The sequence below is a fragment of the Rattus norvegicus genome, chromosome 15 (assembly GCF_036323735.1).
Source record: "Rattus norvegicus strain BN/NHsdMcwi chromosome 15, GRCr8, whole genome shotgun sequence".
Taxonomy (NCBI): Eukaryota; Metazoa; Chordata; class Mammalia; order Rodentia; family Muridae; genus Rattus; species Rattus norvegicus.
In genome coordinates, this window is record NC_086033.1 from 56,020,988 (window position 1) to 56,093,076 (window position 72,089).

Genomic DNA, 72,089 nt, shown 5'->3' on the forward strand with positions numbered 1-72,089 from the left:
TCACAGAGTGAGAGAAGTACAATGCAGTCTGTGTGTTGAGAGTTGAAAGCCAGTGTTATTTGTACAATGGGCCAGCCGTGAAGGACTTTTAGGATGCTTTGACTTTCACTCAAAACCGATGACTTTTGAACTTTCTTCTTCTCAATGTTATACTTCTAGAAACCCTGCCTTCTGAGTGACACTACTCTTGGGATGCCACTGAGTCCAAAGAAATATCTTCTCAACATAATTCTTCTCTTATTATTTTTTTATTCAACAACAAAAGCCATATTGGGACATTCACCAAAAGATCTGTTCCCAAAATTTGAAGCCATTAGGCCAATAGTGAGTACAAGGTCCCACTGTAAAAAGGGTATGTTTTCTGTGATAGCAATGAGAGACATGTCCTTAGTTGAAACATGTTCCATAAGAGCAGCCATCTAGAGTCTAATGGTGGCTCACTCTCTGCCGCTATTTGAGTTGTGTTTAAATACAGTATTATATTACATCAAGGCTGGGCTACAACAGCAATTAATGCTTTCAGTTGAAAGCATCAGACCATACAACTCAATGCGTGTTAATCTTTTTTTTTTTAACTTGAGTATTTCTTATATACATTTCGAGTGTTATTCCCTTTCCTGGTTTCCGGGCAAACATCCCCCTCCCCTTCCTTATGGGTGTTCCCCTCCCCATCCTCCCCCCCTTGCCGCCCTCCCCCCAACAATCTGGTTTACTGGGGGATCAGTCTTAGCAGGACCCAGGGCTTCCCCTTCCACTGGTGCTCTTACTAGGATATTCATTGCTACCTATGAGGTCAGAGTCCAGGGTCAGTCCATGTATAGTCTTTAGGTAGTGGCTTAGTCCCTGGAAGCTCTGGTTGCTTGGCATTGTTGTACTTATGGGGTCTCGAGCCCCTTCAAGCTCTTCCAGTTCTTTCTCTGATTCCTTCAACGGGGGTCCTATTCTCAGTTCAGTGGTTTGCTGCTGGCATACGCCTCTGTGTTTGCTGTATTCTGGCTGTGTCTCTCGGGAGAGATCTACATCCGGCTCCTGTCGGTCTGCACTTCTTTGCTTCATCCATCTTGTCTAATTGGATGGCTGTATATGCATGGGCCACATGTGGGGCAGGCTCTGAATGGGTGTTCCTTCTGTGTCTGTTTTAATCTTTGCCTCTCTATTCCCTGCCAAGGGTATTCTTGTTCCCCTTTTAAAGAAGGAGTGAAGCATTCACATTTTGATCATCCATCTTGAGTTTCATTTGTTCTAGGCATCTAGAGTAATTCAAGCATTTGGGCTAATAGCCACTTATCAGTGAGTGCATACCATGTATGTCTTTCTGTGATTGGGTTAGCTCACTCAGGATATTTTCAAGTTCCAACCATTTGCCCACGAATTTCATAAAGTCATTGTTTTTGATAGCTGAGTAATATTCCATTGTGTAGATGTACCACATTTTCTGTATCCATTCCTCTGTTGAAGGGCATCTGGGTTCTTTCCATTTTCTGGCTATTATAAATAAGGCTGCGATGAACATAGTGGAGCACGTGTCTTTTTTATAGTTGGGGCATCTTTTGGTTATATGCCCAAGAGAGGTATAGCTGGATCCTCAGGCAGTTCAATGTCCAATTTTCTGAGGAACCTCCAGACTGATTTCCAGAATGGTTGTACCAGTCTGCAATCCCACCAACAATGGAGGAGTGTTCCTCTTTCTCCGCATCCTCGCCAGCATCTGCTGTCACCTGAGTTTTTTATCTTAGCCATTCTCACTGGTGTGAGGTGAAATCTCAGGGTTGTTTTGATTTGCATTTCCCTTATGACTAAAGATGTTGAACATTTCTTTAGGTGTTTCTCAGCCATTCGGCATTCCTCAGCTGTGAATTCTTTGTTTAGCTCTGAACCCCATTTTTTAATAGGGTTATTTGTCTCCCTGCGGTCTAACTTCTTGAGTTCTTTGTATATTTTGGATATAAGGCCTCTATCTGTTGTAGGATTGGTAAAGATCTTTTCCCAATCTGTTGGTTGCCGTTTTGTCCTAACCACAGTGTCCTTTGCCTTACAGAAGCTTTGCAGTTTTATGAGATCCCATTTGTCGATTCTTGATCTTAGAGCATAAGCCATTGGTGTTTTGTTCAGGAAATTTTTTCCAGTGCCCATGTGTTCCAGATGCTTCCCTAGTTTTTCTTCTATTAGTTTGAGTGTATCTGGTCTGATGTGGAGGTCCTTGATCCACTTGGACTTAAGCTTTATACAGGGTGATAAGCATGGATCGATCTGCATTCTTCTACATGTTGACCTCTAGCTGAATCAGCACCATTTGCTGAAAATGCTATCTTTTTTCCATTGGATGGTTTTGGCTCCTTTGTCAAAAATCAAGTGCCCATATGTGTGTGGGTTCATTTCTGGGTCTTCAATTCTGTTCCATTGGTCTATCTGTCTGTCTCTGTACCAATACCATGCAGTTTTTATCACTATTGCTCTGTAATACTGCTTGAGTTCAGGGATAGTGATTCCCCCTGAAGTCCTTTTATTGTTGAGGATAGTTTTAGCTATCCTGGGTTTTTTGTTATTCCAGATGAATTTGCAAATTGTTCTAACTCTTTGAAGAATTGGATTGGTATTTTGATGGGGATTGCATTGAATCTGTAGGTAATGCGTGTTAATCTTAAAAACTAAGGTATATCGGTTGAACACTGGTACATGTAACATTTGCCATTTCCAGTAAGTACAGTAAGTATACAGGCCCACCGTGAACAGTAGCAAGCTCTTAACAGTTACTGAATAGAACTTGGGAGAGCTGCTCAATCAACTGCCACCATAATTTCCAACAACAGCATTTCACGACACAGGAAAGCAACAGATTAGAAGTTAACTCAGTAGCTGGAAAATACTGTCAACCATGCAGGCTGTTCTGAGTGTTTTGGTCTTTATGCTAGCTACTCATCTCAAGTATGGCTCTTCATGATGGCAAGGAGGCTGCTTCTGCCCCAGCAGTAAGTCTTACACAGTTGCCTCAGAACACAGCAAAGATAGTCCCCACATCACTGCCTGAGTTATTTCACTAAGTCAAGAATCCTGCTCTCCCCTCTCTCTACTGGAAGTAGAGTGAATGAGGTTCTCTTTTTTAGTTAGAATCTGGAAGAAACACATTAAATACTCTCTCCCATATGTGGAACAGATGTATAAGACACAAAAGCAAAAAAGAGACTAGGGAAAAGCAAGGGACAAGTAGAAATGGGAGAGAGAAATGAGAAGGTGATGAAGGGAATGAATATTCACAAATATAATGATACACATTTACTGGTCTACATTTCTGTCCAGGAGACAAAAACAAAACAAAACAAAAACAAAAACAAAACAAGAACAAAAACAAAACAAAATTAAAAACAAAAGTGAGTTCTCTTTGCTCATGGAGCACTTGTCAGTCACTTGGGACTCTTCTAATCTTCAGGCTTTCTCAGTGGCAAACCCTAGAGATGTAGACAAGGCTTCACATCAGCTGTATTGCTTTCAAGTTTCCTGGGAGTACTTGTGGGTTGCTACATCTCTCTTGTGATTGTTCTGCCAGAGATGGGCACAAGGAAATCTCAGCTAACCAAGATTTTACTATGCATCAGAGTGCTTCAAACTGCAAAGAGACCCCTTTAATTTAAAGAGGAGAACTCCGCAAACCTCAGTTCCATTTTCAGGCCTGTCCTATGGTGGCTGAATAGAAATGTTTCTGGGGGATTCTTCCCTGCTGGTTTAACACCAAATCGATACAGTGCAATTCTAGGGCAGGCTTGCTTGTTCAACTTGCCTCTGTGCTTCTAGAAACTCACTTTCTTGATTTAGGATGGGTAAATACACTTCAAGATGACGCGTGTCCTGGCAGTCCAATTAAAGTCACAGGGAGGAAACAGAATCCACTGCAGAGAGGATATCTTGTTTTAGTGTCTGCCAACTGCAAATAGCTCAGAAATGTTACTTCCCCAGTGGAGACATTTAATTTACAATAGAACTTTCTATTTCTAATGACAGTGTTTGCAGTGCTTTTATAATCCAAGCACCTAAGGAGATAAACCAGTGAGTCAGAAGTTTGGATCAAAGCCACAGACAGTATGAGTACCATTTGTACTTTCCCTCCTTCAGTCTGCCGCAGTTCTAAGGAGCTCAGTTCACCTGAATTCCTCTAGTACTTCTGGTATCTAGTCATCTTGCAACAGCACTGTTCATCTCACCTTGCCCCCAGACTCTTCATCTCTGCTCTTAGAAGCCCAAAGGTGTTGCAGTAAAAATAAAAAGAGCAGACAGTTCCCGTGCTTACGCCAGGCACATGCATCCCAATTTCATGGAGGGTCGGTGTATTCCATCGCCACACACTCTCTGGAACTCAATTAGGTCGCCACATGAAAGAACACACCTCACAATACCCTCTGATCCAACTGATAAAATTTGTCTATCTAGACAACCCAAAATCCAGTACACCCATCCCTTAAAAATAGTCATAACAACTTGTAACTGTGTGCAGAGAAGAATCTTAACATCTGTCTCCATGTCCTCTCAGCTCCTTCCTCCTCCCTCAGGCCTCTCTTGTTCTCTCCCTCCCTTCTAAAACCTCTGCTTCTGCCTCCCTTCCTTCTTGTCCAATGGCAGGTCTTGTTTTAGGCTGTCTCCCTTGACTTGCATAATCAACCTATACAAAGGCCTCCCTGGGTTTATTTTTAGGCTCGTTACAGTATTGGAGCTACAGAGCCCTGACTTGTGAGCATGTGGGCTTGTGCCTTTAAATATGCACAACATCACTAAGCATAGGTAATATTTTATAGACAAAACGCTAGCATGAGGAAAAGTTATGTCATCTGCCCAAAGATATATATATACATATATATATACATATATATATATTCATATTTAACCCCAAAGGTTCATGTTTTTTAAGGTTATGTGTTTAATAGTTCTGTGTACTGGTTCAAAAAGCTCCAAAAGGTGTGTGAGCTCCAGGGTGGGTTAAGACAGGGCCAACACTGTGGGACTGCCTAGCTCTCTGGCTGATATTATATGTGAACTTCACCTCTCAAAGTCACCATGCATTGCTTTTAACTCTGCTTCTAATGAACTTTCACCAGGCCACTGACCCAGGCAAGTTCTACTCAATTATTTCCTCAGTGGAAAAATTCTAGTCATATAGCACAAAAAGATTGTAAGGAGAGTATCACATTGCATTTTAAAAGAACTCCTTTCCAGCACAGTGTGTCAATATTTACTAAATTCCTCATGGAGAATTATAATGGGAAAATGGAAGAGGGAGAGCATGCTGAGGAGGGGAGATGTGCAACCATTGGCTGCTGGCCTCATGCAACTCAGCATAGCAATGAACATAATCCAGAGAAGAAGCATGCATTCATTCAAAACATGAATTTTTGTGATTTTTTTTGTAACTATACTGTGTGGTCCTCATGGGCTTTGTAGATGATATCTTAATGGCAAAAAGTTGGACATGCCTAAGGATGAGGAAACTTCCAGGAAGTTGGGTTCAGTAAGTTGGAAGTAAATCCTGAAATGCCAGAAGAAGCAAACCAGCAGAGGAAACAATGCTACCATATACTGAGTCGTAATTCTAAATTTGAATGTCACACCAAAAACAACCCAAAGTGCACTTAAGATTCTCCCTTTTGGTTCTTTTAGATGAAGTGAAGACATGCTAAGGTGTCATTTGTGTATAAAGTGTCAACTTGCATACAAAAATGTAGTTATTTTGAGCTTCCTGGGGTCAATATGTTATATGTTCAAAAATGACTTGCCATACCCCTCCAGATACTCAAGAAACTACAGTTTAAAGGTGTTTGGAATATTTAGAAAGTACTTAGGGCTAAATGTGAATAGTCGTCAATGTGATTGTTTGGCCTATACAACCTAACTGCTCAGAGTTCTTACTTATCTACCAGCTAAGTCTTGGATATGTGAGGAAGAGACATTATTAGCTCAGTGCCACAGCCTCACAACTTACTCATGGTCGTTGTCATCATCATCACCATCGTCATCATCATGCTAACACAGTAATTAGCAGCATTCCTAGTCAGCTACACATTCAAAAATCTCATTGACTATTACTTATTGAGCAGTTAGTACAAGTCAGTTGTGTCACGGTAGAGAGAAAACAGATATGCAATCCATGCCCAGATTTTTATCATCCACGTAATAAACACATTGTCTTCACAGTAGCATGGCTAAGATTGGGTTAAGGAGCTATTTCAAGCTAAGAAACTGAGAAGTAACAGAAGCCGTCAGTGAACTTGTCACACTTCTTGCAAGGTACTAGAGGGGAGAATATGATCTGGTATTGGCTGGCCAGACTGCAAAGCAATTCTTAGTTTTCACAAGATCCAGTTCAGCTCTGGTGCAAAGACACCATGACACTGGCTAAACTACAGACAGGATTCTTGCCTTCTGTTGAAGTGTTTGGGCAGTAGAATCAAATGCTAAGACCATCCGAAGCAAAGGAACCATGTTCACCTGTCGTTGCTCAACAACACTCAGTGCTGTTTATCACACCAGATGAATGAGAATGGCCACCAGCAGAGGAACGGGGCAGGAAAGCTGAGCAGGCTGCCTGGCATGCCATCTTTATCCACATGAGTCTCTTGCTGTAGAAAGGGTGGCCCAAGCTGAGCATTCCTTCCTGAGACCACAAAAGGAAAAGCCTTGGGGAAGAAAGGCTGATGATTTTGAATTCATCTTAGAAAGCATCATCAAGCATTAGAATTCCCTTCCCTACAGTCCTGTCAAGGATGGATAAGATATTCCCAGACAGAGAAAGTGACATTTCTTAACCCCCACTGCTAACAATTAGAACCGTAAGATAATATGAGATTTGGGGTCAGAAATTATTAGTCATCATTTTATCTATTTCCAGAAAGAGAAAAAAACTCCCCCCAGGTTTTTCCTTAGACAAAATGAGCCAAACAGCATCCGAAACACCCTCGGTTACGGCTGTTTCCTCTTGACATCTTGTCCTCAAGAGAGCAGGTGATGCTCACATTTACAAGGTAGGCAGGAAGCATGCAGGGTCCAATTCAAGTCACAGGTTTTATATGTGCACTGCAGGAGCCAATCTCACTGTGAGAATTTGCTATGTAGCAGACTTCAGAGAGCACTCCAATGTGCATTAGTCATAGGATCAAGAATCTATGAGAGGGACATCCCCTTTTTAAATATGAAGACTCCCTGGATAATTGGGGTGGCTCCATATTTCTTCATTGGCACTCAATGGCATCCTTTGAACACGAGGAGTTTCTATGTGGCTGGTCAGATGTTGACTACACACTAAAGTTACCTAGGAGTCAGCCTTTGAAAACTCACACAGATTCTCTTTCAACCCTGAGGTCAAATTATTTAGGGGCAGAGTCCAGATTCACTAATTTTTCATTCTTCTTGGTGATTATCACTGAAGGTCAAACCACAGTGAAGTGAGGTGGTTTCAGCTGATTACAGCTAACCTATGGCCTGGTTAGGTTATCAAGCTTCTCTCTCCAGCCAGAGCAGGATTGTCTTACTTAGTATGGCTTTGTCTAAAGAGACGAGCAGAGGCACAGTAAGGCCAAGTGGATCTCCAAGGGCTGTTCTGCTACTAACTCTGCAATCTCCAGAAAATTCTTTGCTCTCCTTGGACATGACTTACCTCACGTGTAACATGAAGTTAATGAGACACCAAGGAAGAAGCAAGATAAGATGCTCGGTGGAATGGCTGCCTGAACTCAATCACAGCTTAGTTTAAATCTCCACAACACCACTGATTAGGCTTGTAACCTTGGATATGCTTTTTTAATTTATTGAGTGTGTATTCCCAATTATTATTGGAAATTATTGAGCAAAAGCATAATGCCAACTTCATAAGTTTTGCAAAAGTAAGCTAGATAATCCACCTGAAACACTTAGAATATTGTCAGAGACTTAAGAGTCCTCAGCAAGCATTATCATTTGCAAAAACTCATAGGTCTGACAAGCTCTGTGGACACAGAGTAATTAGTAACTGCCATTAGCAGCTTAACAAGCATGTAACTTTATGAGTGTGTAATTATTTTTGCCTTAGTTTTAACAGAAGATTCTCCATGGTGATCTTGAATAGGAATTCCACGAACACGCCAAGTATATGATTCAAACAGGAGTCTGGTCCATTGATACTTTGAAAGGCAGCCTTTGAGTTCAATGATGACGGCACTGTTACAAAACTAAACAGATGTGTTGAGAGACAGCTGAGGAGGCTTCATTTTGCTAAACGCCTGTGATTAAGGGTGTTTAGCAAACATGTATGTGGTTCACCTATATGTGAACCACAGCAAAAGTAAGCAGATTCTGCTGTCAAGGCACCTTTCTGCAACAGCTGATACCAGATGTGGCGAAGGCACTTGGAAGTATGTTCCCAGGAGACCATTAAGAATAACTTGGCCCAACGCCTCATTTGAAATGTGTGAGGCTCAGTAGTTTGGAGTCAGGTAGGCTAGAGTTTGTTGTGAAGTTTATATGCTTATGAAGAATATGCTTGTCACAAGTTACTACTAAGTCACTGACTTTGAACATCTCTCTTAGTTTAAGATTAATTTCACATCATGTGGAGAAAGTGGATGTTGAGATATAATACTAAAGTGAATGTGTTTGTTTTCCCATTATTGATATTATGTTTCCCTGTTAGATATATTGATACTATCCCTGTGTTTTGTCATTATAAATGAGCCTCTCTACATCAAGATTGACTTCTGTCTTCAAATACATTTCATCTGGCATGCACACTGACAAACGAATTTCATTGGGGTAATATTTGACTTGTGCGTGGGTTTTTTGCCCCTTCATTTTTAAGTCTGAATGTAACATATCCATGAACTTTAGATTTGTATTCTCTAAATAGCATGCATCTAGACTCATTTTTAAAATGTTCCACAAATCTACATTTTGTTCATGTATGTGTTTTTCAAGTAACCAACATTAAAAATAAAATTATACTAACATTGTATATCCACATAATACATAATTTCATTGTCCCCACATTAGTATTTGACCCAGTTGCTGTGGAAGGGAAAGTACCACAATTCCAAGTATGGTGCACCTGGATGTATTAGTATTTTTGGTGTTGTGTGACTATTGATCCTGGCCCATAGATTTGTCCCTCACCCTTGACAGCCACTTATATGCCTCCCATGTCTGTTTACTTGCATGTTATGGACAGCTGGTGTGAGTGGAGTCATAAGATGTGCAATTGTTTTTCTGTCCAGCCTCGTTCACTTGCCTTAGTGCCTTGGAGTTTCATTTATGTTGTATTCTGTATTTCATATTACTCTCTGGCTTGAGGGGCAGCATGTCATGAAATATGCATATTGTGATGTGTTAATCTATTTGCTTGCTTCCCATAATGTGCCTATGAGACTTTGTGTACAAGGGTTTTGAGTATACCTTAGGAATGGAATTGCTGGATCATAGTATAATGCTATGCTTAAGTTTCTAAAAAGTGCAAAACTGATCCCTCCAACATCTGTGCAGATGTGTGCTCAACAGTGTGAGACTTTTGATTTTACCACTTGCTTTTTTCTTCATCTTTAAAAGAAATTATCTATTTTATGTGTATGGGAATTTTGCCTGCGTGTATGTCATATCACATGCCTGCAGTGCCTGCAGAGGTCCCCAGATGCTATTGAGTCCTTGGGGCTGTAGTTACAGATGTCTGTGAGGGGTTCTGTGGCACTGGGGAAGAGCAGTCAACCTCCTCATGCTTTGTAACCTCTATAAAGGGTCTGAATTGGTATCTGGTTAATGTTGGTTCTACGTTAGTTCTCCAGTGACCAATGATACAGGAAATAAATTTCTTCAGGAGGCAGTTATTGATTTGGTGGTTTGTTGCTGGTGATTGTTTTAGTTTCTTGCAATTTTAGAATTGGCTTTTTTAGTCTTTGGGTAGGACTGTGAAGTTAGGTTTATATAGCCATTACAATGAATCAGTGGGTGACTTGGAAAACACTAAAATCTTAAGCATAAGTGGTCTAATTCAAAATTGGGAATGTTTATATTCCTTGTTTAACTTCTCTTAGCAATGTCCTTTAATTTTCAATGTGCACAATTTTCATGGTTTTACCGTTTTCTTTAGAATTATTTTGACTTTTGTTTAGTTTTCTTGTCCAGTTGCTCTGGCTAGAGTTCCTGTACAATGCTAAGTAGAAGTACCCTTGACAAGGTCCAGAGAAGGGGAAGATATTAGTGCTTTGCTGTCTATGGTAACATTGGTTTCTGGCTTTTGTCACTGCCCTTCATCTCCCTTTGCCTTTGCCAACTTTTTCATCATACATTGTTGAGTTTGGTGTGTACCTTCCTGGGCCCATTAAAATGACCCTGTGGGTTTTCTCTCTCTTACTCATTGCTAGATTACACTGATGAATTTTGATTTGTAAGACTCCAAACAACATCTCTGAGCAATAGCTATCTCCAGTTTTCTGGTGAACTGTTGAAAATGATGCTCCCACATTCACAAAGAATATTTGCCTCTAGTTCCTGCCTTTACTTCATTTGGGTATGACCTTAATGCTGTCTCCATGCCCCAGGGTTGAACTTGTCTCCTGCTTTATCCTTGCTTCTCTTCACACTGAGGTTGAGAGTGGCATAGCCCACAGCCTCACTGCCAGTAGTCAGCCTACCTTAAGTCCCTCATTTTATGCTTGCCAGACTTCTCTTCTTTAAACACGCAGGACCCTGACCACACATCTCATTTATGATTTGGGGAACAAACACTTCAGTGAGTCCCACTCTCCTGCCTTTCTATTTCAATACTGTTTAATCAAAATATACATGTAATATTTTTATACAACCCATATGTTTCCATTTTCCATTTTTATATGTATCTGTCATTGCCATGTGTTTGTAGCTGAGCTGTGATGGAGATGCAGACTCAAATATGATAGTTCTTAAAATACAAGAACAAACCAAAATAAAGTTTCAAAAGCATGTGCCACGCATATGCTGAATGTAACCGTTCCTTTAATATTAGTCTGAGACCTAAGTTCTATGACGTTCCATCATTCTGTCACCTCTGGCTTAGTTGAAACTTCTACTCTTGGGTGATTGTCATAGGCATGCTTATTCGTCATTTCACTGCCCCACGATTGAACGGAGCACACAGTTGCTCGCTGTTATCCTTCAGTGATCAGTTCCTAAAGCATGCCCACACATGGTACATGCGTGTCACCACTTCTCTCCTCTTTCCTCTCTACACACCAGTGGAGCTTTCGGACCCCTCAGACTTACAGACTGTTCTGAACCTAGAATAAATTTCTTCTGTGTTGCTCATTCTGTTCCACTTTATTACCCTTCACCTGACACACACAGCTGAAAATGACTGAAACGCAGCCCAGGAATGACCTAGAGTCTATCAACCAATGCTCATAGCCACTCCCAAGACAAAGAAAAAGGCTCAACAAAAATCCCCACACTTTCCCTATGTATAATATATACCTTAGATCCTCATCCTGCTTATATGGAAATACAACTTATGACAAAAATGGCATCTCAAAATCCAGCATACCTTACTTACAATATTACTCTACAAGTACTTGCTGTTCATTTGGAAGAAATTAAACCATTCTTGTGTTCCTTCCATTAGACAACGCCCCTTTCAATCTATAATCAGATGGAAGGGAAACTCAGTGTTATATAACTAGAGCTTGCTATAGTTTCCAATATTCAATTCTAGCTTTTTGATAGATGCTTTGGAAATATTAATTAATGAAAGTGGGTTTACCTTTTAATCTGTAAAACTAGTTATGCCTATGGTACTCCTCATCACGCATCTACTACTCACACTGTAAGTGGAACTCTTCCCTATGCTCACTGGTAAGAAACAGAATAAATGAGTAGAGAATGCGGACCAGGGAATATCTGGCAGTGGGATTCAAGGAGGAGACCTATCTTTCTGTGGTTGCAGTAAACATCATCTAGACCTATTCTAAGTTAAAATCACAAAATACAAATAAGATAAAAACAGACAAACTGATAATATTCAGATATAAAGAATGTATAGTTGGGCAAACAGTTCAAATAGAAAAAAATTGGACTGCACTTTTAATAGGTTTTTAAATAGGTTATAACACAGGATTTTTGCTTTATCATCTCATATCTGCTATAACACTCTTATTTATTAATTCAGAGGCAACTATTTGAAAAGCCTTTACATTCTTGTTCAGTTAATAAGCTTTATATAAAACCATGTAACAAACGGGCCTTGTAACTATCCCTTTATCAGTTATGAATACCACAAGCAGTTCCCCCTGCAGCTTTCTCTTTAGACTTATCCCCTTGACAATGCAGTTCATGTGTTGACTTCAAAAGTAATTGTAGACTGATCAGATCGCATTGTAATTTTGGATTTACATTTACATAAATCATCACACCCACTGTGCAACTTATTGCTTCAATTAAAACCCTATCAAACCACATTATATTTGAAGTGTGTGCTGTAGCAAGGTCTCTAATTTGCATCACAAATATAATCAAAGAACTCCACCTCTTTGCCTGATTTATAACAACAATGTGTGAGACTAAAGAACAGCCTATAAAATCCTTCACAAGTTTAACGATACAAACAACTTCTCTCAGACTCACTTCAGTGGTTTGACCTACTCATGGGGATTTTTCAGCTTTTCTACATGTTTTTCTCTTAAAATTTTTCCTCCACTAACATTTTTAGCCAGTTATTCAATCATTTTAGGCTTTCGATTTCAAGCCTATGTACCTTAGTATTTTTAATATTTTTTACTATTTAGATTTATTTATTTATGAATATTTTGCCTACACACACACACACACACACACACACACACACACACGTGGTGTGTATGAACCGCATGCATGCTTGGTACCCATAGAATTAAATTGGAATTACAGATGCTTGTGAACCACCCTGTGGGTACTGGGAACCAAACCTGGTCTTCTTCAAGAAAAAGCACTCTTAACCATTGACCCATGCCTCTAGCCACATATGCGAATTAATTTTTAATCTTCTCTGTCTTTTTACTCTTTTTACCATACATTACAAGTTTTCTTTTCTTTTTTGTTGTAAATTAATTATTTTATTTACATCCCAAATATTACCCCCCTTCTAGTCCCCCCTTGCAGAGTTCTTCCCCCATTTCCTTTGCCTCTGAGAAGGTTCCACCCCACCCCACCCCCGACACACACAAATTCATCCCCTTTCACTGGAAACATCAAGTCTCTACAGGGCCAGGTGCATCCTCTCCCACTGAGGCCAGACAAGGCAGTCTTTTCATACATATGTGCGGGAGGGCTCAGAAAGTCCCATGGATGCTCTAAGGTCAGTGACTTAGTCTCTGGAAGCTCCCAGGGGTCCAGGTTAGTTTACATTGTTGGTCTTCCTATAGGGTTGCCATCCCCTTTGGTTCCTTCAATCCTTCCCCTAACTCCTCCATAGGAGTCCCCAAACCCAGTCCAATGCTTGGTTGTGAATATCATATATGGCCTAAGAGATTATATAGGAAACACAAACCAAAAATAAGGGAAGATAAATGTAAACAAGAGGCAAAAAACGTTAAGTAGATAATTGCCCAAAGAATACATGTAGTCTATAGGTATATGAATAAATGTTCAACCTCATTAATTATCATGTAAAACAAATTAAAATAACAATGACATGTGACCTCACATGTGTTATCAAGAAGACAAAGGATAATAGGTGAGGGAATGCGTGGAGAAATGCAACTCTGGTCATACACGGATGGAAGGACTTAAATTATTATTAAATTATTAAAGAGCAACAATGTAAACTAACCTGGACCCCTGGAAAACAGGATGGAAGTTCCCAGAAAACTAAAGATAGACTTACCACCTGACTCGGAAATCCCCCCTCTAGGTATATACCCAAAGTAGTCTAAATCAGTACGGTTTAGAGACCACCGTTACATTCTTATGCTGAGTGCTCCATTTTCAACAACTCCCAAAATATGGAAGCGACCTAGGTATTAATCATAAAAGAAGTGAATGACAAAAAGTATGTGGCCCATACATATACAGCCACCAAAACTAGATAAGATGGATGAAGCTAAGAAATGCAGGCTGACAGGAACCGGATATAGATTTCTCCCGAGAGACACAGCCAGAACATGTCAAATACAGAGGCGAATGCCAGCAACAAAACATTGAATTGAGAACAGGACCCCTGTTGAAGGAATCAGAGAAAGGACTGAAAGAGCTGAAGGGACTTGAGACCCCATAAGAACAACAATGCCAAGCAACCAGAGCTTCCAGGAACTAAGCCACTACCCAAAGACTATACATGGACTGACCCAGGGCTCCAACCTCATAGGTAGCAATGAATAGCCTAGTAAGGGCACCAGTGGAAGGGGAAGTCATTGGTCCTGCCAAGGTTAGACCCCAGTGTACGGGATGGTTGGGGGGAGGGTGGTAATGGGAGGTGGACGGGGAGGGGAACACTCATAGAGAAGAGGAGGAGGGGTTAGGGGGCTGATGGACTGGAAACCAGGAAAGGGAATAACATTTGAAATGTAAATAAGAAATACCCAATTTAATAAAAATGGAAGAAGAAAAAAGTATGTGTAGTGGACTGAATGAGAATAGGCCCCATAGGCTCCTATTAGAATATGTGGTGCCCGGTTGGTGGAACTCTTGGAGAGCGAATAGATCATGTGGCCCTATTGGAGGAAGTATGCCACTGGGGACAGGCTTTGAGGTTTCAAAAGAATTATGCCATTCACAATGTGCTCTGTCTACCTCCTGTCATGCTTGCAGTCAGATGTGAGGTTTCAGAAGTTCCTAGAGACATGCCTTTACTCACAGGCTGTAACCCTCGTGAACTGTAAACCCAATCAAATGCTTCCTTGTGTTTAAACACAATAGAAAAGTAACTAATTCTCTCTGTCTCTGTCTCTGTCTCTCTCTGTCTCTCTCTGTCTCTCTCTGTCTCTCTCTCTCTCTCTGTCTCTCTCTCTCTGTCTCTCTCTCTCTCTCTCTCTCTCTCTCTCTCTCTCTCTCTCTCTCTCTCTCTCTCTCGTATGTGTGTTGGGATATCATCCAACATATAGAGAAGGAAAATTCTGTCATTTGCTGAAACATGAATAAACCCGAAGGACATTATGCTAAGTGCAATAAGCCATGTATAGAAAGATAAACCACATGGTCACTTAAAAGTCAAATCAAAATGTTGGCCCCATAGAAGTTGAAAGATAAAAACTGAGGTCCAGTGAGATGAATTAATGAGTAAAGGAAACTCCTCCTAAGCCTAAAATCCTCAGTTACATTCTCAGAGCCTACGGGGTAGAAGGTACAAGTCAGCTGTGGCGAGCTGTCCTCTGACTCTGTATAGATGATAGTTCTAGACTGCTCACACGCACACACACACTCACTCACTCACACGCACACACACACACACACACACACAAGAAACAGAGAAATACTGTTTTTACATATTTAAATTTGACATTTAAAATAAAGAAGTACAAAATAGATGTGGGGAAAGAAGGGAAATGAAAAAAAGTTATGCAGATCAAAGAGAGTGTAGTTTCAGTGAGATGTGGGGAATATGGTCCAATAATTCCTGCAGTGGTCACTATAATAAATAATGGGGCATTATAATTGAAAGCTGTTTTTATTCTGTCTGTTTATGTGGCAGGGTCTCACTTGAAACTCTCTGTGTAGACAGGCCATGTCTCAGACTTACAGAGCTCTACCTGGCTTATAAACCCAGCAACACGAGATTAAAAGTGTGCCCCACCAGGCCTGACCTCTCAAAACCACTGAAGCATAGATTCTATCACAAAAGAGATAAATAACTGAGCTGATATATTTGCCAGTTATTCTGATGTAATACTATAACATTAGAAGCAAATATTAAAACATTAATTTCTACTCCATAAACATGGGTAATCATAATTCATCGATTTTAAGAAAGAATCAAGCCTTTAAAGGTCTCTGTGTGATACGGAAGACTCTAAGAGATCCTTTGGAAGTGGATCAAGAAAACTTAAGTAAAATAAAGCCATTGGCTGGGTGGCTGAAACAACAGATGTTGACTACAGGTCCAGAGGCAGCCATTAACGCCAGAGGAAAATTGATAGCACTGGAGGTACATATAAAATCTAAAATCAGCCCCCACCCTAACACCAAACAGTGGGCGGGCCGATTGCATCCACAAAGGTGAGGTACAAAATGCAAATTAGAAATCCATGGAATTGCAATGAGAAGAGAATGGAGAAAATCAATGAGGATAACAGATGGCTCTTAGAAAAGATCAATAGAATCAATGGAGTCTCACCAAACTAGCAGCCAAGAAGAGAGGGACGACACAAAGTGCAGTGGAGTGAGTGAGGAGGAGGTATAACCACGGAGCCTGTGGACATCAAAGGTCAGCAGAGCTCCTGTTTGATAACTTAGATTAAAAAAAACATTCCAATCCATTGAAAACCACAGTGCACTATGATCACAAAACACAACCTGTACAGGCTCATATCTGCACAAGCTGTACATGCAAGGGCTGAGAAGAAGAAAGGGCAGGGAGCAAATACTTTCACTGATAGACTATGATACCATTTAAAATAAGAAGGAACCAGCTCTCTATGATTGATATTTTATAGACGAGTAGAGAAATTGCTCCCTTCCTTATCCTGGGAGACCACCACTACCCAGACTTTAAAACCAATCAAACATATTACAAAAACAAAAAGATACAGTCAGGACTCCTCAGATACATGGACACAAATCTGTTCAAGTCAAATCCAGCTGCATGTGGGAATTACACACCATGACCAAGCTGGATTTATTCTAAATGTACAAGGCTGATTCCTCATTCATATCAAGTGGCTCTTTACTCTGAGGTGAAACATTTATAAAGGGAGAATGGAGGCTTACAAATACCCAAACATTACTAAAACATATGAAAATGTCACTGTTCAGGAAAAAAGGGGGAAATTTAAAATAAAAGCAATAGCATTTAAGGGGTGACAGCAGTAAGTTTAGAGTTGATGGGCATTGACTGAGGAAAACTGTCTAGTATTCATTTCATGAAACAAACAAAATTTTATTATAAGAAGCAATAGCACCCCCTCTGTGTCAGGGAGCATGGGACCTGTCTCTTCCAAAACACAAAGAACTGGTCAAATCACATGGTAAGGTACCCCTCTGATCTGGGTGCATCACTATAAAGCAGTAGTAATGTTCTTACCTCACTCACTGCACGATTTCATACTGCCACTTTTGTGAAACGCCATCTACCAATATACCCTATACATTCATAAATAAGTTACTATTTGAAGCAAAGTAATGAAATGAAAAGAAATATCACTACACAGCTTAGACACAAAGTCTCCATTTTGAAGATTCATGCTCTGTTCTAAAAAAGAAAAAGGGATTTCTTTTGCATAGGGAGTAGGGGTGGAGAAGCTCAGGGGGTCTGAATGGTTGGTTGAAGGACATGTTATGGAATGTCTCTTGTGAGACATGTTTTGCTGTTTTGATACAGGAAGAAAGAGAGACAGAGACAGAGACAGAGTCATAGTCAGAGCAAAGAATGAGAATAACTTGAATAACTGGATGGATCGAGGTGGGTATTAGAGATTCTAGGAACAGCTGACCTTTGCACATTAACATATCAAAACCAATTTTAAAAATTACATTAAGTCAAAGTGTAGACTGATAACAATCCCAGTTAAATATGTGCATGATTTATTTTAATGCTTATCATTCTCACTGATGCTGTCCAAGGCAGCCTTAGCAAATGTCTACTCAACATGGATTTGATATGTTTAATATCACTCTTCCTGCTTCATGACTGACCAATTCCAGCCATTAGAAGACCATGCCTTTTAGCAAGTCTGTGTCTGCTCTGTGATGACCACTCACTGAGTTTACTCAGTTCTCCAGAAACAAGAACAAAAGTTTCAAAAAGCATTTTCAATTCAGTCATGCAGGTATCTAATTCTTCCTCCACTACCCATACTAAAACTATGGGAAATTAAGGAGCAGCAAGGAGAGTGAAGTCATAGCTGACATTTAGGACATTATGAAACAAAGAACCTTATTTAAAAGTGGCTCCTCAGGGAGACACAAACTGCAACAGTCAGAGATTCCTGTGATGGTACCACCATATGCTAATCACATGACAGAAGAGTCAACATTAACTGAAAGCATCTGCAAGCACTTCCATAGAAGGGCCTAAGGAAAGAATTAGCCACACCATTAAGAACTCACAGAAGTCACAAGCATTTGTGTGCCCTTTCTTCCTCTCCTTTCTTGTCCATTTATATAGAAAACCCATAGAAATCACAAGTTTCCAGCCGTGGAGGAAAAATGTCAGTTGCCATTGAAAAGACCCTAAGCTTTCAGCTCTCAGTGAATACAGTTGCCCCAAGTAAATCAACTTTTCAACATTCCAAAGTCCTTTTAGGAATGTGATTCTTTCCTCTATCTCTCCCAAATCATCTGCTAACAACTATCAGAAACGATTTATAAATCTCATGTTTCCCCTTTTCCCTAAAAACGCCTCTCTGGTGGAGTGCTGGTGAACTGGGTGACGCACAGAGGAAGACAGACTTGTGAAGGGCAATCAGGAGAAGAAAAGGCTGGTGGACATAACCAAGCTTGTGTTTGTAGGATATGTATTTCTGACATCCTCTTGAGTGTCAGCACTTTCTACCACTTGCCAAGATCTAGGAGAGGTTCCAGTATCTTCCATTCTCACTGTTTCTATCTTCTCATTCACTGCAAAATATTGTATATCCAATAAAGAAAAGCCAGAGCCCTCTACTTTATACAAACCTAGACATCAGAGCAGACCACAGGCTTTGTTCTGAACATATAGACCTCATGGCCTAAGATGGGTTCCTAATGCTATTTTGTGAAATGCATTACTCTATATACCAACTCAAAAACAGAGAGCTTCTCTCTCTCTCTCTCTCTCTCTCTCTCTCTCTCTCTCTCTCTCTTTCTCTCCCTCTCTCTCTCTCTCTCTCTCTCTCACACACACACACACACACACACTCTCTCTCTCACACACACACACATTCACACACACATATATACACTCTCTCACACACACACAAACACACACTCACTCACACACACACACTCTCACACACACACAAACACATACTTTCTCTCTCACACACACACACTCCTCTCTCTCTCTCTCTCTCTCACATATACTCTCTCTCACTCACACACCCACACACTCTCACACACACACATTCTCTCTCTCTCACACACACACTCTCTCTCTCACATACACACACACACTCCATTCTCTCTCTCTCTCTCTCTCTCTCTCTCTCTCTCTCTCACACACACACACTTTCTCTCTCACATACACACACACACTCCATTCTATCTCTCTCTCTCTCTCTCTCACACACACACACGCACACACACTCACATGCACACAGACATGCACACACACACATGCACAGACACACACTCTCTTACACACACACACACACACACACAGAGAGAGAGAGAGAGAGAGAGAGAGAGAGAGAGAGAGAGAGAGAGAGAGAATGGTCCCATTGTAGCAAACATAAATTGAGGCAGACGAAGCTAAAAGGTAAAGCTATCAAAAACTAAGTTGTGTGCATATGTAGATACTCAACTAATAGCAGAGGTCTTTGTATTAATATTGGTTCCATGAAACTACTCAAATCTGCTGAGCAGTGACTTCACTATAACAGCATTTGCTAGTGTCATCTTGATGCCTTTTCTGCTCTTGAAGTGAAATTTTCCCTGCCTACTGCTTGTGGGAATCTTTATAATTATATCTAAACCCTACCTTGATATAAACAGAGTATCTCCCAATTCAAGAACCTTAATCATATATATTTTCTGGAAATTAGGACATGGGAATCTTTGCAATCCATTGTTCAGATCATCAGAGCTTTCTCACTGTGTTAACATTAAAGTGCTAAGTTCTCCTTCAGGGTCAGCTCCATGCAAAGATCTTGAACTCAAGTGCAAGAGTACCAATCCTGACACTGGGCAAGTGTTTCTCAATCTATGTTTATCTAATCCAAATCTATAGTAGTTATCTTATTTTGTTGATAAAAATATCAGTCTATGTTCATTTGAGAGCTAGAAGAGTTGTGGTTATGCAACTCTATATACTGAGTGATAAATCAACCATGGAATTCAAAGTCTTCCTTTTCTGTAATGAAGACAGCAACCTGACATTGCTCAGTCTCTTCAGTTTATTTCCTCACAGACTGGAGAAACAGCTAGTGATTATTCTTCTAAATTGATACATTGTCCCATGGGGTAAGCCCACTAAAATCAGGGTGTAAGTGAGTATAGAAATCCCAGGAAGTACATGAAACTGAGATGGCTCAGGAAGCTTCTGAAATGTACAAGGTTCATAAGACCCCTCTCCAAATAACAGTGGCTGCTGGGAGCTACCTACGGGTTGTGCATGGAGTTCCAGCAATAGTCACCATCATCCTAAAGTAGGCTTCTGGTGATACAGCTGCCTTTGAGTTAGCAATGTCCTCTAAGAAACACCTCATCCATACTCCTATAGGTAACCTCAGTAAGCTCACTGGCTCACAAGGCAGACTTGGGTGGAATAATTTCTTTGGTCTGTTGGTGCCTCCTCTTGATACCTGTTCATGTCACTCTCAAAGTCACTCGCAACACTTCTCTATACCAGATCCAGTGTGCCACAATGCATTGCAGTTTACCAGAGGCAACTGTAGTCAAAGATTCAGCTGCCAGCTGGCTTTTCCTCCTGTTTAAACTTCTATCCAGCCATACCCTTAGGAATATCTATTCCTAGCCTAGTTTTTCCACCCAGAGTCCTCTTTATTGGCCTACACTGAAGCTCCTTTTTCTGTTCTGACTCAGAACAATTCTATTCCAACCCCACCCCACCCTCATTCTTTCTTCCCAACATGGTAGAAGCCTTCTGAGACAGCGCATCATTTCCTGGCATTTGCATTACATCTGTGTGACCCTTCTCAGTACTGCTCTGTGGGGGAGAGGGAACACCACAGAGCTGGTACCTCGTATGTTCTGTAGTTTCCACCATCCCAGTGAGTATACATGGCTACATTATTATTTTTAGAAAGACTGTTGTAAATTGTCACCGTTACTCCTGGATGTTTCACATCATCTGAATAACCTATCCCTTGTCACATCATGCGTTCTTTTTACTTATTTTTTTAAGATCCCAATCTGAATCCCACGAGATATTTCCCATCTCCATTCACCTCATATCTTAGAGGATTATTACCCCCCTGAGTTTTATTGCTGAATTGTACCAAGGTTTGTTTCTGTTTGTTTGGTGGGATTTGCTTCCCTAAAAGGAGATTCTTCTAATAAGACTGTACATTACCAAGTATCTTTAGTGGCAATTCCAAAAAATGTACTTGATTATACAATTTATAGTTATTAATTAGAGAGTAATTGACTTCTGTTTATATAGTCACTAGCTAGGAATCTAGAATATGGATTCATTACAACCACAAAGCAGTGGTATTCATAGAGTTACTGAGGGCCAGATAAAAACCATCAATCAAAATATCTCCTCCCTACATTCCTACTGAGACTTTATCATTTCCTTTATGAAAAAGTTAACTTTGTTTTATTTTTCCCCCTAATGCCTTTGCTGCATGTATGACAAAGTACAATTTTAAAGAAAGAATCTCACAGGGAAAGAAGAAAAATACCAGATAAATAATATCCCACAGCTATGTGAACTCAAAAAGTAACTTAGTATATTGTTCAAAAATTTATATATTCTCCAAAAGGCCCCTTTTTGTATCTCTGTGTTGTAAATAAATACTTGAAATTCTTCTGTTCTTGCTTATATGCTCAAATACTTGATCAATAACCATGCATATCCATTTTGGGATTCGGAAATTTGTCATGATGGTTCTTCTCATATGGGCATTTTTTTTCAGTATCTCCAAATGATCTCAGGTACAAGCATCATTAATGTGCTGTCTTCCATACTTGGTACATTCACAAACGATATTCAGTGACCTGCAACTTTCTGCAGTGGCTGAATGTGAGGACAGGAAGAGAGCTAAAGTGATTTACACTGCGCCTTGAGGACAGTGTCTGCAGGAAAGATTCCTGGATTCCAGAATTCCTGGATTCCAAAACATACTATGCTGTTTCAACTCAAAAGATTCATTCATATAACAAAAACAAGTCGCCAACATGTTATATTAAATTACCGCTAATTCCTCAGCAAAATGCAATTTATCTTGCAGAAACTAGTTCAAGTGGCTCAAGTATGTTTAACCTCCAAACAAACTGTGTGGGGAAGATACCTGCCTTCCATTTACACTGAGAACACCCACACGGTGCAAAGGTTCACTTTCCAGTGATCTCTCCAGACAGGTTTTCAAAATGAAAATGTCAGTTTCATATTTTTTTTCTATGATGAAGCAAAATCATAATTTTCTTTTCTATCATGTCCCGTTCTTCTTTTTTGGCTTATCAATAGATCCTTTTAAAAGGCAGGACATTCTATTTCTTGTCTTTAAAAAGATAATTTGAGATTTATCTTGCTAATGATCTTGCTCTGTCTAGCTGAGCTTTCCATAGAAGAACTGACAGCACATATCCAATGAAGAAAGCCTTGCTGAGAGCCCCTTACTATATAGGCATCTCTTTGCTACCATCAAAGCATTTGTATGCATGGGGGCAGGCAGGCATGCGCACGCGCGCGCGCGCACACACACACACACACACACACACACACACACACACACACACACACTTTGAGATGCTTATATCCTGACTGTCAAAAGATAAGACAGTAAAATTCTAAGTCATGTCTAGGGATGGCATGACCCTCAAGACTGAGACTCTCAGGTTGCCATTCTGGAAAACAACTCAGAACCACACACTCATTCCATCTCAATCACTCTGGCATGCTCTCTTAGAATGTCCTTTAATGATCTCATCTAATTATGCACAATGACAGCATTTCCTGTGGACTGAGTCCTCCTTCACATTTTCCCAAGTTTTGCTGGTGATCTTCATGTTCTAGGACCACAGACCAAGGACCTTGCTACAAACTGTGTGAAAACCAAGCCCGACTTTCTTGCATTGTAAGAGGGACCACTGTACCCCAAAACTCCTTTTTAACTTCAATACGTATGATTCTCCCCTCTGTTCCCCCTGAACTCAGGGAAGTGTTTGGCTTGCCTGCTCCTGTGAACTACAGACTTTTTCAATTTAGCAAAAAAAGGTTTATTACTGATAACAAAACAACATACCACCTCTACCACAGATAAAACACAAAGCATTATTTTAAAGGACCTTTAATTCCACAGAACACTGTGGCTAAGTTCCACTAGTGATGTTAGTGTGACCCTGAAACCATATCATGGGTTTACTCTTAGAATAGCAACCCTTAAAGTCCTGCTGACTCCTACGGATGGAGGGAGCCCTGGCTGGAAAGGCAATCAAATCTTTTGTAAGCTGTGCCTTCATTTCATTTGCCGTGGTCTATTTATTAGGCCCAATGGTCTAAAAAGGAACTCTCTCTGCTCCCTCAGAGTCTATGGCTTTTAAGATTCTACACATATGGCCTTTGCCCATAATTTGGCTTCATGGTAAAGAATCTCAGAAAGATTTCAATTAGACCAGCACTAGAATACCAACAGCAGTAAGGATGTTATTATATTTGTGCTTGGGAGATGTACATTCCAAGCCAGCTCAGACTGCATAGTAATACATGTCACCAAGGAAATGTCATATTGAAGTGTAACTCTAAATTAGAAGGTAGAAGGCTCACTACATCTTATTTTATTACCAATCAGTGAGCTTAGGAAATAAAGGTGATAAATAAGCATTGTATATCTTTCACTGTGCAGTGACTAATGCTGATGATCTCCTCAGAAAACAGTGAGAAGTTACCACACGCTGCAATGAATATCATTCTCTTTAATTCCTGAAGAGATGTTACTGGTGCCATTTCCTAGCTAAGCTAAAACCACAAGTGGTTAACTGCTATATACTGGATTAGTTCCAGAGCCCCAGTTCTTAGATATGCATTGCTCTAGGTCCCTGAGAAGACTAGACTTTGTCTGTATCACTTTTTGCTTGGTCACTGACAATCCAATCATCAACCATGGGTCCTAACTCATTATCACTGTTTCTGTCCATCCTTCATATATTCCACTGTTGGGGCCAAGCACGGTCTCAATATTTCTGCTCCAAACAACTCACAGCCTTCCTAAGTGATCATCCCCTTGCCTACAGTTCATCAAAAGTAGACCCGACAGACTGGTTCTTACAACAGCACCCTGCTCAAAACCATGTTTGAAAAACATGGACTCCCAACACTGAAAACTTGAGGCTAGAAGCATTATACTGTCTACAAACAAGCAATCCGTTTCTCTATGATTGTTAGCAAAACCTTTCTTTTTCTTTCTTGTCCTTATATTTTTCTTTTCAAACTAGCTTTGACAATAAATGTCCATTGTTGGCCCTGAATGGTCCCTACTAACCACCAAGGAGAACACAGTGATTGTCACTCACCTTGGAAAGTGGTACACACATATTGTAAATGTTCTGATGTGCTTCAGCACAGAGTTCAAATATTTACCAGCGTTTAGTATGAACACATCTATTTTGTCATCCAAAAGAGAGAGCCAGTTGATTAAAAGTATTGAATAATTGTGTCTCAAATATCAACTATGATTCTCAACTGATCTTTTACTATCCAAATACTAGTCCTAGAGAATAGGTTAAAAACATATCTCTGAATACTTATAATACTCTGTTACAAGTACTGCCCTAGAATTCTTTTTTTTTAATTAAAACATTTAGGGAAAAGATGTTTTAAGATGGAAGCTGTTATATTATGTAAAACCTCAAGCTTCTATTCAGCCAGATCACTGGTGTCTATTGCTGGGCGTTGATTACTGTGAACCCTTCCTTCAAAGAGAAAATTTCTATATCACCATGTTTTCATAAAACTTTAGTAATTTACAATGAGTTTTGCTAATACAAATACCTCTCCAAATGCACTGAAGTTGTATCTTGACAGAGCCATTGAAAATCATCTGGAGGTGACAATGTGCATACTGTGCCCAATCAACTAAATATCTGAGCACAGCATCTCAGCCTCCTATGGAGACTGTGCTGTCACACTGTGATCATGGCTGATCAAATGCTGTGACTCACTATGGCTGCCCAGCATCGTGAAACGACACCAAAGCACATGCCACTAAGCTCAGGAAAGATGGATCTCAAAGCCCAGTTTCTTCTGCATGCGCATCACTTTACTGCCGTCAGAGTGCTGGGATCGTCAGCTTACAGCTATGAGAGTCAGAAACCAGCTCTGGACTTTTGGCAAGAAGTAAGTTTAATACTAAGTCACTGTCTCTGAATTTCAATAACTTGTCAAGACTGAATCACATTCTTGTGATTCTCTAAATCAAACTGGCTGGCTTAAAACCTTGTAGGTTCAAAATCACAGGCCTCATAAAATACAAAACTACCACAGTCTACAGGTGAATAATAGAACTGAGATAAACTGCTGTTTGTGATATTAAGGTGAAGGAGACTGGAGAGGTTCTTAAACACTAAGTTTACTAAAAATTGAAGAGGAAAAACAGAGATCACCCTATACTAACTATACTTTAATGTCCCCTTGGTCACAAAGATTCTGTGACTCTGTTAAGGGAAATACTATGGAATAAGAATACATTGAACTTTTTTCTCTGAGATAGCAAGCCAGAACACTTGAAATGGCTATGAGTGGGGCATTGACCAAGAAGGAGCTAGAGTAAAAAGTTCATGGCTGAATCTGCGACCTAAAAGTATCCTTCTCTTTACACCCAGTTTACTCACAGTTCTGGTGAAATATTTGCCCGGTGATGACACTAGGTTCCTGGGACACTTTCACAGGGAGCTGTCTGCCTGGATTTTTCTTAGTTGGCATACTTTCAACTGCCAACAAGATAGATGTAAGTCCTAGCCCTTCCTCCTTACCCCTGACTCCTCATCTTCAGTGTAGCAGAACAGAACTCAGCTGCCTTCTCTGTTAGCAGCACTGACTGTGAAGGAGTCAGGCATTTGTGTTGCTGTGAAATAATTGAAATAAGCAGGAGAAAAGTTCTGGTCCATGGTTTCAGTCCATGGTCAGCTTGCTCCATTGCCATGGGCCTGTGGTGAGGCAGAATGTCACAATGGTAAGAGTGTGTAATGGAGCAAAATTATTCACATCATAGTGGCTAAAAAGGAGAGAGGCAGAGAGGAAAGAAGACAAACTTTCAAAGGTATCCCTCTGCTGACAAACTCCCTCAAAGCAGGACCACCTCCTCCAAGCCTCCCATCACCTCCCAGGAACATCATAAAATTATAACTCTCTTGCTGGACTAACCCACATATGAATCAAAGTCACCAGGATCCAATCACTTTCCCAAATCCTATTGGCTGGCCACCAAGCTAGCTCCCATGTGTATACACATCCATAGAAGCATTTCACATGCAAACCACAGCAGAGGGTCAGCTGCTTCTCTTTATCTGTAAAATGGAGAGAATCATTACATGCAGTGATGTGGTGAAGTTTAAGGATATAAATCAGATGTGAAAGAACCTTATAAAATGCTACTGAGCTTAGTAAGAAGATCCCTTCAAGGGTAAGGGCCTCCTTCACGATATAGAGTCACAGACTCATCGTCCTGATGAATGCTTGCAGCCTGGCATGAGCCTCTGCAGATTTACAAAACTTCAAGGCACCAATGAATACATTTACAAAAGTGGAATTTTGGCACTTGTTCAATCCATATTTATTAAATGTGTCTTCTTTGCCAGCACTAAAAACACGGCATAAATAATGTAGTACCCATCCTCAATGAAACCGGAAGGCCTTTCCCATTTCCTAAAGGATAGTCACAGGACAGTCACAGCTAGAGGATAAATTCTTGACAGCAGGAATGGAAGGCTCTTCCTTTTGAGAGAAGTTAAGTAAGGGAAAGAGCGGGGAAAGGTTTCCCTCCAGAGACCTCTAATTTGAAGTTGAATCCTGTCTTTACCTTATGGACAACATGGGATTTGGGAGTACTAAAGACCTGTGGCACGACAGACTGTTGATTACCCTTAAAGGTAATTGGCTCAGAACCCCAAGATCAAGTTTTTAACACAGAAGAGATTTATTGAGCCCAGAGATACTAAAGATGGAAAACAAGAGACAAAGAGAGGAGATAGAGGACAAGGGAGATGGGACAGGGAACGAGAGAGAGGGGCAGGGATATTTGTCCTGGAGTGGTGGAAAAAGATTGCCTGTGGATAGGGAAGAGAGAGAAGTGGCCCATAAGTAAATGGCAGTTTATAAAAGTAAAGAGGGGAGGAAACCTGTGTTCAGATGAGGTGTTTAATTTTGATTGGGCAGATTAGTAAAGGCTTTGGATAGCTGGATCTTGACAGTCAGCCTCAGGAGGAGGAAGTGGCTAAATAAGGGGAAAGACCTTGGTGACTAGTTTTAGGAATGTAATCTAACATTTGTTATCAAGACAGAGGGAATGGGGGAAGGGCAAGGCCCGCCAGAGCCACATTTGCTGTGCTTAGACTGGCTAGAGTCCCTTCATAGCCTTTCTGGCTTATGCAAAGGCAGTCAACATTGATGGTGTAGTTGTTGAGGCTAGAAAGTCGAAGATCATGTGTGGCTAATTGAACCTCTAATTGCAAGGTGAAACCTTATTTTTGTATTCTCTGGAGAGGAGGAGTGTTTTATCTTTTAAAGACAGGAGGAAGAGGAGAAATCTACTCCTAAAAGGCCTTTTCCTAATGCCATTAACCAATTCCTGACAACTCTGTCCAAATCATAGGGCCTCTCCCAGTGCTGTACCCTGGGGATTACATTTCCAATGCATTGATCTGGGACCTATATTCAGAATAGAGCAGGTGGCACCACTGACTTCTGAGAAAATGAATGCTTATCTAGTCAAGAAAGATGGTTGCTATCTCTATAGAACTAGGTATAGCAGAAGCAAAGTAAGGCCAAGAGATAACTCAGTAAATAAAGCATTCCCATGCTTTATTCCATGTAAGCATGAGCAACCCATGTAAACAACCAAATGCTGTTAACATCTGTCTATAATTCTAATGTTCCTATTGCAAGATACAAGGTGGAGGCAGGAGACTCTCTAGATCACAGACTAGTTATCTTTGAATATGTAGCAGTGAATGAGAGAATCCCTACTTCTTACAAGGTGGAAAGGTAAGGTTGCTGTGGCAGGATCACACCCCGACCCCTGACACGACGCTCCTCTCCCAATACACCTCCTGTAGGGAGTGCTTTGTAACAGTTTCCTTCAAGATTGAAACATTCCATCATGAAGGGAGACTCCTTAGACAGGAAAATAAACAGTTCAAAATAGCTTCATGAAGTCTCTGAAACTGATCAGATTCACTGGGTACCTTCCTCCCAGAGGAGACAAACCAAGCTGTAAACTCAGAGCCCAGACCAGCTACCTGGAACAGGTTAGACCTACTGAGGCACTGTAAAGGACACAGCTTTTGAGCTGCCTGTAGGCTGTGCAGTGTGTGCAAGATTCCTAGCTTTGTCACCCATTCCAGGTGGGCTTTAGTGATTGATGCAGCTGTCTGTGAGTCGTTTCTGTTCCTACATCTCACCCATATTCCTGTAAGTGACCCCAATAATCATCGGCTTACCAAGTCGAATTTTGGTGGTATCCGTTTCACTATATGTCGTGGAATCTGTATCTGAGGTGAGTACGCATGTGAAAGGAAAAGAATCTGCTCAGGACCCCTAAGACCAGGGTCTTAGCACAAAGGAGATGGATTTGCCCCAGAGAGACAGATGGCAGGGAATGAGAGACAAGGAAAAGAGATTGAGGATGAGGAAGGAGAAGGGAATAAGGGAAAGGGGGAAAGGGTATTTGTCCCAGAGGAAAACAAAGGACTGCTTCTGGGTAGAGGGGAGACAAATGTGGCACATAATAAATGGTGGTTTATAAATGTAAAAAAAGAAACCTGTGTTATGATAAGGTGCTTAATTTTAATTGGACATGTTAATTAGGTGAGCCATAATGGACTTCTGATTGCTGGACTTCAACACTTTGATAGCTGGACCTCAGCCTCGGGGGTGGAAGTGACCAAATAAGGGAATGGACCTTGGTGGCTAGCCTTAGGAATGTAATCTGTTTTTATAACAAGGCAAAGGGAAAGCAGGGAAAATGGTGAGCCTACCAGAGTCATGCTTGCTATACTTGAGCTGGCCAGAGTCCCTTCACTATGCATATTGTGACTCCCTAGAAAAAAGTGTCACCCAACAAGGTGGAAATTAAAAGTAAACAGTAAAGAAACTATTTCCATTTTTCATGACCTGCCTAGTTCACTGAGGTGGGGGAAAAGAGTGGATTCCTGGTACAAGGTGACATCTAACAGAAAACAGGTACCTGAAGCATGCCTGGTTTGGGATCTGTCATGACTGGAAAAGAACATGGACAGCTGCAGCAATTTAAACACTGGCTGCTGGGAGCATTTCCTATTGGTGCTTTAAGTTAGCACAAACGTTCACTCAACACAACACAAAAATTCTTAGCTTCCATTCCTGAAGATTGAAGACCCCAAATCAGTCTCATGGGGTCCAAATCTAAAGATGTGTTCTTCATAGTTCTAAAGGAGAATCTTCCCTGTCGCCTTTCCCAAAGTCTAGAAGCCACCTCCATTCAAGTACCCTTAATTCATCTTTGAAACCAGCAACTCTTCACTCGCAAGTCTGTGGGGTAGTGTGACATTTGAAGTTAAATCCCTTGTTCCTGTCACCTCATCTCTACTTTTTATTCTCATGTGTGTGTGTGTGTGTGTGTGTGTGTGTGTGTGTGTGTGTGTGTGTGTACATGTAGATATGAAGTCATCGTTTTCCCCTTAATTTTTGAAACAGGGTCTCCAGCTGAATCTGTAGACGACTGATTCAGCTAGACTGCTTTCCAGCAAGTCCCAGGGATCTTACAGTCTTTGTCTCCCAAGGTTGGAACTACAGAAAATGCCACCATGCTCAGCTTCTTTACATGGATGATAGGGATCAAATCTGTGTCGTTATGCTTACACAAGTACTGCACTTATTGAGCTATTCTCAAAGTCCATGTTTTTCTGTAAGTATTCTCACAAATAATAATATCCAGATGCTAATGGAAAAGAATCACCCCTTTCCTGATGACCATGATCATAAACCTTATGTGGCTATAGTTTCTCAGAGATTTGGGTACCAATTCTTCTGCTCTCAGATAATCAATTATATAGTATATTTGAGTATTGGACTATTGTTTTTTATTCTCCCTCATGTATTTATTCCATTTCTCTCTTAATCAACCACTCTAACACTTTATCTCAGGCTCAGACAAAGCAAGCTGATAACCTACAGATGGGATTCCCCCAACTGCTGGACAGTAAATCATGATTTCACTGCTAGTGGTGAGTTAATGACAGCCTCTGATAGGCAGTGGCATCACACTAAGTAAGGTTCTGATCTTACTTAGTCTAAAGGGACGACAGCATTTGGTTTTGTGCCATCTGTGACCCTTGAGTAATATGAGTGCAGCGGTGTCTTTAAAGCATGCTATACTTGATGACTTTGTGAAAATGTCTTTGAAGCTTTGGAAAGAAATAATAAGAAGCTTCAGTCAGCCGACCAGAAAGTGAAATCACTCTGCGAAAGCCAAAACTTTTCCATGGCAGCTTCTAAAATGATTCTCAATCTCTTACAGCATCAAAGTCAACAAAGGTCCAATTTTATTTGTAACTGTGGTCATAAACCAAAGGACAATATCCATAATCTCAACACATCTCCTGTGTGAAATCAGGGAAGGGGACACCAAGAGATGGGGATGAGATACCCACCAAAGACAGCAAAAGCAGTTTCCTTCCCTTCTGTGAAGAACATGTTAACCCACACTAATGTCAGCAATTTGCATAATAGCTGCCCATTTTGGTACTGAATTTCTTTTCTCTTCATTACCTTCACACCAGTCATTAGATCAAGTCTCAGCATAAGCCAGAAAAGAACTGCCCATCTCTCCTATAGGGCAAAGAGGATTTATACAGCAAGATTTCCCCCCCACAAACACACACACCTATAGGGAGCATTCAATCTTGCAAAGACAGGGAGGAAGTGTCTTAAGGTTTTTGAACATAGTGGGCAGAATATAAACTGAATAAAAATGTGGTCACTGAGAAGGTCTTTCCTATGACTAAAATTTTAATACTTTTGTCAAAGATTCCAAGGATCTTTCAAATGGGTGAAGTGACATAGATTTCAGAAAGCTATAATAGCAGACTGTTGAAATGGGTTTATAACAAGCTTTTGGGTGGGAATGCTAAAGATTTATTATATGAAACCAACAAACTAATCCTGAGATGTCCCATGACATATTCACTTCACTATGGCAAAAAAAAAGAATTGACTGTTATGAAAGGCATTGACATAACTAAGAAGATAAGAATGATGCAGATGCAGGCTGACAGGAACTTGGCTCCCTGTTTTAAATGAAAATGACAAGAATCTGGGGTGTTACATGTGGTAGTTTGAATAGGTATGGTCCCCAAGGCTTAGGTTTTTGAATGCTTGGGCTCTGAGGAGTTGCATTATTAGGAAATTTAGGCTTGTTGGAGGAAGTGTGTCACGGTGGGGGTGGGCTTTGAGGTCTCCTATGCTCAAGTTATGCCCAGTGTGGCACACAGTCTCCTTCTGCTGCCTGTGGATCAAAATATAAAACTCTTGGGTCCTCTAGCATTGTCTGCCTGCGTGCTATCATACTTCCCACCCAAGATGATAAGGGACTAAACCTCTGAAACTGTAGGCCAGCCCCAATTAAATGTTTTCTTTTGGAAGAATTGGTGTGGTCATGGTGTCTCTACAGAGCAGTTGAAAGCCTAAGACAGTATAGACATGTGGTACATTTAGTCATTACAGTAAGGGTACTGACCTTCACAACTAATAATCTAGACTAGCAGTCAGGTAACCTAGACTGACAGATTCCTGATAGTTTCTGATATGCCATGGAATACAGAGAAGCAGCTCTGACCTTCTTCTCCAGAACCATGTCTCCTTGCCCGCTTGGTGCCATATTCCTCGAAATGGTAATAATGAAGTCGTAAGCAAGGCACCAGTTAAATATTTTCTTCCATAAGTTGCCTTGGTTATGGGGTCTCTTCATAGCAATAAAATAGTTACTATGGCAGAATTTGGTACTAGGGACTGGGAACACTTCTATGAAAGGCCTCACCATGTTTTTTGTTGAATAAATGTGGAAGTCTTTGAACTTTGGGTTAGAAAAGTAGTTGAATACTTCCAATTAGACTATGCAGGATGAGCTTAAGAGGTTTCAGAGGATAAGACTATTAGTGTCTGGAGACCATTCATGTGATATTTTGGCAAAGAATTTAGATGTTTTCTGCCCTTGACCAAAAAGTCTGCCAGAGACTAAATTGAAGAGTTAAGGAATAAAGTCAGTTGGCAAAGGAAATTTCAAGATAGCCTAGTATTATGCTGTGTGGTAATTAGTGATCACCCTATACAGATCCACAATGAAAAATGTGAGTATATTTTATAAAAATATAAAATGTACAATTTGAGGAGAGAAAGAAGACCAGGAAATACAATGTTAGAGCCAAGTCTGAGGTTCAAGAACTCACCCAGCGGAGCTTCCAACTTGTGGAGAGTAATTAAAGGAAAGCATAAGCAGCCAGGAAACCATAAACAAATGAAAACTTACACAAGTATTATTCAAAGAGCGATCCAGTTACTAGCCTTAGACAATAGAAAAACTTGTAACTTCAACACTTGGTTCTAGATTTAGAGTCAATAAGGACAGATAAAAGAGGTTATGGAGTCTTCCTCCACAGTTAAGGAAAGCCACCAAGCCACCAAGGCCACATATATGGCAGGGAAATTCCTGCTTGAAAGCACAGAGCACTGAGCGAAACTGTGAAGGTGAAGCCTGGGTTGTCCTGGAAACCCCCAAATGTATGGTATGACAGAATCATGGGATGCATGCCAAGAAAAGCTACTAACAGGGCATGGAAACAGCCCAAGGTAGAGAAGTATGATGTAGTCAACAAAGCTGGAAAAGAGCCATTTAATAAACCCTTTGATATCAAACATGTAGTCACAGAATTTCAAGTTTTCCCTGATGAGTTTTGTTCTGGTCCAATATCTTCATTATTCCTCTTTCTCCATTTTGGAATGGTAATATATATTCTGTGCCATTGTATGTTGGAAGTGTGCAATTTGCTGTTTGATTTTACAGGGGGTTACAGTTAATAAACTGCCTTGAGTCTCAAAAAGGACACTTGAGTAGTCTTGAGACTGAAAGACAATAGAGACTTTTGAAGTTGAACTGAATTCATTTTGCATTATGATATCGCCACAGCTCATGGGGGCCAGGGAGTGTGATGTGATGGTTGAAGGGGAATGGCTCCCATAAACTTAAGATTGAATGCTTAGGCAGCAGTTAGTGGAAATCATTGGGAAGGATTAGGAAGTGTGGCTGTGTTGGTGGATGTGTGTCACTGGGATTGAAGTTTCAAACCCTTACACTAGAACCAATCTCTCTCTGTCTGTGCCTGCAGATCAGGACGTTTAGCTCTTAACTGCTGCTCCAACACCATGCCTACCTGTCAGCCTCTCTGCCTTCCAGATACCACACTCCCCATCCGGATGATACAAGACTAATCCTTGGCCCCTGTAGTCAAGCACTTGATTAAATGTGTTTCTCTATGTGTTATCATGGTCATGATGTCTCTTTATAGCAATAGAACAGTAACTAAAACAATGAGTTCAATATCACCTTGCATGTAGTTTACATAACTTTCAAAGAATGTATGCACTTACCAACTGACATGCATGTACCACATTGGTTTCCTGATTTATGAAATGAGAACCAACATTTCAAGGCAATCAGTTGCAAGTCTCTAAAACTATCTTCTCAATCCTAAACAAAACATTAACTCAGAAGTAATGCCATGTACAAGAAGTAATCAAAGAAACCGATGTCACCATTAAAGTCATAAGTGAGTCCAGTCATATCCCAGTATAATTTAAATTTTTGCATCCAAATGATTGGTTAATGGCAAAGATGATGGGGTATCATAAAATTAACCAAACAGAAGCCTGAGATGCAGGCGTTTTAGGAATGGATCGATGTACTGTCACATCTGTTCTCTTAGTCATTTGCAGATATACAATGTACCATCAACCACGTTACACAACAGAATTCTTTGACATCTCCTCCTATCTGACTGAAAGTGTATGGGTCCATGTTTGTGTCCCCAGTTCCCTACCCAGGGTAATCACTGTTCTTCCCTGTGTCTGTGAGTTTAGCATTTTCAGATTCTGCAATCAGGTGAAATCATATTGTGCCTGTTTTTCTATGCCTAGCAGATATCATACAATACAATATTCTCCAGGCTCATCCATGCTGTCAAATGCAGATTTCCTTCCACTGTTATTTACTATTTTGTCTTTGTCCATTGATTCATTGATGGTTACACTCATGTTCTTTATTCATTGATGGATGGAGCATGTGTTCTCCAAGTAGTGGCAGATGTAGGTCAGTACGTTCATTATTTTACAATGAACTATTAATGCAGTAGCATGATGACAAGAATGAAGCCATGAAGGCTAACCTCATTTTTTCCTCTACTACCTCATGTGCAGTATGTATTCTGGTTCTACTAGTATAACACTGTCCCCTGGGGTCGTTAGACAGATACACAGTTTTAAGTTGATTACATGATAGCACTCCTCTGTTCAGTTATCCAGACTGACCAAATTTGATGCTTATTAGTCTGACTTCTCCACCTGCAACATCTGTTATAATCATTTCACAGATCATTTGCATATAAATTTATACATTGCATCTGCTGAACGAATCTATTTTATAGCAGTGGAGGTGTATCAAGGACTGCATGATAGCTGACCTTCATTGTCAATATGATGCCATTTTAAAATAAAGAAACATACTTCTGGCCATGTCTGTAAGAATGTTTCTAAAGCTATTTAACAGAGACTGGCAGACTATAGATATATGTGATTTATGCTCAGACTGAATTAATGAGGACAAGGGAAGCCTGGTGAGCACTGGCATCCGTCTCCCAACTGCAGATATGCCAGGCTGTTCTTTCCTCTATAATTAGGGTGACTCTTGGAGCATACCTCCTCATCATGATGGACTGTACCTCAAACCATGAGGCAAAGTTTATTTCTTTGTATCACCTTTTTTGAGTACTATTATAGCAATTTTAAAAAAAGAAATGAAAAAAGAAACTATTGACAGACTACCTGTCCATAATATCCACCCCAAAAGTACCAGCCAGATAGAATAAAGAGAAGAGAAAAAAGAGAAGGAGGGAGGAAGCAAGAGATGGAGGGAGGGAGTGACAGAGGCGGGGAGAGGGGGTGGAGGAAGATACTGAATAGCCTGCCTAAAAGCAAGGACCATACCTTATAGGTTTGTGATGCTGTCTTCTAAGATGATGCTACATTCGCCACACAACCTGGAACTGTGCTCTCAAGGTTTACAACATATAGATCCAAGAATAAAAGGTGTTAAGTAGTATTGAACTTCACTTGGCAACAAACAAGAAACCTGATGGAATAATGTATACTTTTCGTATCATCAAACATTTCCTGCTAGATTACAGGGCCAGCGTCTAAGGGGAGACCACTTCCTCCATGGGAAAGAATAATGATTCCACTACCATGAAAACTATGGCCATGCCCGGGTGTCGGCAGGCAGAGGAGGGCTTTAGAAAGTAAATAAGCTTTAATTATGAAAAGATGGTATTACTGCCACACAATTAGGGCAAACAGACAATGTTTGTAAGCCAGCGTATTCCATGCTATAGTCCTGCTTTGATGGTCAGAAATAATAGTAAGCAGCAGCTGTATTGCTCAAGTGTAAATAGAGACAGGGGCGTTGAAGTCTGGGTGCCTCATGGTGAATAGTCAGATAATCTCGAGTAATTAATGAGGAAAGGGAATTCAGAAGAGAGGGCTTAATAATGAGGTGACTAACACCAATTTTAGCCTTAGAAGCAGCTGTGACTATGAAGAGACTGGAGTTGGTTTTGTTATGGTTTTATTTGTAGATATTGACTACTCCCCTCCCCACATTGGCTCTGTGATGTTTGCACTTAGGGGAAAGTGATATTGGAATGGTGTGGGTGAGTGGGTGGGGTGGGGAAGTCTGCTATGCATCTAGTACACTCCCACATGTTCATGGTACCAGCTACTTTCAGTAATGGCTATGAAGACATCCTTCCTTTTTGTCTTCCTACCTCGAAATCCAGATCAGATGTGTGTCTTCCTCAAAGATCTGAACTAGAAGTGTATTGACCCATTTCAAACCAAGGAGATTATTTCTCATGAGTGTTCCTTCCATATCTGGATCATAGTTCTTTCCAGATACAGTTACGTTGAAACTAAAAGTATCTATCATATCTGGGGTGGCTCAGAAACAGGGTTTTAACTGAAGGTTTGGATGGGTAGGCAATATTTGAGAAGTAAGCATCCAAACCTTTAATATGGGCCATACCTTTTGCTAGAAGCCTAAGGGCATGGAAGAAGAAGGTTTATTGTTCTTTGCCTGCTTGATCTCACCTTGCTAGCACATCTATCCCTTCACTGGCATTAGCACCTACTTCTCTGTGATTCCAGTATACAGTGAAGTCCAGCTGAGATCCAGTCTTGTGGGACTGAGCAAGTACTAGATTCTTTGACTTTCCTCTCATGGCCAGCCATTGTTTGATTAGTTGGACTGCAGCCTGTAAGTCATTCCAATAAATTCCATTTATATAGATGGATGAATGCATGACTAGATAGATAGATAGATAGATAGATAGATAGATAGATAGATAGATAAAATAGAGATAGTGAGATTCATTCTATAAGTTCTGTGACTATAAAGAACCTTGACAACAGGTTAGAGCTTTGTCTTTCATCCATGTCTTGCTATGCAATACTCAAGTACAAACATCTCCAAAGCTATTCTTCTCAAGCCAAGACCTAGAGCAGCCTTAAAACCACATTGTCTAGTCCTAGTACTGCATTTCCTTCTCTTTTACTGGTCATTGGGGTTTTTCTTTTATTCACCATCATCTCACATACAGCTTCCTATTTTTAGTCATCTAAAGGATATTTTAGTTGATGAGTAAAGGTAGATATATATTTGTGCTATATAAAGTTTTAAAATAGCTATATATTTACTGTAAACAGGTACCTATAAATTGCTATTGAATGAACTAATGTAATATTCTCCCATTCATTTATCAATGGTGGGGATACTTTCAAATCTGTTCTCTTAGTCATTTGCAGGTATACAATGTACTATCAAGTGTGTTGCACAAAAAAACTCTTTGCCATCTTCTATCTGTCTGAAATTTTATGGGTCCATGTGTGTGTCCCTAACTCCCCTAATTTCATGCAATAAAATATTCTCCAGGCTCATCCGTGCTACCAAAAAGCAGATTTCCTTCCACTGTGCTTATTTGCCACTTTGTCTTTGCCCATTCATCTCTTGATGGCTGGAGTTGTGTTCTTCAGCTCTTGATGGGCAGAGTATGTTTTCTCCAGGTAGTGGTTCTGGGGACTTTAGGAGGTAATTCCTAGAAGGCAGAAGTAGGTCAGTAGGCCTCTGAAGGGTCATACTATTCTTTACAACTCCTGGCTCTTTCTGCATTCACTACTCTGTCATGATAGGAACACTTGCCACAGTCACCACTATGACATGCTGTGACATTTGCTTCTCTGCCATGTCTCCCTTGCTTTAATAATGTAAAACCCTCTGAAACTGTGAGACAAAAAAAGCTCGCCACTTGTGAGATGCCTATGTCAGATAGATAATTTGGTGACAGCATTACCAAAGTGACTAATATAGGCACTTAGTTTAATTCTCCACCTTAATTTTATATATATATTGGTCCCATGTGTGTATGTACATCCATCCTGATTTTAATATTTAAGGAACATTAGAGACACAGACCTATTTCCCAACATAGTCACTATTCTCAAATTTTCTCTTTCTGAAGGAGAAACCTCAATGCTGGCAGGAAAGACAATTTGCAGAACTATAAAATTGGTCACCTGTCACACACAGCCTTCTTGGCATGTATAGAGGGGTATTCATATGGCTCAGTTGTAGCCAGTAAGAGAAATTTGATTGATAGCTTCCCAGAAGGGAAAAATCACCTTCACAGGAACCAATTTTGTTGCCATATAACTTTTTGAGCCTCATCCTTCTTCCAGCTTGAAAGGTTGAAAGGAAAATGGACATGGATCATTCATCTTGCACATGAGACATGTGTATTGAAGATTTAGGGTAAAGTGAGTAGAAAGAAAAAGTAGAAGTAATTGTCTCCTGGTGGCATCATGGAATTTCCATGCCAGGTTCCTTTACATGGTGACAATTAGGTCTATTTATTAAGGCATTGTAAATCTGTTTTCTGTCATGCACTGCTGGACAAAATTCTAATTAATAACAAGTTATTTTTAATTTTCTAACCTCCTAGCCTCTTTTGATCCTTAAATACCTCAAGCATGCTTCTGCCTCAGATTTTGCACTTAGTATTCTGTAGTCTGGGGCTTTCCTCCTAGTTCCCATGGTGACCAACTGTAGCTTTTTGTATTCTCATGCTAACTAGGTTTCCCAAAAATCCTGTTTGCAGTGTTCCACATATAAGACTAAGGGACCCTACCCCCAGTTGGTTTTGATCATAAATAAAGTTGCCAATGGCTGGGCAGGGAGACAGAGGCAGGACTTTTAGGATTCCCAGGCAAGAGACAGAGAAGATAGCCACCATGCTGGGGAAACAAGAGAGACCCTAGGCTTGAGAAGTGCAAAAGTCAAAAAATAGTCTCATGTAGTTAGTTGCAGCTGAGGGGACTCAGGTCTGAGTCCAGGGCTGAAAAAATGGAATATAGATTTTAATACATAATAACTCAGGAATAATGGAGGGTATCTCAGTCATGTGGAGATTAGGAAGTGGCCCAGCCATTGAGCTGTTTAAATCACATAAAAATATAAAGGCTGTGTGTATTTTAGGAACCCAGAACATTGGGGCGAGTAAGGAGGAATGCCGCTGCCACCACCGCCACCACCGGGATCGACTGGAGTGGTGTTAATTGGACACTGCTTCAACCTACAACTTCATTTCATACAGGTCTCTACTCACGTACCATCATAAGCTTACTTGATAGTCATAAAATCTACCTCTCCCGTTTACAGATTTTTCTCCTTAGCATGTTCTTTGTTTCTAATCAATTATTAGTTTTGATATGACATACTTATTTGAATAATTTATTTTAGATTTGTTTGTTAAGATCCTTGAACATAAAATCCTTGAGTTATTCATTGAATTATTCCCCCAAACCATGGATCTTTCTTACCTGAACCTGTAGGGGGCATGGAGGTCCTTGTGCTCACATTTTAGCACTAAGAGGGATGTTAAACACACAGGGTTCTCTCTTCAAATGGGAGAGACGTATAACTTGTTTTCTACCTAGAAGGCCGGAACAGGCATTGTTAATAGGCTGATGACCTTTACGTTCATGTGCAGGTGAGATCATACCAGGTTCTCCTCTAGACCTACGTCTTGAGATTGTTTTTCCTAGTTAAAGTATAGAGCCTATCTTTATAGAAGATGCCACTTGTACTTTACAAAGGGTTTTGATGTAGTCATAAGCTTTGTTGTGCACAGGAAATTGAGTTCATTATCACGATACTTTTCATCAAATTGTTCTGACAAATTGTGCTGACCAAAAACTCCTTTTGGTCAGACTTTCAAATTTTGAACTAACACTGGCTACTGAGCTGTGTGGAGCTGAATTGCCTTCTTGCTTCCCAGGGATTGTGAATCTATTGGTGATGGTGACCCGCCCTCTCCTCCTTCACAGAGACCCCCACATGGAACCAAGTGTTAATGATAACAGAGGTCCAGATAGTGGCTACACAATGAGCTGAATGTGTAATAAGCTGGGCACAAGAGTTAAAATTTAACAAATTAGCAGGTTCCCAGGAACTCTAACTGCCCCCTTGACTCTGACAACTGCTTGGGAAAACCTTATAGAAGTCAGGGGGAAGAAAACAGTATCCCTCATGAATAAACTTTTAAAATACTCAACAATGTAGTAGCAAAATTATACAGAGCCATATTGGATTTGGGCCTAGCCACTTTTTGAACTGCATGGTTCAAAGTGACTAGGTGACTCTGGGCTGTTTGGCCACAGAGACTCACCCCTAAGATGACTGCCTTAAGTCTTAAGATTGTTGAATGAAAGCCTCTCCCATGAATTTACGGCACAGGAAGATAACATTCAAGGGATGCCTCAGCTCCCTTAGCAGATACCTGTTACCTCCTGAATCAACACCCGGTGTCTCCACCGCCTGACCTCATCATCTACCCCCTGACCTCTTTGCCTCCAGCTATCACTACCTATAGCCACACCTCCCCCTCCTCTGTGTTTCACAAAGGACACTCCCCCTACCTGAAAGCCTTAAAAGCTGTAACGTTCACCCCAATAAACGAGACCTTGACAACAGAATCTTGCTTGGTCTCCTTCTTCTCTCACCCCCCATTTAGGCCCAAGGGTAGCGCCCCTTCGGGACCCTGAATAACTGGGTCCCCGCTGGCAGGGACACAAAATGAACACAAAAACATTTTTTAAAGGATTATACATTATGATCAAGTAGGACTTAACCAAATAATGTCAAGTGCATTTTAATATCTGAACATAATTAATGTAAAATGTCATACAATTAGAATAAAGGAGAAAATCAAACAGTGAGCTCAAAAATCATGAAAGGTACACAAAACTTGTTTATCAGAATTCTATACCTATTCATAATAAGTAAACCCACAGTGAACTGAAATAGGGAAGGTTTCCTTGACCTAGGAAGGTTATCTTTACAAAGCCAAACTTATTATCACTAGTGAACCATTTAGTTTTCTTTCCCCTTACTATCAAGAAGAAATAATGTCTACATTTGACACTATTGTTCACATTATACTAGAGTTTGGTTATAAATTTATGCCAGGATGTGAAAATAGAAAGCATCTATCACAGAAGGGAAAAAATGACACTATTCTACTCCCATTAAGTATGATCCATGGAAAGTCATCAGGGAGTGCGGCTTTAAGATTAATAACAATTCTAAGTGGGTTATAAGATGTTGCCAGTTACAAACCCAACATGTAAAGCTCAAGGGCATTTCTATGTGGTAAAACTAACGGCTAATTCAAGTCAGAGCCCACCATGACCCAATAGCCTCTAGGCTTGGTACAATATGGGAGATTCCCTTTATTGGCAGAGTTTCTCACACCTTGCGTGACCTTGCCAGGGGATTCTAAACCATCATACTTGCCTCTACCTGAGGAATGTCATGTAGCCTCAATTGCATGACCAATTTCCTTTCTCCCTACAAAACCCATTAAGCCAATATATGAGACTCTTGAAATCCTTCCCCATGCTATTGACATTCCAGGTACCCTAAGCCCCCAGCCAATGACCTTTTCCCATCCTGGATGATCCTACCCTTAGTCCCCCAAAACTTTATAAATCTTGAATCACCCTAAGTAGAGTTATCTGCCTAATAACAAGCAGTTCAGTGTGGCCATTTACCATAGATACTCACAGGGCTTCCAAAACCACTGTTCAATGTCTCTGCCCCCCATTGCCCTTGTGGACTAAATTGGTCAATGATTCACAAGAGTTAGGAGGCCCACAATTCTATATGATTATGATTTATGGTCTAAAAATTGAAATTTAAGTCAAGTACTTTTTCACTGTGCTCAACATAATAAAATAGAAATGGGTTTAACCAAAAATCTCCAAACCATCACTCTGCAAATGACAAAATATTGTTGAGAGAAGAGAAGGAAACCTCAATAAATGAAAAGATGCCATATGTCTGGGTTGGAAATATGTCATCAATACAGCAAATGTTTCCAAATTAATTTACAGATTTAAGACAATTTTTAAAAGTATTCCTGGATGCCTTTTTGTAAGCTGATCCTAAAATGCATGCACACTTAAAATAAACAAACCTGTAGAAATAAAAGAAACAGAGGAGAAGTGATCTCTCAATTTTAAAGTCCACTGTAAACATATACTAACACGACAATTTAAAGGACCCTCCATTTGATATGGGACAGGCCCTTTTAATATGTCAAAGTGTGTGAGTGAAGAGAAAGAAACTGACTAAACTGTTCTGCCTAATAAAATTAAGGTAGTTACTACTCACAGTGAAAACCTTGACTCACTACTCCCAACCAAAGAATAGGTCATTAAGGATTCAAAGAATCTTTGAGACATTGTTTGAGTATTGTCATTGCTGACATTAGACAAAGAAGGCCAGATATATATCTGGAGATACTCAGTTCATAGAATACTATCACTCCTCAAATTATCTTCTTTCATGTTTTGAAATATAATAAAATTAAATTATTTTCCCCCTTCCCGTTCCTTCCTCCAGTCCCTCCTATATACCTCCTGCACTATCTACTTCTTGAAATTATGGCTCTCCGTGTGTGTGTGTGTGTGTGTGTGTGTGTGTGTGTGTGTGTGTGTGTGTGTGTATGTGCACACGGGCCTGCCTGCATATATAAATAAACCTCATCTGGTCGTTTAGTGTTACATGAAAGCATATGGTTTCTGGGCTACCCACTTGGTATTTAATAACCAATCCAGGGTTCACGCCTAAGAAAGACTATTTCTCTGGCTCTCTCTCAGCCTCTGTAAGTTTCCTATAATTCTTTGACTATGGGGAGGACCCATAGTCAAACATGAAAGTTAGCTAACATGAAAGTAGGCATCAGATTTTGTTTAGGCAGCCATACTGTTGAGCACGATACCTAACTGCATTGTAAATATGTATTTTACCCACAGATAAGTATAGCTCTCCATCAATCATCAATCAAACTTCTTGCAACAAATGAAGACCATTAAAGGAAACCGGGAAAGGGAATAACATTCAAAATAGTAAATAAGAAATACTCAAGTTAATAAAAAAAAAAGGTTAAAAAAAACTGCAACCTTGCAAAACGCAGAGAATGAGTGAGGAGCAGCCCAATGCCAATCACCAGACCCCCCAAAACAACTCCTGTAGCTAAGGTTCAGGAAACATCAAAAAAGAGGGGAGGAAGAAACATCAAGCAAGAGGGGAACAAGAAAGAGTGTTGGGAACAAAGGACCAGAGAATCTGCTGTGAGATTGTGTCTTCTAAACTGCGCCTTAAAGACTTACTGTTATGTGGACGGGTATGAGTGTATGTGGAGCATTTAGATGTGATGCTTACAGAGGCCAAAAGAGGGTATCAGGTCCCCACTACTGGAGACACCGTTACTAGACACCATGTAGGCGCGAGGAACCACACCCAGGCTCTGTAAGGCACTACTGAGCCCTCCCTCCTCCCCCCAATCATCTTCATTTTTATTTCTAAATTGCTGAATTGTGCTTTGGGGCTTTCATCTCAGAATATTTTCTCATAGATTTTATTGATTACAACCCATTGTCCAAAGTGTTTCTGAAGTCTAGAATCAGAACATGCCCGCTCTTCTGTTTAGCAGAATTTCTCAAAGCCTACATAATGCAGAGACTTATTTTTATTTTATTTATTTGTTTTGCCTTTTCTCCTATATGATAGAAAAAAAGAATGTTTTTAATTGCCAATAAAATCTTCACTGTCGATGACAGGGGATGGTAAAATTGCTTTACTGTTTGTCACAAATCATATTCATTCTAATTTACAAGATTTGAGAAAATGAAGAAGCTTCCCCTCTCATGATTCTCCACATAGAACCCACACAAGTCTTCCATGTTTCTGCACCCCAGAGCTGGGACATATGAACTCTGCAGCAACCTCACACCCTTGACCACAGGCCATATTGATTCTGTCTCCTACACTGAATCCCTTAAAACTCGGTGAAGCACTCCCGCTAGCTTTGCCAAAACATATCATCTAAACACACTCTGTAGAAAAACTTCAAATGAGAGCGTGTGGGGAAGGCCTATGCAGGAACTGTATTATTTATTTTGTTTTGCTATTAAAAAACTACCCTAAAAATAAATAGTCATTATTTAATTTAAAATTATCATTAAAAAATCTCTGTCCTGACGCCACTGCACTGCACTGCCCACAAATGAGCTCCGAGGTGTAACGGAGAAGCTTACTTCCTCTCCAACATCTTTCCAAGCCTCCGTCCTTCTGCTCCTCGGAAGTACAGATGCTCAGACCACTCTAAGCCATAGGTATCTTGCTGAAGTCTGCACCCAAGTCACTCAGAGAGCCAGCCTTATTCATTCCGTTGGAACCAGCTTATCCTCCCCCTATTCCAGTGATGTCCAGCCGACCTCCAGCAAATCCTGAGTCGGGAGTGGTAAATATTAAACCAGAAAGCACCAACCCACACTACTGCCGGCCCTGGCTGGCCACATGGCATCTGCAGGGTATTTTCATCTCAATCAGCAAAAAACGTCTCGACCAGACTTGCTGTTTCCAATTTCCATCCCACCCTGTCACTGGCTACTCTCTGGGCCCTGCAGTGACCTCGCTCCATTGCTAGCCCCACATTGGCGCTGGCTGCTGCTACCCTCTGGCCCCAGCAGCGGCTGCCTGCTTGCGACTCTGTGCTGCGAACTCTGCTCACATTCCCAGCATCTGCCTCCTGTGGTCATAGTCACAATTCCCAGTAACCCGTTAAAATCAAAACTCTAGAAGCTTATAATTTTTCAATCAGATTTATATCAGTAAATTCTCACTCCATAAAACGTCCACACAATAAACTCAGAACCAATTAACATTGATATAAACTACCCACCTAGGTAAGACAAATTATCCTATAATAATCTATCCCTTATAGGCTATTCATAGCTATCTGTGGCCAATTAAAGCCATACGGAGGTGGGTCATCCTTCTCTTCCCCTCTTCTCATCTTCCTTCCCTTCCCCCCCCCCTCTCTCTCTTTTTCCTCTCTCTGTGCCCGCCTTTCTTTTTCACTGCCCAATCACAAGCCTTGCCCTACCTATCTTGTGCCTGCCCTCCCCTGCATACAGACATCAATCCACAAGTGTCTTATGGTATAATTATATGTTTTGCACATTTAATTTTTTCCCAGAATTTTTTTACACCCAACCTGCATTTATAAGTATATTTTCCAACTCCAATATTATTGGAAGTTATACCAGTTATTACAAGACAAAAAATAAAAAATCACCACAGCCCTCTTGGCCAGTGTTCTTTTTTTTATGCTTCAGGGAACAAACCCAATGCTTCATGCATGTGATGTGCTCTGTCACTGGGCTACACCCCAGCCTAGAACATGTTCATTCCTACTGAGTCTATTAATATCTATTACAGTGTACTAAATAAAGGCTAGTCTAGTTTTAATTTTTGAATTTTTCTATACACTTTTAATAGATACTAGTGGGTATTCAAATGCTTTGACCAAAAAAGGCTTTATATCATAGAATATTTCAATTTTCTGTTCATTTTATGATCCTCTCCTCACTTCTAAACCATTTAAAGTAGGATATCTATATTTGATATGTGTCTGCAACATTAACTGAAATGGAAGCAAGAGAAGGCAGAGCTAGCACGAACCACGGACACTGATTTATTCTGTGGCTTTTACTTGCTCGCTCATCCACAGTGATGGCTGATCTTGGAGAAACTAACTATGAACTGAGTGTTGCCGAGGAGATCACTAAAGAGTGCTTCCAGGCATGTCTGAGAACCTTTGTCCAGAGACATTTGTCATGTAGAAAAGCAACTAGGGTCCCTCAGTGTGGGCTGCTCCATCCAACAGACCCAGAGGGAACAGAGGAAGAAGGGGGCCTGTCAACACGGGCTTGGCTCCCTCTGCCACAAGGGGACTTGGTCTGCCACATGCTGCCACCCTATGATGTTACTGCCCTTCCTCAAGCTCACAGCTGAATCAGTCTGAGGACCACAAATGCTTAGCTGAACGTTTTCCATTTGTAAATGTTTGCAAAGAAGAAAGATTCAGAAAGGGGACCAGAGAGTTATAAAGAGTGATGCAAAATTGGTCGTTACCAAGGAAGACTTTGAAGAAATTAAATTTTCTTCAATCGTCATCATTCTAAAACAAGGAGGTGGATAGCAAAATATATAACATACTCACCTAAGAAATGAACCTTAAGCAACAAGTTTTTCAAACGGTATTTTAGGAACCAGTAGGTAGCATTTAAAAATAGTGGTTGTGACTAGAAATTTTTCAGCTTGAAGCTAACCTTTATGCCCCTTACAATTAGTATAAATCAATTAATTGCATTATTAAGTTATGTCCATGTGTAAATTTGGTTCACGATGCCTTTGGATTCTAAACCCTTTAGAGGTTGTACCTGTTTCCAAATAACAGTCAGTGACTGAGTCCTTCAGGATTGACTCACAAAACGGAAGCTTCAGTGAACTTCTAATTATATCCAAATAGCAAGAGCAAATGATAAGGGGAGAAAATGAGTAAAATGATTCACTTCAAAAATTATGTTTAAATTTGGTTTGAGACTACTAAATTTCCTGAGAACCTAATATTTCAAAACTGTCATTGAGTGATACAGTTGAATTCACACCAAAATATCCATGTGTGGATTTTTGAAACCATGAATAAGCTACACCCACAACAAAATTTGAAACTTAACCTACAGCCATACTGAGTTAATTTTTAGATTGTTGCATTGCTTTGAAAACTACCAAGACCCTATGACGGGACAGTCAGTGGTGAAGAAAAGTGGGTTTGGCCTAATCCTGCGTGTATTATGTTAAGTTGGGTCCTCAAAATTTTTTTGTGTGAAAATACGCATGTTTGTATGTAAGAAACTGAGGAACCCTGTCCCCAGTTGGTTCTGATTGGTAAATAAAGTAGCTGGGCAGGGTGGACAGTGCCAGGGTTTTTAGGATTCCTGGGCAAGGGAGAGGGAAGAAAAAAAGAAAGAAGAGATTCACCATGCCAGGTGAAGGAGAAAGAGAGGAAATAACATGCCTGAGAAGTTGTAGGACAGAGAGCATAGCCACCGTATAAGAGCCCAGAGAGACCAACCTCAAGAGGGCTGCCCTACTACATCCAGGGGAGCAAAGATGGAGTATAGATTTTAGTAATAACTTGAGAATACCAGAGGGAGGTGGATCAGCCATGTGGAGGTTAGGAAGTGGCCCAGCCATTGAAGTAATTTAGGCATATCAAAGTATAAAGTGTGTGTGTGTGTGTGTGTGTGTGTGTGTGTGTGTGTGTGTGTGTGTCTTTCTGGAACCCAGAACATTGGGGTCAATAATGGGAAAATACCACCACTAGGATAATTTTTAGTAATTAATTGGGTACTTCTACAGTGGAGGGACTAAGCCTAACTGGCACCCACCCTTAACCTGCAAGTCCCTGGACAAGTAAGTCTGTCCAAGTGCCACCAACCCTTCATTTCCTAGGTACATAGATCATTCTCAGGTCCAACAATATTCATACCACCAAGCATGCAAAAGGTCTCAGAAGGAAAGAGACAAGGGTGGACAAGATCCCAGATACACCAAATCTTCAAGGAACTCACTATTTCTACAGTTGGTAAAAGCTATTGCCTTAGTTAGGGTTTCTATTGCTGGATGATAACACTATACCTTTGATGGTTTGTATATGCCCTGCTTAGGGAGTGGCACTATTAGGAGGTGTGGCCTTGTTGGAGTAGGTATGTCATTGTGGGCATGGCTTAAGACTCTCATCCTAATGCCTAGAAGTCATCTTCCGCTAGCAGTTTTCAGATGAAGGTGTAGAACTCCCAGCTCTGCCTGCATGATACCTACCTAGATGCTGGTCTGTTCCCACCTTGATGATGATGGACTGAACCCCTGAACCTGTAAGCCAGCCTCGATTAAATGTTGTCCTTTATAAGACTTGCATTGGTCATGGTGTCTGTTCACAGCAATAAAACCCTAAGGCAATACCATATATTAATATTACAACCAAAACCAGCCTACAGTGGATAGCACATATCTTATATTTCCACAACATAGTCCATCTTTAAAAGAACCCAAGGCATGAATTCAAGTAGAATCTGGAACTAAAGCAGAGGCAATGAAGGAATGCTGCTAACTGGCTTGCTCCCCATGGCTTGTTCAGCCTGCTTTCTTATACACTCCAAGACTATCAGCCTAGGCATGGCACTACCTACAATGGACTGGGCCCTCCCACATCAATGCCTAATATAGAACATGTCCCATAGGTGTGTATACAGGCCAGTCTTATGGAGGCATTTTCTTCATTGTGGTTCCCTCTTGTCGGACTTTAGCTTGTATCAACTTAACAAAAAAGCCACAACTAGGACAAATACATTTCTGGCAAATGAATATTAATTTCTTGTCTGAGATTTGGAGTCCATTTGAATATTAACCTGTGTTCCATACATACCAGGTGGAAGTATTATTGGCACCTTTATTTTTTCATCATAGAATTCATATTCTTTCTTCAAACTATTTAAAAGCAGAATAAATAGTTAAACCATAAAATATCTTAGAATTCTTAGTAAGGATGTTCCTCAGTTTTAAAATGTCATAATGAAACATTTCAACTACACAGAAGTAGACTGACTAGCAGCCCAGTTTCTAGAATTATCAGCACTTTGCTAACCTTGGTCAGTTATCTTAGGGGTCAGCAAGCATTTTCTATAATGGATTACATAGCAGATATTTCCACTTAGGCAACCATCTGGTCCCTCTCACAAACTAGTCTGCAGTCGTTATGTGAGCTCAACCACAGTCAATATATAAACACAAACAGTATGGCTGTGTTCTACTAAAGTTTTGTTTACAAAGAAAAACAAGAACAGTAACTCTATTCTTACTACCCATGGGCAATCACACTGACTTCTATCTTCATAGATAGTTTCCTGTGCTGAATGTTGTTACAGTGTACAGGTTAGCATCTTTTCCTAAATGTAAATTCAAGATTATCCCCATGCTGCCAGAATATTGGCAATTTATCCTTCCATTGTTGAGTAGTATCCCATTATATAAAAAATATGTAAAAAGAATAGTTTTATGCATTTTCTGCTGATAAATCTTTGAGCTGTTTACAGGGTTTTTGTTATTATGAATAAAACTGCAGTGTTAGTGTATAATTGCTTGCATAAGATTTGAGTTCCCAAGAAAGGAACTGATGGCTCTTAAGATAGCTACATAAACACAGTGACTATGACAGTCCTTAGGCCACTTTACACCTCTTCCAGGATTATATAAAAGACCTAGTTCTGAGCTTCTTTCAAATCCCCAGCTTTCTCATCTTCTCAGGCTTTGTAAAATGTTAGCCTTTCTATTGGTTTAGTGACTTTCATTGTAATACATAGGATTACATTTTGTTCTCGCTTTTTTTCTCTGCTACAGGTACTGGTCAGACAGTACATATCTTTAGTGAAGTGGCTTAACATTTTAATTATTTATTTAATTAGTGTATTTTAATTATTTATTTAATTAGTGATTTGAGATGTATTCTCTCTTAACAAGTGTAGCTAATACAAATACTATTTTCCCCTAGGTTTTCTCTCACAAAAGTTGACTTTATTCTTCACAGCAATTTCATATTTATAGAAAAAAATGTGTAGAAAGTAGAGGGAATTCCCCTGAATGCTTCACAGTCTTTCCTAACAGCCACATTTGTGTTTGTTGGGGAGAGGGGAGTTAGTTTTGCTGGTGTGGTAAAACACTACCACTGAAAGTAACTAAGAGAAGAGGGTTTGTGTTGGCTTATGGTTTCAGAGGAAATGTCCCACAGGGGTCCTGGTCAGGAAGCTAAGTGATCACACCTTTACAGCAAACATGAAACAGAGTGAACCAGAAGTGAAGTCAGTCTATGACCTCTCAAAGCCTGCCCATTCAATGGCAAACTTCCTCCCCCAAAGTTATACCTCCTAAAGTTCTGAAGCATCTCTAAACAGGAGAGGAGGCTCACCAGCCAGCCATTGTGCCTTCCTGTCTTTCCCAGCTACAAGTGCTCTTGGAAGATGGACTAGATGGGAAATAGATGGACAAGTGAAACAGGATTCCTTGGTGCAACCTCCTCGAGGTCATTGTCTTTTCAGTGATTCAGTTGCTTTAGGATCTCCTATGTTCCTGCAAGTAACCTTTCATGTATGCTATACATATAAGCCAAATGAAATTATTAGTCTTTCAACTGGACTTTGGAGAAGCTATTTGCTTTAGCATGTCCCTGGTGCCCTTGGTGAAAAGAGCCTTACTCACATCAGTCCAGGAAAAATTAGTACAATGATCTATTTATGTGAAAATATAACATTTAATCTTTCCCCTTTTATTTTTACATACCTTTTGTTTGTTGGAAAATAGTTTGTTAATTCTGGATTCTTATATTTCCCCTTTTGTGGTGGTAGCTATCTCTGTTCGAAGTATAAAAACTGTAAATCATAAGCCCTAGAGGAAGGGTTGATTAACCCATTTAATTTTTTTAACATAAACATTTCACATCCACATCTCATTGAGAAGTATATAACACATCCTATGTGGTTCTGAAATGTGTTAATATGTCAAGTAGTGGCAGTGGACTACCTCATTTTTAAACTCCCCTCAGCCTCTCCTCAAGTGGTCAGGTGACACTTAATAGCTCTCTGAGAATTTTGTTTTCCTAGCACCAAGAAGGGGCTTTTATATGTTATCACATTCTCTACATTTATTAGCTAGAATTCTTCTCTAAAATACACCTTTACACATAACAATTATTACTTCTACAAATGATACTGGCATTCATAAAATGAATGTACTCAGGATTTTGTCTAATAAGCATAATGGATTTCTGTGAAGAAACTGAAATAGACTTGGGTAATTTTTAGTCAATATAAGTACATAAAACCCATTGAATACACCACATAGTTTAAAACGTGAAGTTCTTAATTAAAAATTAAGTCATTACAGGAAGTCATGAACTTTGCCCTGGTAGTGAACATACCTTTGCTTGGCAGAAGGGTTTTCAGCTCTGAATGAGGAAGAAGTAGTTATGGAGGATTACATTTTTAGGATGAAGTATAAAAGACATGAGACTACAACAGCTCATTAGCTGTTTGTTGCTTTTCTATATCAGGTTAAAATAAAAACTTCATCCTAACCCAAAACATCCAGGAAATCCAGGACACAACAAGAAGATCAAACTTAAGGATAATGGGTATAGAAGAGAGCAAAGATTCCCAACTTCAAGGAATAAATTTTGTTGTAAATATCTTCAACAAAATTATAGAGGAAAACTTCCCTAATCTAAAGAAAGAGATGTCCATAAACATACAAGAAGGCTACAGAACTCGAAATAGATTGAGCTAGAAAGGAAATTCCTCGAATCACATAATAACCAAAACAACAAATGCAAAAAAACAAAAAAAGAATATTACAACCAGTAAGGGAAAAGGTCAAGTAACAAATAAAGGCAGATGTATCAGAATCACACAAGACTTCTCAACAGATATTATGAAAGCTAGAAGATCTTGAGCAGATGTCATACAGATCCTAAGAGAACACAAATGCGAGCATAGGCTACTATATCCAGCAAAACTCTAAATAAACATAGACATAGAAACCAAGATATTCCATGACAAAACCAAATTTACACAATATCTTTCTATAAATCCAGCCCTACAAAGGATAATATATCAAAAACTTCAACACAAGGAGGGAAACTACACCCTAAGGAAAAGCAAGAAAGTAAACTTCTTTCAACTAACCCAAAAGAAGATAGTCACACAAACATAATTTCACCTCTAACAACAAAAATAATATGAAACAACAATCATTGGTCCCTAATATCTCTCAATATCAGTAGACTCAATTTCCCAATAAAAAGACATCAACTAACAGACTGGATTTGTAAAGAGGACCCAGCATTTTGCTGGATATGGGAAACATACCTCAGTGACAAAGGCAAACACGACCACAGAGTAAAAGATTGGAAAACAACTTCCCAAACAAATGGTCCAAAGAAACAGGCTGGAGTAGCCATTCTAATATCCAATAAAATGAACTTTCAACCAAAAACTATCAATAAAAGATAAAGAAAGACAATTCATGCTCATCAAAGGAAAAATCCATCAATATGAATTTTCAATTCTGAATATCTATGCTCCAAATGCAAGGTCATCTACATTCATAAAAAAAAACCTCACTAAAGCTCAAAGCACACATTGTACCTCATACAATAATAGTGGGAGACTTCAACACCTCACTCTCATCAATCAACAGATTATGGAAACAGAAACTAAACAGAGACACAGAGAAATTAACAGAAGTTATGAATCAAATGGATTTTGTCCTAAAACAAAAGAATATACCTTCTTCTCAGCACCTCATGGTACCTTCTCCAAAATTGATAATATAATCAGTCACAAAACAGGCCTCAACAGATACAAGAAGATTGAAATAATCCCATGCATCATATCGGGTCACCACGGACTAAGGCTGGTCTTCAATAACAACAAAAACAACAAAAAGCCCACATATACATGGAAGCTGAACAACGCTCTACTCAATGATAACTTGGTCAAGAAAGAAATAAGGAAAGAAATTAAAGACGTTTTAGAATTTAATGTAAATGAAGGCACAACATGCACAAACTTATGGGAAACAATGAAAACAGTGCTAAGAGGAAAACTCATAGCTCTGAGTGCCTCCAAAAAGAAACTGGAGAGAGCATACACTAGCAGCTTGACAGCACACCTAAAAGATCTAGACAAACAGAAAAAATACAACCAAGAGGAGTAGGCTAGCAGGAAATATTCAAACTTTGGGCTGAAATCAACCAGGTAGAAATGTAAAGAACAAAGAATCAAAGAATCAGCAAAACCTGGTTTTGAAATCAACAAGATAGATGAACCCTTAGTGAGGCCAACCAGAGGGCACAGAGATGGATTCCAAATTAATAAAATCAGAAATGAAAAGGGAAAAAATAACAACAGAAACTGAGGAAATTCAAAAAAATCATCAGATCCTAGTACAAAAGGCTATACTCAACAAAACTGGAAGATCTAGATGAAATGGATAATTTTCTAGACAGATACCAGGTACCAAAATTAAATCAGGATCAGATAAACCATTTAAACAGTCCCATAACTCCTAAAGAAATAGAAGCAATCATTAAAAGTCTTACAACCAAAAAAAAGTCCAGGACCAGATGGGTTTAGTGTGGAATTCTATCAGACCTTCTTAGAAGACCTAATACCAATAGTGTCCAAACTATTTCACAAAATAGAAACAGAAGGAACACTACCCAATTCATTCTATGAAGCCACAATTACGCTTATACCTAAACCACACAAAGACCCAAAAAAGAAATAAAACTTCAAACCAATTTCCCTTATGCATATCTATTTAAAATTACTCAATAAATCTTGCCAAAAGCAATCTACAGATTCAGTGCAATCCCCATCAAAATTTCAACTCAATTCTTCAGAAAGGGAAATTTGCAAATTCATTTAGACAAGTGGCAAACCAATGTGCTAGGCAAGAATCCACTAAAAATTGAAGTTTTTCAGTCTGAGAAAGCTTTATTTTCTAAGTGAAAGAAGGGCCCAGTGCCATGTTGAGTCATGTGATGGCCTAAGCATGGGAACCTTAAACAAAGGAATAGAGGAGGAGTCTGCTCACAGACTCTAGGTCCTCTGATTCCTTAGCAGATCTTGATTAGGGCATGATTCATTAAAAAGGCTGGTTTATTTGCTTTTAGAATACTTATATACAGAGTTTAAATCATGTGGGAAATTTTGCCCATGATTTGGAACTAAAATAGAAGAAAATAAAAGTCTGTAACACCAGGCAGAGTGAATATAGACATATTTTATAGAGTTAATAAATTTTGATGCTCCAGGTAGAGAGATTAACAGATAGATGGCATAAAGATATAATACTCTAATAAGTCTTACAGGATACTCATCTTTCTAATGTGGGTTCCACAGGAATTTTGGGTTAAAATCCTGGTTTGACAAGTTGCTTATTTATTGGTATTGGTATTAATAAAAAGGTGATCAACCCCAGCTCAAAAAAAAAAGAACCAAAAAAAAAAAAAAGGTGATCAAATTGTTTTATGAACTACCCTGCTCAGGCCATATGGCTCAAGAATGCTGTCTACCATGGATTTGTGGTTACTTTTGATATTTACCACAACAGTATACTCAGGTTCTCTTAATGTGGGCTGTGTAGGAATTTTGGGTTAATTTCCTGATATGACGGATTAGGAAAGCCTAAACAGGATTATATGTTATTGTTTGCTTACTTATTTTTTAAAAAAATGTGTTAATTTTCATAATGGATGTGATTTTCATTGTTATTTTATTATTCCTCTGGGAGAGAATACAAGATACTACAGACTAAAGAACACAGTATTTGGGGAGAAAGGTTTTGTCTTTGTGTTTTTAAAAAGGGTGATTAGGTTCTGGACACTTTCCAGAGTTATATGGATCAGATTTGATAGAGGGAGACCTCCTGAAAAACTACATTCAAGAAAATCAAAATGCTATCTTGATGATGCTAGAACTTTTGTCTTGAGAATTATGCATTGTGGAATGTACCTGCTTGGAATCCTGATCTCAAGGACTTTTCATCTGGCTCCAGTTCCCCTTTGGAGAATTTAACAAAGAAATTGAACATCTCTACCTCCAGGTGAGGTAATACTTTGTGGCTAGGCAGCCACTGGTCAGAAACTGCCCATTTCACCTACAGATTAATACTGTCCAAAAAGGGACACATTATGCATAATAGTTGACTGATAATCTTTGCCAAGCAAGAATTATTAGCCATTCAAGATTTCTGCATTTCCAGAGTCTGTCAGTTGATCCTGGACCAGAAGGCTGAAGACTTGTGCTCACATATTGCTAACAGAGGACTGTGCTAGTGGAGATTTGTCTCTACAACCGCTCATTTCTGGAGGACCTGTTAGGCTTCCTATGTTTATAAATGTTTGGTCATTCTTAGATTCTGACAGGGTTGAAGACTGAATATAGTCTCATAGCCTATTCAGACTGTTTAACTTTGAAAATACATATTTAATTAGATAGTTATCAGATAGTATACAAGCCAGCCAGGATATAACATAGATTTTAAGACTTTCTTAAGCTGGAATGGATAAATAAATGTTCTGTTTAACTGATAAAATGTTGGACTACATGTTAGATATATTTTAAATTACAAAATGATAATAGTTGTTCTCAGCTTACATCTGATAGAAAAAGTTTTTAATTAGACAGAAAGGGTGAAGTGTAGGTTGAAGTCATTATGCATGTGAAGGCAAGTACAGGGTAGAACAAGGCCTATCATTGGACAAAAAGGAATCATGGCAGAAGAAAAGTTTTAGAAAGGTAGAGGAGACTGGAGGGTGGAGAGGGAGAATAGCAATGGGAGCAGAGAGACCACTGGGGCTAGAAGATAGCTGGGCTAACATGGCATGGTGCCATACTTGAACCAGTCGCCACTAAGAAATTAATGTTAGTTCTATATGGCCCTTCAGTGCCAGAACTAATGCCAGGGAATGAACACCCAGTCCAAGAGTACCAGGGGCACAGCATGGAGCAGTGACACATGGGAAACAGTCATGACATTTCAAATACTACCACAACACATAAAATTCTCACAAACCAAATCCAAGAACACATCAAAATGACCATCCCCCATTATCAAGTAGGCTTCAACTCAGGGATGCAGGGATGGTTCAATACACGGAAATCTATCAATGTAATCCACTATATAAACAAACCCAAAGCAAAAAAACCACATGATCATCTCATTAGATGCTGAGAAAGCATTTGACAAAATTCATCAACCCTTCATCTTAAAAGTCTTAGAAAGACCAGGAATTCAAGACCCATGCCTAAACATAGTAAAAGCAGTCTCCAGCAAACTAGTATCAGGGGAACTCCATTAAACTAAATGGAGGGAAACTTGAAGCAATCGCATTAAAATTAGGGAATAGACAAGGCTGCCCACTCTCCCTACTTATTCAATATAGTTCTTGAAGTCCTAGCCAGAGCAATCAGAAAACAAAAGGAGGTCAAAGGGATACAAATTGGCAAGGAAGAAGTCAAAATATCACTATTTGCAGATGATATGATAATATACTTATGTGACCCCAAAATTTCCACCAGAGAAACTAAGCCTGATAAACAATTTTAGCAAAGTGGCTGGGTATAAAATTAACTCAAATAAATCAGTAGCCTTCCTCTACACAAAAGATAAAAAGGCTGAGAAAGAAATTAGGGAAATGACACCCTTCAGAATAGTCCCAAATAACATAAAATACATCGGTGTGACTTAAATGAAGCAAGTGAAAGGTCTGTATGACAAGAGTTTCAAGTCTCTGAAGAATGAAATTGAAGAAGACCTCAGAAGATGGAAAGATCCCCCATGCTCATGGATTAGCAGGATTAATATAGTAAAAATGGCCATTTTGCCAAAAGCAATCTACAAATTCAATGCAGTTCCTATCAAATTCCAATTCAATTCTTCATAGAGATAGAAATAGCAATGTGCAAATTCATTCTGCATATCAAAAAAACCCAGGATAGTGAAAACTATAATCAATAAAAAAATTTCTAGGGGAAATCACCATTCCTGAACTCAAGCTGTATTACAGAGCAATAGTGATTAAAAAAAAAACTGTATAGTATTGGTACAGAGACAGGCAGATAGATCAATGGAATAGAATTGAAAACACAGAAATGAAACCACACACCTATGGTCACTTGATCGTTAATAGAGGAGCTAAAATCATCCAGTGGAAAAAAGATATCATTTTCAACAAATGGTGCTGGTTCAACTGAAGGTCAGCATGTAGAAGAATACAAATTGATCAATCCTTGTCTCCCTGTACAAATCTCAAGTCCAAGAGGATCAAGGACCTCCACATAAAACCAGATACATTCAAACTAGTAGAAGAAAAAGTGGGGAAGAGCCTAGAACACATGGGCACTGGGGAAGTTTTCTGGAACAGAACACCAATGGCTTATGCTCTAAGATCAAGAATCAACAAATGGGACCTCATAAAATCACAAACTTCTGTAAAGCAAAGGACATTGTCATTAGGACAAAACAGCAACCAATAGATTGGGAAAACATCTTTACCATCCTATACTGATAGAGGTCTAATATCTAACGAAGTTAGACACCAGAGAGTCAAATAGCCCTATTAAAAAATGGAATACAGAGTTAAACAAAGAATTCTCAGCTGAGGAATACTGAATGACTGAGAAGCACCTAAAGAAATATTAAACATCTTTACTCATTAGGGAAATGCAAATCAAAACAACCCTGAGATTGCACCTCACACCTGTCAGAATGGCTAAGTTCAAAAACTCAGATAACAACAGATGCTGGCAAGGATGTGGAGAAAGAGGAACACTCCTCCATTGTTGGTGGGATTGCAAGTTAGTAAAATAACTCTGGAAATCAGTCTGGAGGTTCCTCACAAATTGGATATAGTACTTCTTGAGGACCCAGCTATGTCACTCTTGGGCATATACCCAAATGATCCTCCAACATATAACAAGGACACATGCTCCAATATGTTCATAGCAGCTTTATTTATAATAGGCAGACCTCATCTGGAAAGAACACAGATGCCCTTCAGCAGAGTAATAGATACAGAAAATGTGGTATATCTACACAATGGAGTACTACTCAGCTATCAAAAACAATGATTTCATGAAATTCATAGACAAATGGATGGAACTAGAAAATATCCTGAGTGAGGTGAGGTAGCCCAATCACACACACACATACACACACACACACACACACACACACACACACACACACACACACACATGGTATGCACTCATTGATAAGTGAATATTAGCCTAAAAGCTCGAATTACCCAAAATACAATCCACAGACCACATGAAGCTCTAGAAGAAAGACAACTAAAGTGCAGATGCTTCAGACCTTCTTAAAAGGGAGAACAAAAATATTCATAAGAGGAGATATGGAGATAAAGTTTTGAGCAGAGACTGAAGGAACAGCCATTCAGAGCCTGCTCCACCTGGGGAGATAGATATAGATATAGATATAGATATAGATATAGATATAGATATAGATAGAGATAGAGATAGAGATAGAGATAGAGATAGAGATAGAGATAGAGATAGAGATAGATATAGATGATATAGATATAGATAGATAGATAGATAGATAGATAGATAGATAGATAGATAGATGATAGATAGATATCTCCAAACCTAGACAATATTAACGAAGCCAAGAAGTGCATGCTGACAGGCTGACAGGAGCCTGATATAGCTATCTCCTGAGAGGCTCAGCCAGAGTGTGAAAAATATAGAAGTGAATGCTAGCAGCAAATCATTGAACTGAGATCAGGGTTCCCATTGGAGGAGTTAAAGAAAAGACTGAAGGAGCTGAAGGGTCTTGCAACTCCATAAGAACAACAAGACCAAGACCAACCCATGGACTAAACCACTACCCAAAGACTACACATGGACAGACCCATGGCTCCAGTTGCAATTGTAGCAGAGGATGGCCTTTTGGGGCACCAATGGGAGGAGAAGCCCTTGGTCCTGCCAAGGCTGGATCCCCCAATATAGGGGAATGTCAGGGCAGAAAGGTAGGAGGGAGTATGTGGGTGGATGGGTGAGCACCATTTCAGAAGTAGGGGGAGGGGGAATGGGATAGGGGATTTATGAATGGGGAAACTGGGAAAGGGAATAACATATGAAATGTAAATTAAAAATATCCAACAAAAAAGAGTTGACACAACTCTTTCATGTAACCTATTACATGTAAATAAAAACCAAGAAAAAACTCTGAAAAGGAGCTGACAGGATGGCTCAGTACACGACACCTAGCCTGACACCCTACACTCACATGACAGAATAAATCAGACTCCTGGAAGCTAGCTTCTGACTTCCACACCCACACCATATCACACTCCTGACCCACAATTTAAAAAATTATATAATCTTTTAAACTAAGGAAACAAATAGCCTGACAAAATCAATATGAAGTAATGAAAGGTGGAACATACCTATTATCCCAGCATCACAAACTTGGCCAGCCTAGGTGATAGGCAAGATCTTCTTTCTAAGTAACATGCACACACATGTGCACATGCATATCCTAGGGCAGGAGAAATGGCTCAGCAGGCTCTCTACCTGTATTTAATCCCTAGAACCCATGTCAAAACAATAAACAAACAAACGAAAACACCTATGTGGTAGCATAAACTATAATCCAAGCGTTGTTGCAGCAGGATGGGAGGCAGAGACAGAAAAATAGGCCAGACGCCAGAGCAAGCATCACAGCAGCAGACACAAGAAATGAAGGTTGGAAAGACTACCCAACATGGTGGGTGGGGAGAGCCAGCTCCTGACCTCACACATGCAATGCCCCACCCACGATCCCCTTTAAAGTAGAAATGAACAAAGTGTATATATTATTAGCTCATTCTCTAAGCGCTAACAGTTTTGACTTTTTCTAGATAATTACACCAAAATGGTATATTTAATCATTACAAACCATATTTTTCCAGTGAAACTGGTAAAAGACAAAAGTGTCAACATTAGTTCAGTGTAATTCGTGTCCAAAAGGAAAAGGGGAACAAAAGATGTTTAAAGTACCATCCATTTCCTAGTTCATATTTTCCTTACAATTTGGTAAATGCAATAATACCTCATGGTAAGAGCTAGTTTGGGAACAGGAGGAAGCAGAGGTAGTCAGAGTGGGAAAGTGACAGAGGGCAGGGAGAAGTGTGCTCTAGAGCAGAGCTCTCAACTATGTTCACTGCACTATACAGAGGACAGTGAAACCTGAGACTCACTACTATAAAATCATGAACAGAAAGACAGAAGCACTGCTAAGTTTTCAGATAATGGATGGATGGGAAGAAATGCTCAAAATCACTGCAGTGCTCCTAAGAGAACCACTGTTAAAAATGACAGGGCCTGGAGAGATGGCTCAGCAGTTAAGAGCAGTGATTGCTCTTCCAGAGGTCCTGAGTCTAATTCCCAGCACCCACATGGTGGCTCACAACCATCTGTAATGGGATCTGATGCCCTCTTCTGATGTGTCTGAAGACAGCTACAGTGTGCTCATATACATGAAATAAATACATACATACATACATACACACACATATATATATATAGCCAATAAAATGAAAAAAACACAATTTCAATCTTGTGTTATCAGATTTTTTCCCCTTTCACAAAGCAATAGCTTTGACAAGGCACCAGGACTAGGGACTCCAAGTGACATACATTATCAGCAAGCACTTTAATCCCAGAGGAAGGAGCTGGTGACTGTAATGTGTAGAGATCTGTTGTTTCTTTCATTTTGAACATTTCTTTCAGTGTTTGATGTACAGTCCTGTGTATCATGGTCCCTATAGTCACCCGCACTCTTGTTTATTTCAAAACAGTTTGTTTCACGTTCTTGTTTCACATACACATTTGCCTTTTACATTTATTGCTTTGATTCTTTTAACCAGAATACTTATTCATATTTAGCTATTTTTTTCTAGACTCAGGAGAACATGAGATATACTTGAAAGACACAACATGTCAGTAACCAATGAAAGCTAGCGATGCCTCTGAGCCTGTGCTCATCTGCTTTTCTTCACAGGCATCAGGATCCCCAAATGTAATTTGTACATCTAAGGCGGTATGATAACCCAGCATGAAGCAACATTCACCTTGTTCAAATTTCTGACTTTTCTGTTGGATTTGATGACTATCATAGTCCGGACTGCTGGAAAAAGTCTGTCACAGTAGGTAGATCTAATAACAACAGAAATTTTATTCTTGTTGTTCTAGAGGTCAGGGAGTCCAAGATTAAGGTAAAAGCAGATTCAATGCCTAAGCGGCTCAATTCTTGGTCCTTCCCTCTATATCTTCCAGGCTAGAAAGAATAAGGCAGATCTTTGGAGGCCTATCATTTTCAAGGACACTATCCCTATGCACAAAGACTCTGCACTCAAAATATAACAAGCATGCAAGGCCCCAACCTTCTAGTGAAGTCATTTGAGGGCTTAGAATTTCAACATATAGATTTGGGAGGCAAGGATATATACATTATTGTGACCATCCTGATATGAGTGATAGATCTGTAAAGAAATCACATGTACCCATCCTCTGGCTACCAAACTATTAAAACAATATTCTCAAGGAATTGCAGTTTCCCCAGGCACTCCACACTGAGTGAAGAAAAGGTTAGAGCCTGGTGCCAGGCAGCTGGAAAGAAAATTGTTTTCCAGGCTGAGATTAACAGACATCTGACAACATGTTAGCCTTCCTTGCAGGAGAAACTGAAGCCTAGTCTTATGATGCTGATAGGTGAAGCTATGCCAAAGTGTAACCCCTGTTCATGTGAAAACACCATTGTTGTTTATAAGCTGCCTCTGTTTATGGCATGAGACATCTCAAAATAAGTTTGTACATTTTCTACCTCAAGTTTAGATCCCCAGCACCTATGTAAATACCATTCAGGCATAGTGGTCCACATCATCTCTCCCAGAGCAAGGAAGGTAGAGACAAGGGATGTCTGGAGCGAGCTGGCTGGTTCAAATGAGAGGCTGCCGAAATAAATAAAAAGGATATAGAAGACACCTGATGTTTACCTCTCCCCCCTTCCATATACCTGTGCACACATACCCAAGTAAATCTGTGCCTAAATACATGTGGACACACACAAACACACACACAGACACACAGACACACAGACACACAGACACACAGGCACACACACACACACACACACACACACACACACACACACACACACACCATTACCACCACCACCAGATCCTCAATATTAGAAGGTACCTGGTACCTTTGGAAAGGACAAATACAAGATAGTTGATGACAGTGTTGTTGAATTTGGGATTACAACGTGAGTCCCAACTCAGGTCCAGCCACCAATTCTCAATAAGCCAATAGAATTAATAGTGGAAAACAGAAAACAGTGATGTATTAACCATGGCTGCCCTGGGAAGAGGGAGTTCTAGCAAACACTTCAAGTCTGTCTTTGGTCTTGCAGTGAAATTAAATTTTAAGTAGAGGTTCAAGAATTATATATGTCTAAGTAATTCTGGTCAATATGTGAGTTCCACTCTATGTCCTTTCTTTCTTCCATCATAAGATTTTCTAGGAAAATGTCTATTTCTTTACGGTCTACAGTTTCAATGGTCTCACAGTCAGGCAACTCTTTAGAGTATCTTCATTCTGACAGATTAGTTACAATGGGTCACCAAAAAAAATTGTGAGAATACATACTAACCAAGGAAGATTAATGATTAATGTTCACAGCAAGAAGAAAGAGAAACACATATACTTTCCTTCCCACTCAGGTCTCTCAGCACCCTAACAGGCTAACGTGACTCCATTGTTAGTATTCCTAGGAAATTCCTCACCAAAAACTTCACAGTGATAACTATGGTCTAAAGGGAAGCCCACAGTTGTCAGCTTTTAAAAAAGAAATTTCCTCAGTTATAAATAGGTAGCCAAGATTAGTAAACACCAGAAAAGTCTTAGAAATCATGTGATTACCATGCAGCTGGTGGAAAGAGACCCTCCTATGAAGGAGCGATCTCAGAGTAGCCATAACTAATAACCTCATAGAAAAAAGAAGACAGGCTAAGATATCTTTAAAAGATGAATCAAAAAAAAGCTTTCATATAAAAAATGAGGCCATTAGAGAATAGATAAAAATGACAGAATATTTAAAAAATGAAATCAAAAGGGTTTATATGAAATTAGACAAGGACAGAAAATGTCAAAAAGAAAAAAGGCAATAATATTGGTAGGCTAGATTAAGGAGCTTACTCTTCCTGCCAAGCAAATACAGGTGGAGAAAACATTTTTTTTTAAATTTTCTGTGAATTTATGGTAGAACTTCCTGGACTCAAAGGACTCTTAGACACCAGCAGAAGAGTTGAAAATAAACTCTCTCCAAGAGTCCTTTCACAATTCCAGAATGCTGAGGACAAAAGAAAGATTTGTGAGTGTGTGTATATGCATGATTGTGTGAAGGGGTGGGAGGCAAAGGCCTGCTTCTTACACTTCTACCTACTGAAGATAAAGGGCAGAGAAAGTGACAAACCCAGTTTGAAGAGAAACATTTTTCCCCTGCATCCTCCAGGCCACACCTGGGTGTGGTGAGTTGCTAGAAATTGCACTAATAAAACTGTATTTGCTGCTGTGATTTTTCACAGAAAGAAAAATCACAAAGCAAACAAAGGGAAAGGTATGCTTGGGCAAAGTTCTGAAGTTCATAGACTCAAACTTTCTAGAGTTAGTCCTCTCCTCTTGAGGACACAGACAGCAGGTTGACTCTGCAGCAAGGACCTGTGCTATCAGGTGTGAAATGTCATCCACCAGAAAGCTCATTAGAGATACAAGGCCCCCATTGGTTCAGTTTTCAAGTTGGGGACCCTCTGCCTGGCATATATCAAAGTTTCAGATCTCTTCAAGGAAAGCAGGTGTTCCTCATAAAACCATATTGTTTGCACAAATAACTTAAACATAATAAAATGTTCTTTTCATTAGGAGAATCTTTGCATCAGTGTGGAGAAATGTTTATAATTCAGATTCTGCAACAACAGGCACCACAAGCCTCAAGTTCTCACTAATGAGCTGGAAGCTGGTGTGCTGGCCAGAGTATAGGCAAAGCTTAATTAGTTCTTGTTTCACTGTAATGGGAAAGCTTCAGAAAAAGAGCCCATGGTTTTCATTTGTCAACAAAACTCTTCCATTTAAAAAGTGTGGAAAGTTCTTCCTTTGGTGTTCCAAGACATTTTAGAACACTGCCAATTGTCAGGAATGGAAAATGTAATGTTTGACCTTGAATCGTAGTTTCACATACCTATTGATTTGTATGTGGGCTATGAAATATTGTTTAAATGCTTCCAGCCAGTGTGTGATTGAAGAAGAAAAAAATGCTGACATCTGTATGATGTCATAATGAAATCCATCACTTTGTATCCTAGTTTAAAATAGAAATTTTTCAAAAGGACAGCTAGGGATATGGCACAGTAGATAAGAGTGCTTGCTATGTAAGCATGAAGACCTCAGTGCAATTCTCCACCCAACTCTACCCCTACATAGAACCAGGTATGATTGTGCATGCCCCTGTAATCCCAGAACCCCTGGAGATGGACAAAAGACAGCCTAGTTCCATCTTCTAAGAGAGAGATCCTGTTTCAAAGGTAATAAGGTAGAGAGTGATAGAACAGGACACCTGATACTTCCCCTAGTCCCTGTGTGTAGCAGAAAAAGATAGTACAGAGGTTCCTCCATATTGTATTCTTGATGAGGTCATTTTAGTTTTAAGTAGAATTTGACCTACCCAGTTCTATTATAGGAAACTGAGGTCAAGATGCCCCAGCTATCTTACTTTTGACTTCTGTTAAATTGCTTGCTTGTGCAAAACATCCTCCTGAAGTTCCCCAACAAGATAAAAGGGTGTGGTTTATGCCTTGCCCTAAATGCTCTGGGATACACTTGGGTCCTAAACACCTTAGTGTGGTCTCAGCCAGCTGGAATAAAGACATTCAGTTAGTTATATATTGTATCTAAGTAGTGTTCTCTTGGGACTTCCTGTTACATATGCACATGTTTGTGACCACCTATACATACACACATAACACATATGTATCAGAGAAGCATATGTATACAAAACATACAAATAAATAAATTCAATAAAATTTAAATTTAACATGCCAGGTATATTGATATTTGTAAGCAAAAGCAAGGTGATACAACCAAACTAGGCTGTTCTTTGGGTAGAAAAGTTTATGCCTGGTGCCAAGGCCATCTCTCAGGGAGCAGAAAGGAGCAAAACTGGCATGGAGAATATTGCCAGTTATAAAGAGTTATGTTGCAGCAAGAAGGTGAGTTAGCTGCAGCAGCCTAGGAACTAGCATGGGGGCTTTGATCTGTAGCAGGTTTATTTAATAGGGATCCAGACCCTGTTTCCTGAGGGAGTAGGTGGTGAGGGGTAGATACCAGAAGTAATGGCTTTTCCTGACAAACAGAAACACACTTTACACGGTTTTGGGGGAGTCCTGACTTAAAGGAGCAATCCTTCTGCCTACTTGATTGGTGTCCAGCCTCAGCTGACCCCAGATTATCATTTGACAGTTTGGAACCTGTGGTCCTTTGAATGGCAATGGCCCTCATAGGCTCATGTATTTGGTTTTCACTTGGTTGACTGCTGAGTTAGGAGGATGAGTTAGGAGGTGTAGCCTTATTGGAGTAGGCATGTTACTGGGGATAACAAATCAGGCCTAATCTCAGTCTCTTCTCCCTCTCCCTGTACCACTCCTCCCTGTCCCTCGCCCCCCCCTCTCCCTCTTTTCCTTATCCCCTCCCTACTCCCTCTCTCTGGTTAGAGACCAGGATGTAGCTTTCAGCTACTTGTCCAACATCATGCTTCCTAGCCTGCCTCCATTCTCCCCTCTGTGTCAATGAATTAACTCTCTGAAACTGTAAGCAAGCCCCTAGTTAGATGCTTTACTTTATAAGAGCTGCCTTTGTCATGGTGTTGTCTTTTTACAGCAATAAAACATCAAAATAGGACCTAACAGCATAAACATATAATGCCTAGAATGCCCCCCTCAGGTGGTAAAATCAAGAGACTCAGCTACATCGTGAATTGAATGAAATCTAGAGCTATGTGAGGGCCTGTCTCAAACTAATAAGTTAATTAATTAAAAAATCAGGAACAAAAGGAAAGAAAACTAGGAAACTAATCAACTCACTCAGGCTTTTGTACTGACACCTGATAGATTTATGGTTGGTTCTTTCTAAACTCATTTTTCTATTTGATGAAGCAAATAGAAATGACAGTATTTGCTCTAACTGTAGTTAAAGTTCTTAATACCTCTTTAGTTTAACGCAAGTCTTTATATATACCCAACTTGGTCCTGAGCAATATAGAGATAGGAAAAATAACTGTTAACATGCATGTTCCTTTAAAACCCTGTTACTGAAACTGTTGCACTTGGTCAAATTTTTAAAGAAGCAAAGGAGGGAATCCAGACATGGGAGGAGGCTGGTTGCAGGCTGTTTCCAATGTCTTACCACTACCTTGTGCATCCCACTAGTCCTATGGTTTTTAGGTGGTATCATGAAAGCTCAAAGGGAGAAGACAACACCCTACAAAGATAACCCTTGCTATTATTTACAGCACCACTCTAATGCCATAAGTTACAACTCTGCTAATCAGTAAGACAAATGAAATGGCTTACCTCACTACCTGATGAAAGTATCATAAAATGTAACTAAATATTTTCCATCTATCAAGCCCTGAGAGCTCCTAAAAGATCTTAAAGGAGTGCCAACATTCAACTTGCAGAAAGGGGCTATATGCAGGAATTCCTCTGTAGGAAGTGCAGCCTCAGGCTGCAGATTCCACCAAGCTTCTCTGCTTTCTCTTTCTCATGTTCCTTAGCCCCTATACACCACTCAGCAGCATACCATGGGACCTTCTCTCCTTCAGATGCTTGGAGAGTGACCAGAAGAGTAGCAGAAGGGATTAGGGTGTATCAAATATGCATTGCTGTCCGAAGGTTATGATGTGTGCGCCCTGACTGCCGGGAATGGACAAGGAGAAAGGACAATGGATATGCACACCAAGAGTAACTTTAGTGGGAACACCAAGGCACTACTCTACCATAGTGGAATCTCCGCAAGATGTTCAGCGGGTATTCTCTCTGGGAAGTGGTGAAAAGACTAGGCTAGAGAGTTTTGAGTGTTCAGCAGTTTATATAATGTTCTCTAGTTTGAGTCTATAAGCTAAAACTCCTATCAGACAATCTTGTTGAATGATGGAAGAAAGCAAGAGAGCCAGGCTACTAAGAAACAATGTAAAGAAAATGAGCAGGCATGGCTGCCAAGGTGCGGAAGGGTACAAGGTCGGGCACATTGTTCAAATGGAACTAGAACTGTTAAATAAAGAGAATAATAGGCATTTTAAAAGCAGGTCTTGCAGAAGGACTTGGAAATAAGAAAAGTCAAACTTCTCTTTAAGAAATCTCAAGATTCCCTGCAACAAGCCCAGAAGCCATTAATGCATCATCTCCAGAGAACACTTGGATTCTTTTCATTCTGCATTTTACTTGTTAGAGAGCAGGGACAGAAGAGGAAGAACCACATCTGACCCTGCCAAGTCTCTCCTCTGGTAGGAAGAGAAAGAAAACTGAGGATGGAAGAGAAGTTAAATGAAAGCCCTTGTTCTAAACAGAAGCAATAGACATTCAAGTCACACATTTGCTCAAGTATCACTGCACTGCTCATGTTCTGGGTCTAGGGTGGTTAGTTTTAATCATCAACAAATAGAGATGTGGATGCTCGCAGCCAACCAATGGACTGAGCAGGGGGCCCTAATGGAGGAGTTAGGGAAAGGACTGAAGTGACTGATATTTTTAATTGGCCCAGATTTCTTTCTTACCATAAATGCCATCAGTTTGTTATAATTTAAAATTACATTTATGTGTGCTAATCAACACATGTACTAAGCAAAGAAAACTGAACATCTTCTGTGCATCTGGCTCCTTGATGGGCACTAGACAAACACCACAGACTCTTCTTTGGATGTTAGCATAGAAGCTGATGTAGACTGAGGCAGAATCCTGGCAGGTAGAGACATGCACTAGGAGACTGCACGCCATACATTATCTGGAGTGATATCCATAGATATTTATTCATATGCTATGAAGTAAAGAATATTGATATGGTTGTAAATATGAGTAAGTTTTTCTGTTTCTCCCCCCAGGAAGCTCACCTATGAGCAAATGCATAACCTTGTCAGCAGTGCAATTCCTTCAGTGTCAACAGTTACAGACAAAAGTAATTTGGGACCATGTTGGGGGATTCATCAGTTGTGTTTGGGAACCAACAATGTTAGCATAGAAGCTGAGACAGTCTAAGGAGGACAAGCAGAGACATGTACAGGGCATCGATATGTTGAACATTGTATGGAGTGATCTGCATAGATACTTACTTATATGTTCTGAGGTAAAGAATACTTTTATCATCGGAAATAAGAACAACTAGCAGCCAGATGTGTTCTAGGACCTTTTCTGGGTCACATGCTCTGTGAATAACTGAGCTAAATGCCCCACACAGGCTTTGGGACTCCAGACCTGATCTATTTTGTCCTATCAAAGAAAGAAAAGAAGGAACTCCACAGAGAAGGGCTCAAAGCAAATGAGACCATACACATCCAGAAATGGAAATAGGCATATGGTCTAGGAAGGAGAGGTAGGACAAAAAATTATGGGTATGGTCTTGGTTCTACAAAATACATAAGAACTGTTCTCAGCAATTTGCACTCCAAAAAGCCATTCTCTTATTTGTAGGAGTTCATGAGGCAACACTATCATACAACCAGAACAAACCATCAAGACCAAACCACATGGCTCACAGGGTGCGAATATATGAATTCATTTGCTTTCCTGACATTGTAACTCCCAAATCCGTCATTCTGTTCCTCTGCAGTCATTTGTGAATGTACTCATCTGCATAGCCATGAAAGCTCTAAGCTCTCCACATCCAAGTCCCCAGCCAACACAATCCCTGCCTTATTTAGGCTTCTATTACTAAAAACAAGTGCACTTACTGCAGTCTGTTCAGCTGTATGTATTTTACATTTTCTTTTTGTCCTTGATCATCAAACTCATTTACATTTCCTCTAAGTATGGTGTTTAAGAGCTGTCTAGTGTCCTTTGGAACAAGGGGACTGTGATTCGCTCTTTGCAGAAAACACATGTATTAGACAAGCTATTGTTCAGACATGAGCTATGGTGCAGTTTGCTGTGAGCTCAAGGTTAATCAACTAATGAGGTATCACTTTTAAAAATGAAGAACACATAAAGGTTATAAGTTGATGAGTCACCAATCATGTGAAAGCTGGAGTCAGTATATTCTCCACAGACAGTAACTCAATTTTTGCTAATTCAGTCTTGAATCACTTTATAGACTTGCCCCAGACAGTAAATAGGTGAGGTTAAACATCAAGTGAAATGGCAATTTTAACCATATATACACGTGTGTGTCAGTCTTGTTAATAATTTGTCATTTAAAACTCTGTAGTCTAGACTTAACAATTAAAAGAGTTCTAAGCAGTAAATAAGTTAATTATAACCACTTTAAGTTGCTGAGAATAATTAAGACAGATATGAAAGCAAATTGTTACTTTATTAGATCCTGATTTTTTGACCAAATTGATAAGATATAATTACCCACTTAAACATACAAAGCCCGGTACCATCCATCCCTTAGGAACATTGATAACAACCTGTAACTACACAGAGTGAGATCTTTATTTCAGCCTCCATTGTCCTGCCATGACTTCTCCCCCTCTCTCTCCCTCCTGTCTTTTCCTTTCTGTCCTAGTCTCCTTCCCTTCCTTCAAACTTCTCTCCCGCCCATCCTTCTTTCTCCTCCAATGACAGGCCTCCTTCTATCCTGTACCTGCCCCTCATCTGTATTTTACAAATTCAATGGGGAGAAGTTTCTGGTGTAGTCACCTGATTCCTGAGTATGTGACTAGGCAGCTGTCCTTGTGGCAGCGGAATTAGCATTAAAATACAGATAACTCCAGGGCAACCCACAACATTTCTCCCTTTTTGTCCAGTTAAAAAGCCTTTTCACTGGGTGGGGGGGCTGGAGAGATGGCTCAGTGGTTAAGAGCACCCGACTACTCTTCCAGAGGTCCTGAGTTCAATTCCCAGCAACCATATGGTGGCTCACAACCATCTGTAAAGAGACCCGATGCCCTCTTCTGAACATAGCTACAGTGTACTTATACATAATAAATTAATAAATCTTTTTTAAAAAGCCTTTTCACTTATATATAGAGTACAATTATAACCATTCTATAATTTATAAAGCATATGATATACTAAATACCAAGTCCATCACTATATCAGTTAAACTGAATATTTAGTTATCCATTCCAGCTTAAGAAAGGCTTAAAATCTATATTATATCTTGTCTAGCTTGTATAGTATCTGATAACTATTCAATAAAATATGTATTTTCAGAGTTAAACAGCCTGATAGGCTATGAGACTGTAATCAGTCTTCAACTCCATCAGAAATCTTTGAATGACCAAATATCTACACACATAGGAAGCCTAAAACGGCTTCCAGAACTGAGAGGTTGTAGAGACAAATCTCCACTAGCACAGTCCCCTGTTAGCAACATGTGAGGGAAGTCTTCAGCCTTCTGGCCCAAAATCAACTGACAGACTCTTGAAATGCAGACTTTGAAGGGCAGATCACACTGTCTTGGCAGAGTTTATCAGTCAACTATTTTGCATAATTTGTCCTTTTCTGGACAGTATTAGTCTGCAGATGAAACAGACAGTTTTGTCCAGTGGCTGCCTAGCCACAAAGTATTGCCTCACCTGGATGTAGAGATGTTCACATTCTTCATTAAATCCACCAAAGGGGAACTGTTAGGAGCAGATATGTCTCAACAAAAGATAAATAACTTTAAATCTTAAACTTTGTGGATTTCTGAAGTGGTTTTTGAAAACCATCTACCTATATAAGACAATCTGTACTGTTGTCTTTATATCTTAGTAATATCTTGAAAGTTCTCTCACAAAGTCAGCAGTACATTTGCTATTTGGCCCTTAACTCACATGTGTAATCAACTCAGAAGTTTGTAATGACATCAATGGAAGGACTGGCTCTAAACCTTGTACTTTTAAACTCTTTTAACAAATAAATTCTATATCAAAGCAAAGATATGATTTTAGCTTAGTTAACAAATGAGATTATGACTGTATAACTCAATCTAGCTAATTCCTCCCTGCTAAATTACAACCATTTCTAAATTTCTCATAAAAACAACTTTAGAATAACCACTTTCATCCCCCCAAAGTCCAGGGAATTTGGGCGACAACTCCTCCATAACTTCTTCAAGCTGTACATGGGCGTTGAGATATCCTTGGGGGTAGGAGGTAGGAAAAATGAAGCAAATTCTGTAGCCAATGTGTCCTGACTGGACCCAGCTCAAAGTCCTTGAGACCAGGAATCCAAGTAGGCACACTCTGTAAAATACAACTCTCAAGACAAAAGTTTAGAATCAAGATATCTTTTCGTTTGATTCTCCTGAATAAATGTTTCAGGCAATCTACCTCTATCAAAACTGATCAGTATGACTCTGTGAGGTTTCCAGAGCCTAATCACACTTTTTAAAAACACAAAGACAAAATCTTTCTCCCAAAATACTGTGTTCCTTAGTCTGAAACCAGAAAAGTTTGTATCTTGCACTCTCTCCCAGAGTAATAATAGAACCATAAAACTCAAAGTCACACCCATCATGAAGACTAAACAATTTTTTTAAAAGGAAGCAAGCTAAACAATGAGCCTGATTGGCTTTTGTACTCTGTGATATCAGGAAATTAACCCAAAATTCTCCTGGAGCCCACGTTAAGAGAATCTGAGCATCCTGTGGTGGTAAATATCAAAAGTAACCACAGACCCTCGCTAGCCGGCATCAACGAGCCATGTGGCCTTTAGCAGGGTAATTCATAAAACAAACTAAACACATTTTATTAATTCTAATACCAATAAGCAAAATATCAATCCAGGACTTTAGCCTAAAATATCTCAATCTGTCAAGCTCTCTAACCAGAGCCACAGATTGTTTTTTTTAACCTTAATAACCTAAATATATCTATCTGTTAAACTCTCAACCTGGAGCCACAGATTTTTATTTAACCTTAATACCTTATACATACCACAGTTTTCTACTTGGAGTCAGTGACTAATTTTTACCTAAGTTCCGAACCATGGATGAAAATCTCCATGTGATTCGGGTAATCTCTGTACTCTCCTTAAAACAAACTTAAACACCTTCTATCAATTCTAATACCAATAAACAACTTAAAACTGAGGACTTTAACCCAAAATATATCCATCTGTTAAGCTCTCTACCCAGAGCCATAGATTTTTATTTAACCTTAATAACTTCTATAATATATGTCTGCTTTTACTCTGCCTGGTGTTACAGACATTTATCACAACTCTCAACTTGGAAGTAGTGACTAATTTTTCCCTATCTAAGTTCTGAACCGTGGGTGAAAATCCCCACCTGATTCAGGTAATCT

General features: G+C 39.7%; 1 long non-coding RNA gene across 1 annotated transcript; it reads left to right on the forward strand.

The window, feature by feature from the left end:
- The first annotated feature begins 25,134 nt into the window (after positions 1 to 25,134).
- Positions 25,135 to 33,713, forward strand: LOC120097038 (uncharacterized). Its single transcript, XR_005494103.2, has 3 exons — positions 25,135 to 25,318; positions 29,873 to 30,083; positions 33,559 to 33,713. It is a non-coding gene; the product is annotated as an uncharacterized LOC120097038 (long non-coding RNA).
- The last annotated feature ends 38,376 nt before the right edge of the window (positions 33,714 to 72,089 follow it).